Here is a 72,089-nt window from a genome sequence, read left to right on the forward strand (position 1 = left end):
CCATTCATTAACTAGGTTTATAGGGGTTTTAAAATTTTAGAGAAGTCCTTAATAAACCTTCTATAAAATCTTGAATGGCAAGAAAGCTTCTCACCCCTTTCACTGAAACTGGAGGTGGTAGATTCTCAATAGTTGAAATTTTTGCCCGATCCAGCTCGATACCTTTATTAGAAATCTTGTGCCCAAGAACAATTCCCTCATTCGCCATGAAGTGGCATTTTTCCCAATTCAAAACTAGATTACACTCTTCACACCGCTGCAAAACCAAATCCAAGTGTCTCAAACACTCATCGAAAGAAGATCCAAATACCGAAAAGTCATCCATAAAAAATTCAATGCTTTTCTGTAACGACCCAAATTCGCTAATAAGGCTTAAGGGCCTTGATTAGTGTGCCAGGAAGGCATTAATGGAATAATTGTGATTTAATGAGTAATTATATGTTTAATAATATTTGTATGATGATAGATTATATTATGTGGTAATATGATATGAGATAAATATGTGATATATGTGAGAACCACATTATTATGTGGATAGGTTCGCTGAGCACGACTCAAGATGATTCTAGGGTTAGATAGCGGGAAAAGTCAAAATGGGATTTAAGTTATGACTTTGGAGAAGTCGGGGATATTTTTAGATAGCGGGTAGTGATTTGGGTTATCGGGACATGAAAATAAATACATGGAGATATATTTGAAGTTAGAATGTCTAGGCGGGAATATTGGGGGATTTTACCATTTTGGCCTCGGGGACGGTTCCGGCACCCCGAGCCTCGGGATAGATTTAATATGTGAGATAGACCTTAGGAAGCTTTTAGAAGAAAACATAAACTGACTTTAACTTAGGTTCAGCTCTCTCTCTCACGCTCAAGAGAAACAAAGGGGAAAGAAAACACAGAGAACTTAAGGGGGAAACAAGCTGGAATTCTGAGATTTGAGGTGTTGATTTGGGGGTCTAGCTCAGGGATTTATCAAGCATCAAAACAAGGTTAAGGTAAGCTCTTAATTTTCTTCTCTGTGGTTAGAATTCTGGACTTTGATTAAGTGTTGAAACAAGTATAGTTTTGGTGTTTTAAGGCAGAATTAAAGAAGGGAACTTGGGGACCTAGCTTGGCTATAGCTTGGTGAAGTGATTCTACAGCAAAGGTAAGTCTCTACTCCTGGTTTAGAGGTTTTTCATTGAGATTGAGTGGCTGGTTTGAGTGTTTATAGCACTTGGGTTTCAGAAATTGAAAGGAAGAGATTAGAGTGTGTTAGGCTGTGTTTTCTTGGGAATTATGTTGTTTAGATCATGTTAAAGAAGTTGGGAATTAATTGGTTAAGAGTTGGGAAGTTTTGGGATGGTTTAAGGTAAGGTTTCAGACTTGGAAATGGTGTAAAATCTGGGTTCGAAGGGGAGGGCCGCGACTCTGTTCTAGAGCGCTGCGGCCCTAGCATGCAAGGAAGCCAAGGGGGCTCAGCCAAGGGGACGCGCCGCGGCGCCCAAGGCAAGGGTCGCGGCGCGTGTGTGGTTCAGTGAAGGAATATGTTCTATTTTGGGGAAGGGCCATAGCTAGGCTTTGGGGGCTGCAGCCCTTGGTTTTACACTTGGGATTTTGAGGGTTTTAAGCACGGGGAAGTGGTCTAGTGTGCTCAGGTTTGGTTTCACCACTGTGCTTGGTGGAATTAGGAGTTCCGGGAGTTAGTTTTGTGACTGGAAACCTATATTTGAGTATTTATGAAACCCTATACTTTGGTTGTGGCTAGGTGATAAAAGCTTAGACTTGGGGACGGGTCGTGCTTGAGGGGCGTTGCTCGTAATCCGATAACCGTACAGACTAAAGGTAAGAAAACTGCACCTGGTTGAATATATGTGACGGGACTAAGGGCTCCCTACTGTAGAAGCTTGAAAAGATGGTATTATGCCATGCAAGCCATTTAGTGAACCAACGACCTAAGGGTGCCAAGGGTCTCACTAGCGCACAGGGCGCAGCTCGGCCACTGGTAGCCGAGGACAGCTTATTATGCACTGAGCTTGGTTTAAGCGGGCCAGAGTCAGTGGGTTAAACAGAGGGTACGGCCTAAGTCGTCGGCCCTGCATATTATGTGATATGAATATTATATGTGATAGAATGTATCTTGTATTGGATTGTATATGCTAATTATCTGTTGTGGGTTACGTGATGAATTTACATGCTTACTGAGCTATTTGTCTGTTATTATTGCTTGAGTTTTCTACGATGTTTTCTTGCTGGGCCTTGGCTCACGGGTGCTACGTGGTGCAGGTAAAGGCAAGGGCAAGCTAGATCAGCCCTGACTGGAGAGCTCAGCGAGCGAAATGTACATATCTAGGTGCTCGGCCGCCACGACTGAGGTCTAGGCAAGGACATGGAACCTGAAGACTGTCTGTTTTGCCTTAGTATGGCTAGTAGTTCTCATGTACGTTTGGGAGTCTGTAAACGTTCTTTAACTTCGCTTTTGTATGGGATCCCATGTTTACTTCAGTTTAAATATATGAAATGAGTCTTTTGAGACCAAAACCTTTTAACCATAGATCTTACATGTTTAGTGACACGTTTTCAAATTAATGACTTGATTAGCAAGTCCTGCACCTTTATAAGTAAACAGTGTAACGGTCTTGGCTATCCAGGGCGTTACATTTTCTCCACCATATTAGAAAATATTGCCATCATACATCGTTGGAATGTAGCTGGAGCATTGCAAAGCCCAAATGGAATTCTCCGAAAAGCAAAAGTGTTATATTATTTTATAATATAATGTTTTAGATTAAATAAATGTGACAAAGTGTGTCACATATTGTAACATATAATAGAGAGTTACAATATTTAGATATATGAGATATATCCAAATAATGTAACATATTTGGTGTTACAAATTTGTAACCTCCAAATATTACCCTTTATTGTGTAAATTGTTGTTACACAATATTGAGATGAATTTCATAGAAGCCATATGTGATATGGTTGTTAGAGAAATGATTTTAACCTCAATAATGTGTTTTGGGAGTTACAAAATCATTTGGGAGGGTTTGGAACCGTTTGGAAAAACCGCACAATTTTTGTGCTGAATTTGGTCAGTGGCCACGGCCTGTGGGTCAGAGACCAGTGGTCGCGGCCACTAATGTCTCTGGCCGCGGCCACAAGCCAAAAACTGACCAAATTTTCAGTTTTTTCAATATTTGTTGAACGGCTCAAAAAACCCAAATAACTCCCAAATCGCTTTTTTAATTCCACATTAATCCAATTAAACATTGGTAACAGCCATGGGGGTTGGTGGAATTTGAAATTCAAAGGGTGTCTCTAAACTCTATAAATAGGAGCCTATAGCTCACTTGTAAGACATAACTTTTCTATCCACTAGAGCACTTGGCTAGAAACACCTTGAGGCTTGATAATTCCAGAAAGCTTTTCCAATATCTGAGAGAGATCCCTTAGTGCTTGAGTTAGGGGGAAATAAGCTTTTGGACAAAGGTTTTATACCTTGTTCAAGTTGGTGATCCCCAATCCTCTTAACTTAGGTTGTGTAAGTGAGAGTTTGCTTTTGTTTCTGTTCTTCTTTCTATTGCATTGTTTTCTACTTATTCTCTTGTTCCTATTACTTGTATTTCTTGTTCAAAGGTTGTAATCTTCTTTTCTTTATTTCAAACATTTTAGTTTACTTGTAACATTTTGCTTTGAGTTGTATTTCCACCATTCTCTTCTTCATCATCATCTTCTCCCTTTCTTTGGTTTATTTGTATTTTTAGTTTTAGAGTTGTAACCTTATTTAATCAATCTATATTTACTTATAATATTATTGCATAGAGTTGTAATATTATAATCATTTCCATTGAGGCAAAACAATATTTTCCTAACATTCAAAAGCTTATCCCTTTTTTGTTTCAATGGAAGGGGAAACCATCAAGATCATGAACCAAGACCTAGTAAGGTTGCATAGGTTTGATGGATCCAATTTTACTAGGTGGCAAGACAAGGTGAGGTTTCTATTAACCACTCTCAAAATCGCCTACATCCTTGAGTCTTCCTTGGCTCCTCTAGCCGAGCCATCCGACAAAGACACTCCCGAGGAGGTGGAGAAAAGAAGGAAGAGGGAGGAGGACAATCTTCTTTGCAAGGGTCATATCCTCAATGCCTTATCCGATAGGCTCTATGACCTCTACACTGAGACCAAATCAGCCAAGGAGATTTGGGATGCACTTGAGAAAAAGTTCAAGGCGGAAGAGGAAGGTACCAAAAATTTTTTTATATCTCAATACTTTGATTTCAAATTTTTTGGTGATAAACCTATTCCTCCTCAAATACATGAATTGCAAATTATTGTTAATAAATTGAAAGTGTTAAAGATAGAGCTTCCCAAGGCCTTTCAAGTTGGTGCTATTGTGGCTAAATTACCACCAACTTGGAAGATCTATAGGAAAATAATTCTTCATAAAAATGAGGATTATTCTTTGGAGGAAATCCAAAAACATATTCGAATCGAAGAGGAATCGATATGTAGAGATAAACTTGTGGATGGGTCTAATGGAGAGACTTCCAAAGAAAATGCGGTGTCACAACGAAAACATCCCAAAAACAAAGGGAAAAAGGGTAATGAGAAACCTTTGGGGTCCAAAAATCAACCCAAACAAGTTTAAGGGCAAGAAAGGTCCTTGCATCGTGTGTGGGAAAAAGGGTCACTATGCTAGAGAGTGTTGACATAGAAAAGACCAACAAGGACCTAAGGTGAATGCAACTCAAGAGGAAAACATAGTTGCTACCCTTAGTGAGGTGAATGCGGTCCAAGGCAAGGTGAAAGGGTGGTGGTATGATACATGTGCCACCGTCCATGTCACCTATGACAAATCATTGTTCAAGACCTTTGAAGAGTCAAAGGGAAACCATGAGATACAAATGGGCAATGAGGGCAAATCCAAGGTACTTGGCAAAGGTACTATTGATGTCTACTTCACCTTCGGCAAGAAAGTTACATTAGTGAATGTACTTTATGTTCCCGAAATGAGTAGAAACTTGGTAAGTGGTGATTTGCTTGGCAAGCCCGGCATTAAAGCCGTTTTTGAGTCTAGTAAACTTATACTTACCAAATCAAATGTATTTTTGGGAAAGGGGTACTCTTGTGAGGGTATGGTTAAATTGTACACCAATGATGTAACTTTCAATGTTATCAATAAAAATGTTAATTCCGCCTATATTGTTGAGTGTGATTCTTTATTTTTGTGGCATCTTAGACTATCGCATATAGGTTTTTCAACCATGAAAAGAGTAGTAAAATGTGGTATGATTGCATGCAATATTAAAAACTATGGTAAATGTGAAACATGTGTTAAGGAGAAAATGATTAAGAAACCATTTCCTAGTGTAGAAAGATCATCTAATTTACTAGATTTAATCCATAGTGATCTTTGTGAATTAAATGGTGTTTTAACTAGAGGTGGTAAAAGGTATTTTCTTACTTTTATAGATGATTTTAGTAGATATACCTATGTGTTTCTTTTAAAGCATAAAGATGAGACTTTTGATGCTTTTAAATTGTATAAATTAGAAGTTGAAAATCAACTAAATAAAAAGATTAAGGTGCTAAGAAGTGATAGAGGAGGAGAGTACTTCTCTAATGAATTCAATACATTTTGTGAAGAAAATGGTATAATTCATGAGTGCACTGCACCTTATACACCACAACACAATGGTGTGGCCGAAAGGAAAAATAGGACTTATCTAGAGATGATAAATTCTATGTTGGTGTTTTCTAAGTTGAACTTCAACTTATGGGGTGAAGCGCTTTTAAATGCTTGTCACATTCTTAATCGAATACCGATGAAGAAAAATGAGATATCTCCATATGAGTTATGGAAAGGAAGAAAACCCAACATAGGGTACTTCAAAGTGTGGGGGTGTCTTGCATATTGCAAGAAAAACGAACCTAATAGAACAAAGTTAGGTTCAAGATCCATAAAGTGTGCTTTTGTTGGTTATGCCAACAATAGTAAAGCTTATAGGCTATTAGAATTAGAGTCTAATATTGTGATTGAATCTAGAGAAGTTGAATTCTTTGAGAACATGTTAAGTGACAACAATTCTCAAGCTTCAACATCTCTAAAGGAGAATATGTTATATGAGAACAATTCTCAAGCTTCTACATCCAAAGTTGATTCTCAAGAGGAGAATTCTCAAAAGGATGTAAAGCAACCCTTTGAACCTAGAAGAAGTCAAAGGCTTAAAAGTCTAGTAGTGGATGAGATAGATCCTCAACGAATTTTGTTCTACATGGTAGAAGGAAATAGAGAGGAAGTCATTAGGAAAATTCCTATTGTACTTCTCGTTGAGGATGATCCTAAGACTTATAGAGAAGCTATGCAATTGAGAGAAAGTGCATTTTGGAAAGAAGCCATCAATGATGAGATGGATTCCATTCTTTCCAATAACACTTCGGAATTGGTAGACCTCCCACCGGGGTCTAAGCCAATTGGGTGTAAGGGGGTATTTAGGAGAAAATACCACACTGACGACACTATCCAAACCTTTAAAGCTAGATTAGTAGCTAAAGGGTTTAGGCAAAATGAGGGTATCGATTATTTCGATACCTATGCGCCTGTTGCAAGAACAACTTCTATAAGAATTTGTTCGCTCTAGCTTCTATACGCAACTTGTTTGTTCATCAAATGGATGTCAAAATGACATTCCTTAATGGTGACCTCAATGAGGAGGTCTATATGGAACAACCCGAAGGGTTTGTCCTACCAAAATATGAACATAAAGTGTGTAGACTTGTAAAATCCTTATATGGATTGAAACAAGCTCCTAAGCAATGGCATGAGAAATTTGATCAAGCCATCATGTCTAATGGGTTTAGACATAACAATGGTGACAAGTGTTTGTATTCCAAAACTTGTAAGGGATATGTGACCATTGTTTGCTTATATGTGGATAACATGCTTATTTTAAGTAATAGAATGAAAGGGATAGATGAAACGAAGAGGTTTCTATCATCAACCTTCAAGATGAAAGATCTTGGAGAAGTTGATACCATACTCGGTGTCAAAATAAAGAAACATAGTGGGGGTTTTGTGTTAGGGCAAGCCCACTATGTTGAGAAAGTATTGAACAAATTTAACCATCTCAAGGTTAAAGATGCCAATACTCCATTCGATCATAGTGTCAAACTAAAGAAGAATGAAGGAAGAGCGGTGGCTCAATTGGAGTACGCTAGTGCTATAGGGAGTTTAATGTACGCTGCCCAGTGTACTAGACCTGATATAGCATTTGCGGTAAGTAAACTTAGTAGGTTTACAAGTAATCCAAGTGTGGATCACTGGAAGGCAATTGGAAGAGTCCTAGGTTATCTTAAGAAAACCAAAGGACTAAGCCTTCACTACTCCAAATTTCCTTCGATTTTAGAAGGATATACAGATGCAAGTTGGATATCCAATCTTGGGGACAACTTGTCCACAACTGGTTGGGTATTTACACTTGGTGGAGGTGCAATTTCTTGGGGTTCCAAGAAACAAACCTGTATATCTCATTCCACTATGGAAGCAAAGTTCATAGCTCTAGCTACTACCGGCAAAGAGGCCGAATGGTTAAGGGATCTGTTGATAGAGATTCCCCTAATGAAAGATAATGTATCTACTATATCGATACATTGTGGTAGCCAAGCGGCATTGGCTAGAGCATACAGCGGAGTGTATAATGGGAAGTCTAGACACATTAGTCTAAGACATGGATATGTAAGATAATTGATTCAAAGAGGAGTCATCTCAATATCCTATGTGAGAACTAGTGAAAATCTGGCAGATCCTTTCTCTAAGCCACTAACGAGGGATTTAGTGGCTGCATCATCTCGAGGGATGGGACTTAAACTCCCTAAAGAGATTCACGATTGATGGTAACCTATCTTAACACTAGTTATTCAACTAGTGTTAGGTTCAATAGGTAATAACAAGTCATTCAAGTGAATATTAGTTGTACTCAAAACAAGTCCCATCTGAGATATTGAGTACTTGTGTGTTACCAAGTGGAGGGTTAAAAATGAAAAGTTTTTTAATAGAGTTCAGTCTTGTAAAGACAAGTATTTTTGGTAACAAAATACTGTAAGAATTATACCTATATGGACCTAGGGGTGGTGTCGCCTCTCATGAGAATTGGGAGTATTCTCAAGAACGTTCATGAATGGAAAGTGCACATGGCCATTAACAGTGCAAAGCAAGACATAGAGGTCTCAAGTGAACATCGCAAAGGTGTGTGTGTTATGACCGATTTGTCATCATGAAAACATGGTTCAATGCCTAGTGCAACCTAATTTTCGACAAATTTTGTGATAATTACACTATAGTAAAGTTCAAGTTGAAAAACACTTTACTTTATGCACTAATGCAATGACTCCTATAAGAGAGAGTTCTTATTTAATCAAGTGGGAGATATGTTATATTTCAAAATATAATGATTGATTAAATAAGTGTTACAATAGATAACTATTTAATCTTGTGGGGGAATGTTATATTATTTTATAATATAATGTAAAATTATATTATATTATAATATAATGTTTTAGATTAAATAAATGTGACAAAGTGTGTCACATATTGTAACATATAATAAAGAGTTACAATATTTAGATATATGAGATATATCCAAATAATGTAACATATTTGGTGTTACAAATTTGTAACCTCCAAATATTACCCTTTATTGTGTAAATTGTTGTTACACAATATTGAGATGAATTTCATAAAAGCCATATGTGATATGGCTGTTAGAGATATGATTTTAATCCCAATAATGTGTTTTGGGAGTTACAAAATCATTTGGGAGGGTTTGGAACCGTTTGGAAAAACAGCACAATTTTTGTGCTGAATTTGGTCAGTGGCCGCGGCCTGTGGGTTAGAGACCAGTGGCCGCGGCCACAGGCCAAAAACTGACCAAATTTTCAGTTTTTTCAATATTTGTTGAACGGCTCAAAAAACCCAAATAACTCCCAAATCTCCTTTTTAATTCCACATTAATCCAATTAAACATTGGTAACAGCCATGGGGGTTGGTGGAATTTGAAATTCAAAGGGTGTCTCTAAACTCTATAAATAGGAGCCTATAGCTCACTTGTAAGACATAACTTTTCTATCCACTAGAGCACTTGGCTAGAAACACCTTGAGGCTTGATAATTCCAGAAAGCTTTTCCAATATCTGAGAGAGATCCCTTAGTGCTTGAGTTAGGGGGAAATAAGCTTTTGGACAAAGGTTTTATACCTTGTTCAAGTTGGTGATCCCCAATCCTCTTAACTTAGGTTGTGTAAGTGAGAGTTTGCTTTTGTTTCTGTTCTTCTTTCTATTGCATTGTTTTCTACTTATTCTCTTGTTCCTATTACTTGTATTTCTTGTTCAAAGGTTGTAATCTTCTTTTCTTTATTTCAAACATTTTAGTTTACTTGTAACATTTTGCTTTGAGTTGTATTTCCACCATTCTCTTCTTCATCATCATCTTCTCCCTTTCTTTGGTTTATTTGTATTTTTAGTTATAGAGTTGTAACCTTATTTAATCAATTTATATTTACTTATAATATTATTGCATAGAGTTGTAATATTATAATCATTTCCATTGAGGCAAAACAATATTTTCCTAACAAAAAGTGCCATATGGACATGTAAAAGTTGTGTTTTCTTGATCCTCCGGTGCAATGGCTATTTTATGGTACTCCCGAGTAACCATCTAGAAAGCCATAATAACTATGGCTCGCTAGCTTGTCTAGCATTTGATCCACAAAAGGCAAAGGAAAATGATCTTTCCTTGTCGCCTTATTCAACTTGCAGTAATCTATGCAAATTTGCTACCCCGCCACAGTATGAGTTATTTTCATTCTTTCACCATAGTCATTCAACCTTTCTTAGGCACTACTTGTACTGGGCTCACGCAAGCACTGCCAGAAATTGGATAGATCATACCTACATCTAACCATTTAAGAATTTCCTTCCTTACCATCTCTTTCATAGATGGATTCAATCTTCTCTGAGCTTCAATAATTGGGTTGCTCTCATCATCCATAAGTATTTTGTGCATTACTGTTGACGGGCTTATTCCGTTTATGTCTGCCAATGTCCACCCAATAGCTAATTTGTAGGCCCGAAGCATTCTCAATAGTTTATCCACCTCCACTTTAGAAAGAGAAGTAGACACAATCACTGATAAAGTCTCATTCTCACCCAAATAAGAATAACAAAGGTAGTTTGGTAGAGACTTTAATTCTAACACTGGTGGTTGTTCAATAGAAGGCAATGGTCTTTTGGCCCCTATCCCAACTCTTCATATTTCTTTCTATGAAAAGGCCCACAAGAATTTACCCATTTAACATACTCCATTACCTCACTATCATCTTCCTCGTCTGCATCAACCTATGTCAAAGCTCTCTCAAGAGGATCATCACTCAAACTTTTTCCATAAATTGCTCCTACATTCACATCAATACTAAAGCAACTGTCACTTGCTCTCAGATAAGACATTACTTTGAACACATTAAAGACTATTTCATCTCCTTGAACCCAAAGCCTTAGCTCCAATTTCTGTACATCAATCAGTGCTTTCCCCATGGCCAAGAATGGTCTTCAAAGAATAATTGGGGCATCACTCTCCTCCTCCACATCTAAAACAATGAAGTCAGCTAGAAAAATAATTTGTCCACCTTCACTAAAACATCTTCAATGATACCCCTTGGATGCTTAACTAATCGATCTACTAATTGAAGAGTGATTGTGGTGGATCTTGCTTCCCCTAACCTAAGTCGATGGTACACAGATAAATGCATTAGGTTGATACTGTTAGGAACAGCTCCTAGTGCGCAGTAGAAATTACAGTAATGGCGGTATTGTATACAACAACAAAAAATTTCATATAAACAACTTTATATGAGGATCCTTTAATATGCAATATGTTAATCAATATATAATATGTATATGTAAAAATAATACGAAATGATTTACCTCTTGTAGCCTATCAAGAATCCTTGAATCTTTTTGTATATATTTTGATCTTCCTATCCTCGCTAGAGTACTCACAATAGATCTTCCAAGACGTTCTCTACACCTCAAGATGTGGATGGGCACATAGAGAACAATGATCAATTTTATGAATCAATAGTATTCTCAACACATGAGACTCTTGATTATAGGCTAGAGAGAAATGTTTTTCTTTTCTGTGAAAAAGATGATAGTTTTTCTTCTCTGTAAAAACTTGTTGTTTCTATTTTCTATCATATAATATATAGACATTATTATCATAATAATAAAAAAAAATCATCTGTAATAATAATAATAATAATAATAGACAAAGTCTTACATTCCATTTTAAAACTCATTTTAAAATATTTTATTAATTAATTAAAAATAAAATAAAAAACCAATAATTGATCACATCAATAGTGTTATAGCATAGAGTAGTCCAAGCCCTATGTGTGTGGCACTATCCTTAAAAGTGGGATTTGATTTTTTCATGTGTTTTTATTTTAATTAATTAACAGTTAGAAATTCAAATAAGGTATCATCTTTTTAAGGAAAAGATAACAACTTCAATTAGAAAATTCAAAATTTGAATTTCCATTATCATCATATTATTAAAAAAAATATAATAATCAAAACCAATTTTGACTATCCATATTTATCTATTCACACTTATATAAAATAATTTATTAAAATCAATTTCTTCTATTTCCATACAATTTCAAAAATTGCACAAATGCAACAATAAATTGTGCAACTTTAATTATCACATAATTGCACATTTATCCCTAAGAATAAACATTCTCTCATATAGCTCATTCACAGTTTAACCCTTGTATCAACTCTTATCTTGATTAATGTTGAAAGAGCTGCCCCAGGGACCTATGGACAAATAATTCCAAGGCCCAATAAATAAAAGATTATTAACCAAAACTCTTTGATTCAATAATCATATTTATTAATACCATGATTATTCCACTATAAATATGAGACTGAACACTTAAGAACATATATTTACTGAGTACTTTATTGTAACCATAAAGTGTCCATTGATATAATCATTACATACAAATTAATTCTCTATTGATGATTCATAATTAAGTGGGAATAAAATTATTGGTTTACCCTTTTGATTATATCTTGATTCCTAGTGTACCATCGACTTTACTAGTGAAGGTTAATTCATAATTTGATTACGAATTTGACGTCAATAACCTTTTCAATTCCAAAAGGCAACCTAATAGGGAATCATCATTCAGTCTATAAGAAGGTATAGATTCTATGTCTGTTAAGCTATGTCCCCAGCCATATACATCATTGAGTCCCCAAAACAATAGTTCTTAGCCTGATCATTCTGGCAAACCGTAACACATGAATCAAATGATCAAATAACATATATAGGAGTTCATAGTAACTTTAGGATTAAGATCATCTTGTATATGATCATCAGTTGATGAGTTTTATAATAGTACGACACAGTATTTAAACAAGTATTATTAAATCACATCTGGTCCAGTTCTACATACTCTCAGCATGCAAAGTACCACCACTATAGTGTCCTAATACACTAGTAACTCAGATCTAGGCCACATGTATTCATAATACTAGTGGACTGTACTAGCAGTAACTAATCTAAAGATTGCATTACTTTATTTTACTACGAACTATTTAGGTTCATTATCTCAATCTTAATCCTCTCATACCAATATGAGATTGAGACCACATAGATGAACTTGGGAATTTTCTGAAATTTACTTAATATTATTAACAATAATATAGTACATAAGCTACATATATACAATAATTCAATTCATTCATTTATTTCATTAAAACCATTGTCAACTACAATTTCTTTAAGGGCACAATTCCCAACAATCTCTCACTTGCCCTAAAGCAAATGAGACATTTTCCTTAACCCTATGCTTCTTACATGACCCTGAAAGATTTAATAGATAAAGTCTTTGTGAACAGTTCTGCAAGATTATCTTCAAAGGAAATCTTAAAGACAGCAACATCTCCTTGGTTGACTTTCTCTCGGATCAAGTGATATTTCTTCTTGAAGTGCTTTCCTCTTTTGTGACTTCTGGGTTCCTTTGAATTAGCTACTACCCCACTGTTATCACAGTATAGAACAAGTGGTTTATCCATGGCTGGAACAACCTCCAAATTAATATAGAACTTCTTGAGCCACACCACCTCTTTAGCTGCTTCACAAGCTGCTATGTATTCGACTTCCATGGCAGAGTCTACATGTAATGCCCTACTACCCAGGGACCGTTATACTATATATTTAAAATAGTTCTAAACGAGTCATTTGGACATAATTGTGTAACTAAACGTGATTGACGGTTTAGGGTTAAAACTTTTGGTCAAAGATACAAACGTTTCACTAAAACGTTCACTGTATACATGGGTTCCCAAAATATATTTAAAAGGTTAATTACAATAAAAGAGTTACAACCTGCCAACCTAAGCGGCAAAATAGGGTTTGACCCTAGTTCCTCTTTAAACCCTCGGCTGTGGTGGTCGAGCAGCCGCATATGTACACATCGTCACCTAAGCTCTCCAACTCAAGGTTGGTCCAGATTTCTTTTCCCTTTACGTGCACCACATAGCACCCGTGAGTTGAGGCTCAGCAAGAAAACTCAAACATGCTCATAAGCAGTTATAACATATTATCATATCATAATAAACATGCCTAGAAGTAATAACCCTACTCATGCATGCATAGCATTCATATAAATGACTATAGTGTCATATGGGACCAATTTCCCTAGATAAATGATCAAAGAATAATATCGGGGTCCAATGCCCAAATTACATGATTAAGAGCGTTCTTTTTATTTCTGACAGGTTACTTTGAGGTTAAGTAACCTCAAGCAAATCCAAATGCTTGGGGTACCCAAAACGTCTCCAAGGGGCAAATAGTCAAAATCCCCATAATTCCCTCCACATCTCTCCAACTCCCAATATATAATCAAATATTTATTCCCATTACCCAATTACCCGGTAATGTACTAAATACCTAATATACCCCTTGACTCACACTGAGTCTAATATGGGTCCCATTGTGACTTTCCCACTAGCTTGCTCCCTAAGATCGTCTCGTGCCAAGTAACACAAATATATCCTCATAATAATGTGGTCCCACACATATATCACATATATGCAAAATATAACCATAATAGGCCAAATTACAAAAATTGCCCCTTTAATCAGAAATAGGCCCACATGCATATTTAATACACCTAAACATGCATATCAAATTATATTATAATATAACTCACATAATCATATAATAATATACATATTTATATCACATAATTTCATAATTGTCCATCCTGGCCCCCTAATCAAGGCCCTAAGCCTTATTAGGTAATTTGGGACGTTACAACTATCCCCTCCTTACAGAAATTTCGTCCTCGAAATTTTACCTGAATAGCCCGGGATATAGATCCCGCATATTTTACTGTTTTTGTATAATACCTTAACCAAAGGTATAGCTTGTTCTTTCTATCTAATATCTGGACTAGTTGTTCCTCACATGATAACTCAGCCTCCAATTCCTAATCCTTATAACTCAACACATGAGTCTCGTCTAACACATGTTTCCTCAACATGGAAATATGAAATACATTATATACGGCTGACAGTACTGAGGATAAGGCCATTCTATAGGCCACCTGACTGATCTTCTCCAGGATTTCCAACGGTCCCACAAATCTAGGGCTCAACCTGCCCTTTTCCCAACTCTCCTTACCCCTTACCATGGAGAGACTCTAAGGAAGACATAGGCTTTCACTTGGAACTCCACGTTCCTACATTTGAAATTAACATAACTTTTCTGTCTATTCTGAGAAGCAATCATCTGAGCTTTAATATTTTTAATAGCCTCAATGGTCCTCTGAACTACCTCAGGACTCAAATATTCCTTCTCACCCATCTCATCCCAGTGGATGGGCGGTCTATACTTCCTATCCTACAGCATCTCATAAGGTGTCCCTCCAATAACTAGATAACTCTCTCTTATTTACCATCAGTCTAAGGATAATAAGTTGTATTGAACTCCAGTTGTATACTCATCGCATTCTGTAACCTTCCCCAAAACTTGGAAGTAAAGATAGGATCCCTATCCATCACGATAGACCTCAAAGTCCAAACAAGGCGTATTATCTCTCTCTTGCAGAGATCTGCATACTATCAACTGTATCGTTCGTTCTCACTGATAAAAGTGAGCTAACTTTGTATACCGGCCCATAATAACCCAAACTAAATAACATTGGCCCACTATCCTAGGCAACCTCCACTACTACAAAAAAGGCTTTTTAGGACTAGCATTACGAGTCCTAAAAAAGATTTTAGGACTCGCGGGGCGCGAGTCCTCTATTTGAGAGCCTTAAAAACTAAGGTTGCGAGTCCTAAAAGAATGTTTTTAGGACTCGCAATGCGAGTTCTAAAAAATCCCATTGAGTGCCTTTAAGAAAGAATTTAGGAATCGCAACGCGAGTCCTAAAAGAATGTTTTTAGGACTCGAAATGCGAGTCCTAAAAAGTCTTATTTTTAATTTTTAAAAAATTAATTGATAGCCAAAGCTCCCACCGGAGCTTCGACATTAACGGCGGTGCCACCACCCCATGGTGGTGGTTCGGGAAAATGATCAATCATTTAGTGGGTTTTGATTCCCAAAGCACAAGGAATGTATTGGTGGTGTTCGTTTGGGTCGGGGTGGCTCGAGGCGGTCGGAAAATACTCGGAAGACTTTGGGAAAAATAGCACCACCGCAACTTCGAACGACTTTAGGCGGCGGAGGGTGGCGCGTGAGGGGCTGGGCTCGCGGGGGTCGAAGTTCGCCGACCTTCTGCGTCCATTGCACTGGCGCGTGTAGGAGAGGGGTAGTCGGAGCACCGCCGTCCGTTGCTTGGTTGTGGAGTTCTTGAGAGAGAGATAGAGAGAGAATTGGGGGAAGAGAGCAAGGAGAGAGAGAGATAGAATGGGCTGTTGTGTTTTATTTTTCTTTGTGAAGTAATAAATAGTAAAATTTTAGTTAAAAAAATAGGAGGGAATTTGAAAATTTTTAAAATTCAAACTTTTAGGACACACATAAGTTTTTAGGACTCGCAATGCGAGTCCTAAAAACATTATCGTAATTTTAGTTAAAAAAATTGGGGGGAATTTAAAATTTTTTAAAATTCAAATTTTTAGAAGACACATAAGTTTTTAGGACTCGCAATGTGAGTCCTAAAATCATTCTTTTAGGACTCGCAATGCGAGTCCTAAAAACATTATCGTAATTTTAGTTAAAAAAATTTGAGGGAATTTGAAATTTTTTAAAATTTAAATTTTTAGAACACACTAAGTTTTTAGGACTTGCAATGTGAGTCCTAAAATCATTCTTTTAGGACTCGCAATGCGAGTCCTAAAAACATTCTCATAATTTTAGTTAAAAAATTGGAGGGAATTTGAAATTTTTTAAAATTCAAATTTTTAGAACAAATTAAGTTTTTAGGACTCGCAATGTGAGTCCTAAAATCATTCTTTTAGGACTCGCAATGCGAGTCCTAAAAACATTCTCGTAATTTTAGTTAAAAAAATTGGAGGGAATTTGAAATTTTTTAAAATTCAAAATTTTAGAACACACTATGTTTTTAGGACTCGCAATGCAAGTCCTAAAAGCATTCTTTCAGGACTCGCAATGCGAGTCCTAAAAACATTATCGTAATTTTAGTTAAAAAAATTGGAGGGAATTTGAAATTTTTTAAAATTCTAATTTTAAAACACACATAAGTTTTTAGGACTCGCAATGCGAGTCCTAAAAGCAATCTTTTAGGACTCGCAATGTGAGTCCTAAATACATTATCGTAATTTTACTTAAAAAAATTGGAAGGAATTTGAAATTTTTTAAAATTCAAACTTTTAAGACACACATAAGATTTTAGGACTCGCAATGCGAGTCCTAAAAATATTCTTTTAGGACTCGCATTGCGAGTCCTAAAATGTCTAGGAGGTGTTTCTTTAAAATAAAAACTCAAACTTTTAGGACACACATAGTTTTTAGGACTCGCTCTGCGAGTCTTAAAAAGTCCAGGAGTTTGTTTTTAGGACTCGCATCTAGGTGAGTGCCCTAAAAAAGTTTCCTAAAAAGGTGTTTTTGTAGTAGTGCTCGTCACGAAATCTATCGTGATGTCCTCCCACTTCCCCTTTGGGATACACAAATGTTGTAATGGCCTTACTAGTTTCTGATACTCTGCCTTGACCTGCTAACATGTCAGGCACTTTGCCATGTACTCAGTTACGTCCCGCTCCATCCCAGACCACCAATATAAAGCTTTCAAATCCTAGTACATCTTCATGGTGCTTGGATGTAGAGAATAAGGGGTAGTATAAGGCTCATCCAGAATCTTCCATTTAATCCCAGTGTCCATCAGATCCCAAGTCCGATCCTTATACCTCAACAAACTCATACCTGAGACTGCATGGTCATTAGCTAATCTAGCTAAGACATTCCCCTCACTCCTTCCCATTTGTGGGACACTCAACTGTTTTTTTCTTTGATCCTCTCTAAAAGAGTAAATTCAAGTGTAATATTGGCTAATCGGCCCACCAGTAACTCTACTCTAGTTCTGGTCCTGACATGATGCAGAGGCAATCATCTTTTTTGTATATGAGGTAACAATCCTTGAGAATTCCTCCACAGAACACATGTAATACCCTGCCCATCCAAGGAAACTCCTGACCTCTGAGGCATTCCTTGGCCTTGGCCAATTTCCGACTGAGAGTATACCAAAGTATCATTGATAAAGACAATCATAAACCAATTCAAATAATCTTTGAACACTCTGTTCATCTAATCCATCAAAACAACTGGGGCATTAGTCAAATTCTAAGAACATGACTCAACACTCCTAGTTCTCATATCTAATATAAAATGCAGTTTTCCGCTTATCTTTCTCCCTGATCTTCAATTGTAATAACCAGATCGAAGATCCACCTTGGAGAATATCATCTTACTCAATAATTGAACCTTTAGTTCCTACAGCTCTGCTGAAGCCATTATATACAGTGCCCTAGACCTGGTTTCGTCCCTGGCATCACATAACCACCGTTCTATCTCTTGGTGTAAAGGTGTAACGCCCTGGATAACCAAGACTGTTACAATGTGTGTTTTAAAATAATGCAAGACCTACTAATCAAGTCGTTTAAACAGTAATGTGATCCTAAGGTCAATCACCAAGTTAGGTTTAAAAGATTTTGAATATAATGGTTAATTTTCATTAACATAGACATTGGGTACGTGGGATCTCAAAAACAGGGTTTAAGAGACAATTTTACAATTCTCAAACGTTATATACAACCAGTGACCACTCTAATGGAAAAATACAAATTTTAAGGCTCAGTCCCTATAATTTTCCTTCACCGTGGCGAACGAGCAGCTGACAATGTACACCTCGTTCCCAGAGCTCTCCAACTCATGGTTGGTCCAGCTTTCCCTTGCCTTTACCTGCACCACATAGCACCTGTGAGCCAAGGCCCAACAAGCAAACCATAACAACAAATACATAATCAGTAGTAGCATCCAATCAATCATAAGATAGTCATTTAGAAGTCCAGTAAATCATAAGCATCAAATTATTAATAGTACACATGTACATTCAGAAATATATCTCAACCAATATACAAATGCTCAGGGTCGACGCCCTTAGGTCGAGCCCTCTGTTTACTCAACTGACTCCAGCTCGCTTAGGTCGAGTCCATTGTTTATTTAGCTGACCCCAGCTCACAGTGGTTGAGTCGTGTCCTATGCACAAGTCATTAGCCACGGCTGTCTTAGGTCATTCATTTCATGTTTCGCATAACAAGATCACAGTTACACAACACATATATCCAGATACAGGGAATCTCAGTCCCAACACAGCCACACAAGGGTGCAGTTTTCTCACCTTGAATTCCGAGCGAAAGATACAGAACGGTCCTGATCATGATCCTCAATCCTGAGCCTTGGCGATAAACCTAGTCACATTGGCCAATTGATAATCATCAATTTCTAATCCAAATAGATACTTAGGAACCATTAGTTAGCCACCAGGACCTTAATTCCTACTAAACCGGGTAGTAGAAATCATTCTGAGCACTTGGGTTTGAACCCCCGAGCCTCACTAATTCTAAAAACCAACCTAAGACAAAATCCCCTAGGCGGGTCGCAACCTGGCCCTAAGGGTCACGACGTGCCCCCAAGTTAGAGACTCAATCTTCAAGCATAAGGGGGAGGCGGACCGCGTCTTGCCCCCTAGGGACACGGTGCACCTTTGAGTCAGAGAACCCACCCAGCGCATTCTAGGCATGCGAGCCGCGACGCCCATGAGCTGGGTCATGGCGCGCCCCCTCGCAACCAGAATTTATGGGTTTCCTCAACAATCTACCCAGCCAAATTTCTTAGAATTTAATCTTCTCAAACCTCCCAATCAAAACTAAGCTTAGCTACGAATTTAAGACCTTTAATCACATATTTTAGGCATATTATAACACAACGAACTCTACTGAAATTACTTACAATTTATCCCTTAGAAACCTCAATCAACTAATTCTATAAACCTAAATTCTTAACTGAAACTAAACATAATTCTTACGGCAAAGGCAGCTAAACTTTCCAGCTTCAACCTTTAATCTTTGAGCTTAAGTCCCAGCCCTTTTCTTCAGTAGCCCAAGCCTTTCTCCTTTAATTCCCTTCAAAAATTCCAGCTTAAAGCCTAGGTTCCTCTATTCTTTTTCTTCCTCAGCTTCAAAGTATAAAAATAGGGAGGGTGTGAGATCGTGAGTGAGAGGGAAAGAGGAGTGAGCTGAGACTCTTCTAAAAAATTTTGGTTACTTCCTATATTCTGAGTATATCTCCTAACCCCCTAAAAAGACATTTTTTCCCTTAAGTTAATTCAACCTTCCAATGACTTCTAAGGGTAGAATGGTCATTTCCCCCGGTTCCCACTAATTCCTCAAGTGCTTCTACTATTAATTAATTAACCATGTCATGTCTAATTAATTACCAAATACTTATTCAACATCTAATAAATCCCAACATATTTCCTAAATTCCCAAAAATACCCCTAGGCTCCCCCCGAGTCGGGTATTAAACCCCGTTATGACTATTTCGCTAATCCACTCACTAGGATCGTCTTGAATCATAAACTGCAAATATATCCACATAATAATGTGGTCTCAATCATTTATCACATATAATCACATTTATGCCCTCAACGGGCCAAAATTACAAAAATGTCCTTATAAGCTATAAGGGCCCACATGCATATCTATTACTCATAAACATGCATATCCCATATTCATACAATCGTACTAATCATGCATGCCACATAGTCACGCATTTAACCAATTAAACATACATATACCAATTATGCCCTCTCGGTACATTAATCAAGGCCTTAGGCCCTATTAGCAATTTTTTCCCTCCTTTTGAGAATTTCGTCCTCAAAATTTACCTGAATAACTCGGGATACTGATCCCGCATCGCTGATTCAAGCTCCCAGGTCGCTTCCTCATCCTTGCTATTCCTCAACAACACTTTGACTAGAGGAATCGTCTTGTTCCATAGAACCTTGTCTTTCTTGTCTAGGACCTGAACTAGTCGCTCCTCATATGACAAGTATGTTTGTAATTCCAAATCCCCATACTTCAACACATGAGTCGTATCTGAGACGTACTTCTGAAGCATAGAAATATGGAATATGTCATGAACTCCCGATAACGATGGTGGCAGTGCCAATCTGTAGGCCACCTGCCCGATCCTCTCCAGAATCTCCAAAGGTCCTATAAATCTAGGGCTCAGCTTGCCCTTTTTCCCAAATCATCTCACCTCTCGTAGTGGTGAGACTCGCATAAACACGTGGTCCCCTACCTGGAACTCCACGTCCCTACACTTAGGATTAGCGTAGCTTTTCTGTCTGCTCTGCAAGGCAAGCATTCAAGCTCAGATCTTCTCGATAGCCTCATTACTCTTCTGTACCATCTTTGGTCCCGAATACTTCCTCTCACCCATCTCATCCCAATGAATGGGCAATCTACACCTCCTTCCATATAACATCTTTCGGAGCTACTCCATTCGTTGATTGATAATTTTTGTTGTATGAAAATTCAATCAACGGGAGATACTTACTCTAGGACCCCTCAAAGTCTATCACACACGCTCTGAGCATGTCTTCAAATACCTGAATTGTCCTCTCAGACTGTCCATCAATCTTAGGATGAAAGGTCGTGTTGAACTTCAACTAAGTCCCCATAGCCTTCTGCAAACCACCCCAAAACTTGGAGGTAAATATAAGATCCCGATCTGACACTATAGACTTAGGAACCCCATGGAGACATACAATCTTCCTCACGTACAGCTCCGCATACTGATCCATAGTATAGGTTGTCTTCACTGGCAGAAAGTGAGCTGACTTGGTGTATCTGTCTACTATCACCCACACCAAATCATCTAACCCCACTGTCCTGTGTAAACCTCCCACAAAATCCATAGTAACCCTGATCACCCAAAATGTAACACGCAAGTATACGCGGTCTAATCAAGTAATATATGATAAGTAAAGTATCGATCCCACGAAGACTGCTATTAATTACCAATAATTAACCTCTAACTCTAATTGATTTGAATAATAATTTCAGATTGATAAATAAAATAACTATTACTAAAAATTAAGAAAACTACTAAGCACTTAAAGAAATGCAAAGATGAAATTTGATTTAATTCAAATAGATGCAAAAGTTAGGGCTTTAGTTTCATCAACCATCCACTTATGATTTCTAACCAATTCTCAAGATTTCTTAAGTCTATTGTGGTAGCAGATTACAATTATAAATTATAGTCTTGTTAGGATCTATAATTCTCTACAATATACTATTTCCTACGTCTCTGTGGTAAATCAATATATTGCAGGCTTTAAACGCATAATCCCTAAACTACACAATTCATAAAAGTACTTTCGTCTAATATAAAATTGAGATTATTTATCTATAGCATAATTATCCTTCTCTTTTCAGAGTTTAGGTTAAAATCATATAAACATGTAAATGATGATCAAACATTCACAAGCATTAAGCATATGATAAATAATCCACAGCAGAAGAAAGAAATTCAGGAAAATTTCATTAAGATATCAAAAGTTTCAAGAAGAATCCACTAAAACCCTAATAACAAGATTAGTTCAAAGCAGACATAATAACATCAATCAAATTAAATATAAACATGAAATCCAGTAAGAAATTATAGAAGAAAATAAGAATTCAAACTCTAGGTCTTCAATGTTTTCCTTCTGCCTCTAATGACTTCTCCACACTTCTAATTATGAATAGAATAGAATAATTAACTCTAAAAACGTATTAAAACCCTAAAAAATCTAACAAATTCGACAATTCTGAAAGTCACACTCAGCCACACGCGCCGCGGCCCTAGCATCCGAGCGCCGCGGCGCGCATCTATGCCCAGCGCATCCCCCTCTCTGACTTCAGCAAGCACCGCGGCGCGTCCCTCAGGCGCAGCGGCCCTTCAAAATTCCAGAATTAAGGCCCTCTCTATTTCTACCTTGCGCCGCAGCCCCTCTAATTTTTCCAAAAACTGGATTCCAAACTAAGAATCAAACAATTATCTCCACAAATGAGTCTTCAACTTCATTCTTGTTAACTTTTAGCACAAATTTCCCAATTTCAGCTAATTTTTCAGTCATTTCCCTACTTTACGATTTCTTCTCCTATTTCCTGCAAACATACCAAAACAAGCATAATACCGCATAACAATCCACCAAAATGACTCAAACTTACCCTAAAGACATGTTAAAACTATGCTAAAAACGGACTCATCAAATTCCCCCAAACTTGACTTTTACTCGTCCTCGAGTAAACCACAACAAACAACTCAACGAATAACAAAAACACACACACACATTTTCGAATCAAGCCAACAACAATACTAAGCCTCAAGCTATGACAAATAACTCACTTATATAATCTTCAAGGAACTTAACTCGTAATCCAAAATTTCAGTTGAAACATTCATTCCATTCAATTAAACAACAAAAATAAAAGCTCTCAAAATCATGATTAACAAATAATATGTAATCGAATTCATTTATGCTCACTAAATTCCCATTCCAATCCAATCAACCAAATAATATCCCATAAGCTTGCTATACTTGCTAATCTCCACTAATGTAGACAAAACATGCTCAGAAATCAATAGGTCTTTTCAAGCTTATAACTGAATGGCTTAGGCAAAGGTGGATGAGAAAGTCATTTAAGCTTAACATATACCATGACCACTAACCAACCAACTCTAAATTGAATACAAATCACAAATCCAATCCCACTGTTCCCAATATCTTAACATTTCGAGAGAAATTGCACAAGCAAAAAATTTCTTCTTTTTTTTTATATATATATTTATAACATTACACTCCCCCAAACTTAGTTCTTGATAATACAATTTGGAGTGTAATGTTATCTTATCATTGAAATATATTTTTTTTCTTTTCTTTCTTGTTTGTGTTTCTTTCTTTCTCTCAAAATGTATTTTCTCCATTGTTGACACAACTTGTCCTACATAACCCCCTATTACAAATCAATCCCAATTATCATTCATATGTTCATGGTACATGCAAGGGAAAGACAAAATAAAAGTTAGGTTTTCAAGCTATTAGCTCAAGCAAATGTCAATAAAAAAAAGGGTCAATTTAGGTTCAATAATGGGTAACTAAGGATTAAACATAACTATGTTGGCTTGAAAGGCTCAAACGGTCCAAAAAAAATTGCCTAAATCATTTTTCTAAGCATGCATGATCTAAAATTTCGCCTCAAAAAGCAAGCAAACAAGTTCTAGGATAAACTAATCCAATCTTCCCTTCTTATTTCAAATTTAGCAAGCATAAAGTTTATTCCATCACATAAAATTTATCAAAATCATGATTTAGCTCTCAATTATTTAAGTGTTTAATAAAAATAGAACAAAATATTCAACCAAGCACGCGGATTTTTTTTTTAGCTTTATTCCCATTCAATTTACACAGTTCATCATTCAATCATATTATCATTGGCTAATCATTGGTAACTTGATTCAACTCACACCCTAAACAAAACACGACTAACACAACTAAAACCAAAACAACATAAACACGACCCAAACAACAATAAATCTCTTCCCCCAAACTTAACCTAAACATTGTCCCCAATGTTTGATAACAAAATAAAACAAAAGTAAAGGAAAAGAGACTTACCAAAGACATTTAAAATGGTGGAGGCGGAGGCGGCGGTTGATACGGGACAAATTGAGATGGTAAAGGAAATTGAGCCACATCTTCATCGTTCCGAAGAGACCACCGATTGACCAATGCATTTAGCTGGTCCACGTGAGCAATTTGATACTCACTTTGCTGCGCCATGTTTTGTTGCATATGTTGCTGCTGCGCAATCTGATAATTGTTCTGCTAAACCAAATACTGGAATTGATTCTGCATCAGCTGCATGTAGGGATCAAAAGTACCAGCTGCAAGTTGAATAGGCGGTTGTACAACCGGTACTTCTTGCGCATGCTCCTCCGGAATTGTACCCTCCATATCCACTTCATTATCCTCTTCGTCAACTTCATCTACTCGGGGTCTTTTATCAACGGCACGCTGTCGAGGTGGTGGTGCTTCTAAAGAAGGTAGTTCATACCCCATCACCCTATTCTTAGAAATTGCCGACATGGGTTTCCGAACAACATCACTTCCAAACATAACCACTCCATATGCTCGGCATAAATCTGTGATTAAGGAACCATGACCTAATCCTCCCGTAGTGGTCAACATACTGATATCCTTCATACTCTTCCTAACCACTCGGCCTACATCAATTGTCATGCCAGTCATAATGGCATAAACCAACAACAGCTGCTCCTTGTTGATATCTGACATATGAGTTGTCGGCATTAGCCTTGCACTCACAAAGTGCACCCAAGCCCGCGCCACATGATTCAATTGATAGCGCCACAGATATTTCGGCACACCACCAACAACGGTAAACCGAGCTCCCGGTATACTTAAAGTTTCCGCCACCTGGACCCAATTAATATTATCCCCATGAACCCATTGATGATATTCATCATCCTCCTATTCATACGTTGGCATACCATATAATTCAGCAATAGTGTCTATACCAACCGGAACTTGAACACCTCGAACAAATACTTCTGTATTCTTCATCTCCACATAGTTTGCATAAAATTCTAACACCACGGAAAAGTTGTCATGACTAACATCCTCTGCAGCAAACATAGCCCAACCCCTTCTTTGAATTTCCCCCCTAATTTCTTCATAGGTTAAGAGTGCACATGGTGATTCCGTATATTCAAAACCCCTCTCACTGATTACCTTCCTCTTACGAATCCTTGTATAGCGTTCAAAAGCGGCCTTACTTACGAATTTTGTAACATCATATTCTGGGGGTGGTTCGGGTTCCTTATAAGTGGATGGCCTAGAAGAAGATGGTCTATTGGTGTTCCTAGAAGAGGATGCCCTAGAAGGATTTCTCTTAGGTCCCATAGTATGCTACGAAAAATTGGACAGCACCTCCCCTATTTTTTCAATATTCCCCCAATTCCAAATAACTTCTCAAACAGAGCAAATCAATTCACTTCAATACTACACTATCCTCACTATACTCTTCAATCAAAAACCCCTTCTTTGCCTTCTATATAAAGAAATTACCAACAAAAATCTGAATATTTGAAGAAACACTTACTTGACAATGATAATCTCCTCTTGAACTCTCCAATTACACCAAGTAAGCATAAAATCACCACTCCAATTGATAGAAATTGAAAATTTAGGGTTCCAAGAAATTTTGGGTATTTAGGGATTTCAAGGATTCAAAAGATAATAGGGAGATTGGGAAGAATTTTCTGGGTAGAAGAAAGGAATTTAGAGAGAAAATGGAGAGAAATGGGTTGTGGATTTTTTTCAAAATGGGGAGAATGGCAAAAATGGAAGAGGGAAACCCCCTATATTCCTTGAACCAGCATACGCGCCGCGGCGCGCTCCTCCAAGCGCTGCGGTGCGCCCCAAATTTCGTTTTGGGAATTTTCCAAGCGCTGATGCCCTTCCCATAGGCGCCGCGGCGCGCTCCTCAAACCCGAGCCTCCTTCTCTGACTTCGTCAAGGGCCGTGGCTCTTGTTGCATGCGCCGCAGCCCTCTCTCCAGAATGCCAAATTCTCTTTTCTTTTTTATTTTTTTTATTTTTTTGAGTTTTCACTATTTCCACGGTTCTATTACATTCAAAAATACTAAAAACTAACTAAAAAAAATAATAATAAGTCCAACCACAACTAAAAAAATAATAAAAACTAAAAATTGTTCATACTTTTTTACAAACAAACTGAACTAAAAATTAAAAATAAACATAGGAATGCCTCCTAAGAGCGCTGTCGTTAACGTCATTTAGCCAGACGCTGCTTTAGTTTCAGATCAAATAAGTTCCAACTCGACCACGGACCTACATGTCTCCACCGGACCCTCCAAGTAATGCTTCAATCTCTGTCCGTTCACCTTAAAATCTCCCGTCTTTTCACTATGAACTTGTACTGCTCCATAAGGAAGTGAGAAGACTACCGTATACGGTCCAGACCATCGCGACTTCAATTTACCAGGAAAAAGTTTAAGCCTAGAAATAAAGAGCAAAACTTTATCCCCTAGTTGAAAATCCTTCCTTAATATTCTCTTATCATGAAAAGCCTTCGATTTCTCCTTGTATATCTTCACATTCTCATATGCTTCATTTCGGAATTCCTCAAGTTCATTTAACTCCATAAGCCTATTCTGCCCCGCCATGAAGAGATCAACATTCAACTTTTTCACAGCCCAATAAGGTCTATGCTCCAGTTCCACCGGTAGATGACAAGCCTTACCAAACACCAATCGATATGGTGACATACCAATCGGAGTTTTAAATGCCGTGCAATAAGCCCAAAGTGAATCATCGAGCTTCTTCGACCAATCCTTCCTTGAAGTATTTACTGTCTTTTCCAAGATACCTTTTATTTCTCTATTCGATACTTCAGCTTGGCCATTTGCAATTGGGTGATAAAATAATTCTTTTCGATGATGAACACCATAGCGAGCATAAAGAACGGTGAACCACTTATTGCAAAAATGACTTCCCCGATCACTAATAATAGCTCTTGGAGTACCAAATCGAGTGAAGATATTTTTATGAAGGAATTTAATAACTTCCTTCCCATCACAAGTAGGAGTTGCTGCGGCTTCTACCCATTTAGAAACATAATCCACCACAAGCAAAATATACTTGTTATTATACGATGATGGGAAGGGTCCCATAAAGTCTATCCCCCATGCATCAAATAGCTCAACTTCCAAAATACCAGTCATCAGCATTTGATCTCTTCTCGATATGTTCCCAGTCCGTTGACAACGGTCACAACTTTTGACAAAATCATTAGCATCCTTAAATAATGTAGGCCAGTAAAACCCACTTTGCAAAACTTTCGCAACTGTTCTTGTTCCGCCAAAATGACCACCACAATGCAGACTATGACAGTGAGTTAAGATTGACAACATCTCCTCCTCAGGCACACATCTTCGAATAACTTGATCTGGGCAATGCTTGTACAGAATAGGCTCCTCCCAATAATAATGCTTCACCTCCGAATAAAATTTCTTTAATTGTTGCCTTGTCATTTCAGGGGGTATAACCTTAGCAGCCAAATAATTTACATAACCTGCAAACCATGGAACCTCCTTTCCAACATTCACTTCGAACAACTGCTAATCCGGAAAAGCATCATTAATCTGAACTTCTTCATTAAAAGAATTTACCCCAACCTCTAAAGGAGACAAATGATCAGCCACCAAGCTCTCAGTACCTTTCTTATCCTTAATTTCCACATCAAATTCTTGTAATAGCAAAATCCACCGAATAAGACGAGGCTTGGAATCTTTCTTAGTCATAAGATACTTTATTGTCGAATGATCCGTTTAGACTACCACCTTATTTTCAATCAAATATGGACGGAACTTATCGAAGGCATAAACTATGGCTAGAAGTTCTTTTTCCGTTGTTGCGTAATTTAGTTGAGCATCATTTTAAGTTCGACTAGCATAGTATATAGTTTGAAATACCTTGTCCACTCGCTGCCCAAGAACCGCTCCAACCGTATAATCACTAGCATCGCACATAAGCTCAAATGGAAGGTCCCAATTAGGTGTACATACTATCGGCGCTGAAATAAGCTTCTCCTTGAGAGTCTTGAAAGCAATCAAACAATCATCATTAAAATCAAAAGGAACCCCATTCATCAACAAAGTAGGGAGCGGCTTTGAGATCTTAGAAAAGTCTTTGATAAATCTCCGATAAAACCCTGCATGGCCCAAGAAACTCCTCACTCCCTTAACTGAAATTGGCGGTGGAAAATTCTCTATAGTAGAAATCTTGGCCCGATCCACTTCAATTCCTTTCTTAGAAATTTTGTGCCCCAATACAATTCCTTCATTAACCATAAAGTGGCACTTTTCCCAATTAAGCACCAAATGCGACTCCTCACACCTTCTCAACACCATCTCCAAATTAGTCAAACACGTGTCAAAAGAGGACCCATATACCGAAAAATCATCCATAAAAATTTCAATCCCCTTTTCAACCATGTCAAAGAATATTGCCATCATACACCGTTGAAACATGACTGGTGCATTACATAACCCGAATGGCATCCTCCAAAAAGCAAAAGTCCCATAAGGACATGTAAAAGTTGTCTTTTCTTGATCCTCCGGTGCAATTACAATCTGGTGATAGCTCGAGTACCCGTCTAGAAAACAATAGTAATTATGCCCCGCCAATCTATCCACCATTTGATCAATGAAAGGGAAAGGAAAATGATCTTTCCTCGTTGCCTTATTCAACTTCCGATAATCAATACATATCCTCCAACCCGTCACAGTCCTAGTTGGAATCAATTCATTGCTTTCATTCTGTATCACCGTCATACCCCCCTTTTTCGGTACCACTTGCACTGGACTTACCCAAGCACTATCAGAAATTGGGTAAATCACCCCACCATCCAACCACTTCAAAATATCTTTCCTCACCACTTCTTTCATTGTTGGATTAAGCCTTCTCTGAGCGTCAATATTCGGTTTCGCCACATCTTCCATAAGAATTCTATGCATGACTGTCGATGGGATAATTCCTCTTATATCAGCCAGAGTCCACCCTATAGCAGTTTTATGAGCTCGTGATACTCTCAACAATTTCTCCTCCTCAACCTCCGAAAGAAATGATGAGACTATAACTGGAAGAGTCTCTTTTTCCCCAAGATACGCATAGCGGAGATGGTCCGGTAAAACCTTCAATTCTAAAACAGGTGGCTTCTAAATCGATGGTAATGGTCTGTCTGGTCCTGCACCCAATTCTTCAAATTTCTTATGCTTCCACGGCTCAGCTTATTTTATCCACTTTAAAAAACTCATCACCTCTTCATTCTCCTCACCATCTACATCATCAACTGTGAGACTCAACTCAAGAGGGTCCTCTCTTAATTTTTTTCTTTCTACTACTTCTTCGACCACATTCTTCTGTTAATGCCACTGTTTCGTAATCACCCATCTTTCTCTTATTCGAGAGAATCTCCTTCATAAACTTTACATAACTAGGCATTTGTTCTAATGCCTTCGCAAAGGGTATATTGATATGTAGCTTCTTGAACACCTCTAAAAACTTTGCAAAGTGCTTATCCAAATTATGCTTGCGAAGTCTTTGTGGATATGGAACTCTCACATGATGCTCAATAGTTACAGGTGGGGTCTCCTCCTCTTCCTTAAGGTCTTCAGTAACCTTTTTATCATCCAACTTTTTCTCTTCTTCTTCGGACTGATTCTTCTTTGGCCCTTCATATCTCGTTCCACTCCTCAAAGTAATAGCTTGGCACTTGTTATCCAGATTTCCGGATAGCGTTTAGATTGATGTCCTCGGGGAAGCAGAATTATCGATGTCTTTCACGGTAGGTGACCAGAGCTCGCGGATGGACAGAAAGGCTTCTTCTCTCCTGTTTAGTGTCCGGATTACTCTTCCAAGCAAACACGACACGGAAACTCGTCAACCCTCTCGGACTCCCGACGCGGTATCCTTCGGGGAAGCTCCTTCCAGGAGAAGCTCTTCGAGTGTTCTTCGCGGAAACGGTTCCGTGCCTCGCACGGACCAACACCAAGCGGTCGAGTCATGGAGGAGGCATATTTGGAATGATATCCACCTGACACAGGATCCCGCCTGACACGCCCGACAGGTCAAAGCCGCACACATCCCAGCACGCCTAAGGGTACCTTTTCGCCTACTGTTCCGCTGACAACTTGGAAGAGACGGCTGACTTTGTGTGTTCCCCATACTTTCATGTAAATATACCCACATAGAGTTTTGTAGCCATGCTACTACAGTAATTGTATTCCCTATTTATGGCTGGAGTAATTAAGACTCATGTACGTAGAGAAAAACCCTAATCCAAAACCCTAGCTATAAAGACCCCTTCATTTTACAAGAAGGGGGACGGCCAACAGATCACATAGCAAAAACTCTACAAAAATCTCTCTAGCTTCATCTTCTTCAAGAGAACCCGAGAGAAACACTGTGAGTGTGTGAAGTTCTTGTACACCAGCCATCTTACTGTAGTCCTTTCCAAGTATAATAACATCGACTCGTGGACTAGGGCTTGTTAACGCCTGAACCACGTAAAAACACTGTTTGTTTAGTTATATTTCAGCACTTCTACAGTCCTTATCTTTTTATTATTCTGTTTGTATTCGTTTCCGAAAAACTCGGTAACGCAAGCTCCCGCACCAGCCCTCACGCTTCCAGGAGCCCGATTCACTCCAAGTGTGTATGGGCCTTCTGCGTCTGCTCAGACGCCGAGTCAAACCCATTTCTCTGGGTACGGAGCTGTACAAACCGGATGTAGTATCGCTCCTGGCATGCCGCAGCCGCAAGCGGAAGGCCCAGAACGAAATTTGAGCCAATCGCGGAGCAAACGAAGCGGAAGAAACTCCAACCGGGGAGACCATTCAAAGAAACCCCGGAAGGACTATGAGCCTAAGTTCACGGAATATACCAGTTTGATAGACTCGCGAGAGAATGTCTATCGGGCGACCTGTAATATGGTCAACTACAGGAAGCCCCCGAAAGTGTCTCACGGAGGAATGCGTCCGCGAGACTCCAATAAGAGGTGTGAGTTCCACGGAGACGTGGGGCACACCACGAATGAGTGCCTTCAGCTGAAGGATGAGATCGAGTCCCTGGCAAGAGCGGGACACCTCGGTCAGTGGGTGAGGATACCCATTATCTATCCCGGACAGGGGGTAGTTCACGGAGCTGCATATTCCCCGAGACAGAGGGGGACCGCTAGCGCTCCTGGATCCGGTCACCCCCAAGCTCCCGGGTCTCAGTTCCCAGCGCTTCCTGCTCCACCCGCTCCGGCACCCATTGCCTTGTTGGCTCCAGGACCGGGCAACCCATATCCGCCCGGTCTTGCTCCGCCATCCGTTGACGGACACGTAGCCACCATTTTCGGAGGACCGCACCTTGCCGGAAGCAGCCGCAACTCCCAGAAGAGGTACTTGAAGGAGTTAGAACACACCGGGGAGATGTGCGCCTTGGTTCAATCACCCGCTCAACGTCCCCGAATGATGGACCTTCCCATCACCTTCACGGAGGACGATGCTCGACATGTGCACTTCCCCCACAACGATCCCCGCATGGTGGAAGCCCAAATTGCCAATAAGAAGGTCTCACGGATCTTGGTCGACAACGGAAGCTCCGTAAATATCCTCTTCAAAGCGGCCTTCCATGCGATTGGATTAACCGAGACAGACCTGACCCCATGCCCCATCCAGCTTCAAGGGTTCAATGGGGATGCACTCATGCCATTAGGCAAAATTCAACTTCCAGTCACCCTCAGGGGAGAAAGCGACGCTTGTGCCTTCAAGCACAGCACATTCGTGGTGGTCGACTGCCCCACGGCGTATAATGCCATCCTAGGCCGACCGGTCCTAATAGATTGTGGGGCCATAACCTCGATACGCCACTTATGCTTGAAGTTTCCATGCGACGATGGGCGTATCGGCACTCTCCGAGGAGACCAGCAAAGTGCACGAAGCTGTTATAACGTCTCCGTCCGATCCGTCTACACGGTCCAGGAGACGGTTGCTGCCATTCCTTTGGCGGAAGAATTACCAGAAACTGGGGAGGAACATGGGGGTGTACGTGGACGACATGTTGGTAAAGTCCAAGACCTCCGGGGACCACAGTGACGACCTTGAGGAAGCTTTCGCCGTGATCCGAAAGTACGGAATGAAACTGAATCCAAAGAAATGTACTTTCGGGGTCTCGTCTGGGAAGTTCCTCGGTTTCATTGTCAGCTCCCGCGGAGTGGAAGCCAACCCTGAGAAAATTAAGGCATTCATAGATATGCCTTCCCCCCGGAAGCATAAGGATGTCCAGAGTGTTACCGGAAGGATAGCTGCTCTCAGCCGCTTCGTATCCAAGGCCACTGACAAGTGTATCCCCTTCTTCAACGTGTTGCGAGGAAACAAGAAGTTCGAGTGGACCCCCGAATGCGAAGCAGCCTTCCAACACCTCAAGGAACATTTAACCCGAGCTCCCATTCTGTCCAAACCTGTCGAAGGAGAGGCGTTGTTCTTATACTTAGCTGTGACAGAGCACGCAGTGAGTGCCGCTCTCGTCCAGGAAGATGGCCGTATCCAGCTCCCTGTGTATTACGTAAGCAAGAGGTTACTGGACGCCGAGTCCAGGTATTCAATGATCGAAAAACTCTCCCTCTGCTTGCTAATTGCTTCGCGGAAGCTAAGGCCACATTTCCAGGCGCACACCATCAAAGTACTCACCAACCACCCTCTCCGACAAGTCTTGCGGAAGCCCGAGTCTTCTGGCAGATTGCTTAAGTGGGCCATGGAACTGAGCCAGTTCGACGTCCACTACCAACCACGTGTTTCCATAAAGGGTCAATCTCTCGCGGACTTTATTGTGGAATGCTCGGGAATGAACGACCTCCCGGAAGATCCTGTCCCGGAACTTCCCACCTGGAAGGTCTACGTAGACGGAGCCTCGAATGAAAAAGGAGCTGGAGCAGGGGTCATCTTAATATCTCCCCAAGGGCATCAGCTCCAGAGCGCCATTCGTTTCGCGTTCCCAGCATCCAACAATGAGGCAGAACACGAAGCCATGTTAGCTGGATTACGACTGGCCAGAGAAGTCGGAGCCCAAAAAATCGAAGTATACAGCGACTCCCTACTTGTGGTAAACCAAATATCCGGGGAATACCAGACGAAGGGCGAAAAAATGGCTGCCTACGTGTCTCTCTCCCGCGGCCTACTGCAGCATTTCAAAGGCTACCAAATCCGCCAGGTCCCCCGGGACCAGAACTCACTCGCGGACACGCTGGCCAAGCTTGCAACGGACCCGGAGATTGAACAGTACGGCCTAGTCCCCATCGGGCACTTAGAAGCCCCCAGTACTGAGACACGAAGGATAAACGCCATCATCGACTATTCCCACTCCTGGATAGGGCCCATCCTCAGATTTCTCACCACCGGAGAGCTCCCCACTGATAAAGCCGACGCAAGGAAGCTCCAATATCAAGCTCCCCGATACGTGGTTATGGATGGAAAGCTTTACCACAGGGGGTTGTCCATACCCTTCCTTAGGTGTGTTGCCGGAACCGAAGTCAGCACCATCATCCATGAGGTTCACGGAGGCTTCTGTGGCGATCATACCTCCGGGCTGAGCCTCTCCAAAAAGATCCTTCGACAAGGATACTTCTGGCCCACCATGAAGAAGGATTGTGTGGATTATGTCAGGAAATGTGAGCAGTGCCAGAGGTACGCCAAGGTTCCGCGAGCGCCGCCTACAGAAATTACCTTAATGACCAGCCCCTGGCCGTTCGCCGTTTGGGGCATTGACCTAGTAGGTTCCCTCCCAACTGGAAAGGGTGGAGTGAAGTATGCCATAGTCGCCGTAGACTACTTCACCAAATGGGCTGAAGCTGAACCTATGAACACGGTCACATCTAAAAAAGCACTGGACTTTGTCATCAGGAATATAGTGTGTCGTTTTGGGCTTCCACGAAAAATTGTGTCCGACAACGGAAAGCAATTTGACAGTGAACACTTCACGAACTTCTGTGCTTCGCATGGAATTATCAAAAGCTTTTCCGCAGTCGCCAGACCCCAGGCTAATGGGCAAGTGGAGGCTGTAAACAAAATATTAAAGACCACGTTGAAGAAAAAACTCCAAGCCTGCAAGGCTCACTGGCCGGAAGAACTTCCGCGAGTACTTTGGGCCTATCGCACAACAGAGAGAACTTCGACTGGGCACACGCCTTATTCCATGACCTTCGGTTGCGAGGCCGTCATCCCAGTAGAAACCATGATCCCCTCTCACAGGCAAGATACCTACGACCCTACCCAGAACCATGCCCTTCTCCAGGAGTCCTTGGACATGATTGAAGAGCTCCGGGAGCAGTCGCAGGTCCAACTAAAAATGTACCAAGGCAAGATAGCCCGACACTTTAACACGAGAGTCAAGAGCCGTACATTCGAAGTTAGGGATCTTGTCCTACGGAGAGTATTTCCTGCTACGCAGGATCCGGGAGTGAGAGTCCTCGGACCCAACTGGGAAGGCCCCTACGAAGTCCAAGAAAAAGTGGGCCACGGGACGTATCACTTAAAGAGACTCGACGGATCTAAAGTCCCGCGCGCCTGGAACGCGGAGCACCTCCGCCGTTACTACCAGTAGGCCCCGGACCATCTAGTCGGAAGTCCTTGGTGAAATTAGCAAAAGTGAAAAATGTGGAAATAATCCTCCCTGTTGTAAAACTCACGCCTAGCAGGCTAATGTAATTAAACACGGAGAGATTCACTCCGCTTTTACTGCACTTTTCATCCCTATGTTCAAAGCTGCGTTTTAACAAGTGACCACGCGGTCCGGAGACGTCCGGACCCCACGCTCACTTGGGGGGGGGTATACATGGCTAAGGCATAGCCATACGCCCCTTGAACAAAACGTACACAGAACACCACTATTGTGCTAGCATTGTGTTTGAAATTTTTAAATTGTTTGAAATGTTTAAATTGTTAAGCTTAGGTTTATTTGTTGCCATGAACATGCTTGCATTACGTGTCCTATGTGCATTATGTGCTTATGTGAAAATTGCCATGGAAATGCCTGCCATTATGTATCATGAAAATTATCTCCTGTGTAGCCCAGCGATGGACAGGACTGGGGGTTGAGGCACGTTCATAGAGCTACACCGAAACACCCCCAACTCCCTGACAAGTCCTTTGCAGAATACTCCACGACTGCTGTAGAGCTTTGCTTCGCAAGCTCCAGCTCCGGGTCCCGCAAGGCGAAAGATGGCAAGATCCGCGATCGTTGTAGAGCTTTGCTTCGCAAGCTCCAGCTCCGGGTCCCGCAAGGCGAAAGATGGCAAGATCCGTGATCGCTGTAGAGCTCTGCTTCACAAGCTCCAGCTCCGGGTCCCGCAAGGCGAAAGATGGCAAGATCCGCGATCGCTGTAGAGCTTTGCTTCGCAAGCTCCAGCTCCGGGTCCCGCAAGGCGAAAGATGGCAAGATCCGTGATCGCTGTAGAGCTCTTCTTCGCAAGCTCCAGCTCCGGGTCCCGCAAGGCGAAAGATGGCAAGATCCGCGATCGCTGTAGAGCTTTGCTTCGCAAGCTCCAGCTCCAGGTCCCTCAAGGCGAAAGATGTCAAGATCCGTGATCGCTGTAGAGCTTTGCTTCGCAAGCTCCAGCTCCGGGTCCCGCAAGGCGAAAGATGGCAAGATCCGCGACCGTTGTAAGCCTTGCTTCGCAGGCTCCAGCTCCGGATCTCACAAAATAATGCATGGCGAGCTCCTCGACCATTGCAAGTTTCAGCTCCAGGAGCAGACATGGTCGATCCACCACTCACAGCAGGCCTTGCTTCGCAAAGCCCCTGCTCCGGGATCACACCTGGTGGGCGCGGCGATTTCCCCGACAGCAACGGGCCTTGCCTCGCAGGGCTCCATGCCAGGTCCCTGAAGTCAGCCACCATGAGGTTCGCAACAACGGTTAGTTTTGCTTCGCAAAGATCTAACCTTAAGTCTAGCGACGCTCACCAAAAGAACTCCCGTTCCAAACCATGGAACGGCTCACCTTAGCAATCCCAGCGAACAGTATAACTACAAGTCCCGGGATTGGCTATCTGCCTTAGGAAAGCTAAAATACGGTGAAAGGAGCCTGGCCGTTGGAACCAGGAAACCTTCGTAACCTAGAAACTACGTGGGAAAAGACATCAGCCGTTAGAGCTTCAAGTGGGAAGTGCATAGGTTTTGGCCGTTGGAACCAAAACCTCATGCGCCCCTACAATAGTTTCTACCGTATAAAAGTCTACCCTAAGCGCAAAGATAAATAAAGAACTCGGCAGAAAGGAAAGGAGAATGCTATAATTATGGAAAATATGTCCGCAATGAAAAACTCAAAATGAAAAATAATTAAAGATAAAACCCCTTCAAGCATTGGGGGTAGCTGCAGCTTCCACGACCGCGGCTTCGGGAGCATCGGCTTCAACTGAGGCTGGCGGAGTCGGCTCATTGGAAGGCGGAACTTTGTCACGGGAAGGTTCAGAGGTCCCCGCCTCTCTGGGATCTCCCGCCTCAGGGGCTCCAGCACGTTCGTCAATGTTGTAAGTTTGGACGTACGCCTCTGGGCCTTGATCCCACACGAGTAGCTTCTCCCTCATGGCTTCGGCATCATCTCCCAGATAGCCTAGTACCTCCGGGTTCACTTTCCAGAGTTGATGCATGAGGACCACATGCGATATATTAATCGTCCTGTTCAGTATCACCTCAGCATCCTCCTTCTCCTTCAAGCGCTCCGCCTCGGAGGTTGCCAGCTGTGCCTCCGCGACAGTTAGTTGAGCCCTCAATTTTTCCATTTCGGCCTTGGAGGCATCCCACTCTCCCTTAAGAGAATCAATCTCCTTGCGCTGCTCCTTGTTTTGGTTCAGCACGGATTGCTTCTCGGTCACATGCCCCCTGGCAGTGAATTGCAAGGCTCCGATCTCTTTATCATTCTCGGCGATCCCCAACTCCAGCATAGACACGAGATCCCTGCTCCTCTTGTGAAGTTGCTCCTCCTCGTGCAGCTTATTCTGAAGAGTGGAATATTCCCCTTGCTGCTTAAGGACGAGATCATTTTTCGCTTGCAAGCGGGCTTCCAAAGTATCCTTCTCCACCCTGGCTTGGGACAGCTCTTCCCGGAGCTTGGAATTTTCAGCCTTCATCTCATCCGACCGCTGTCTGAACTCATTCTCTGCCTTGGCCCGGTACTCTTGGTATTTGGAAAGATATTTCTTGTCCGCCTCTTCCTCAGCCGTGCGCCAGACCTGATCAATCTTCTCCGAAGCCTCCAAGGCCTGTTGGGTCAGTTTCTGCTTCTCCGCCTCTAAGGCCTGGCGAGCCAGCTGGCTCTCCTCCAGCTGAACCAGAACTGCACCAACCTCCCGGAACGAGCGTTCCGCGATCATAGAGGCCTGCAAGGAAAGATAACAGAATGAGTTAAGCAGAGCCAAATGTGCTAAGACAAGTGATCCCAAAACGCAACTGACGGCCTACCCCGGACAGTTGCTGCTTCACAGCGTGTGTCAGCAACAACAGATCCTTACTGCTACTGATGGCCCATTTCTCAGAATTGAGCTCGCACAAGCTCAGGGCCATGTCCTCCATCATCTCAGCTCTGAACGGCGCCAATGCACGTCCGAGCCTAGGCACCAGCCTCTTCTCCAAGGCTGGGCCATCCAAAACCGCTCCGGCCGGGTGAAGGGATCTCACCCCCTCAGCCAGCTCAGCTCTCTTCACGGCAGACAAGTTATCTGCCCTTCCCTGAGTAACAGCCTTCTCCGCCTCTAACCGCTTCTTCAAAAAACTATCGGCCCGTCTTACACCCTCCAGGAGGGCAGCGGGGAAACGGGTTGGTTTCTGCGGGAAGTGGAACTTCAGGCCAGGCAGAGGAAGGTTTGTTGGCTGAGAAGAAGGAGACCCCGAAAGGGTGGACCCCTTTTGGGCTGGAGGAGGAGGCAGACGGGGTATTAAGGCCCCGGTCTGTTGCTTTTGCTGCTGCGGCAGCGGAAGTAATTGCCCTTGTTGCTGCTGCTGGTTTGGATGTTGTGGTTGCTGCAGCTGTGGCGTTGGTGATTGTCTCTGTTGTTCTTGTTGCTGCTGTTGTTGTAGTTGTGGTTGCTGTCGTTGCTGTTGTTGTTGCCTTCGACCAGGAGAAGAGTGTCTAAGGCGTTTCTTGTTAGCGCCCTCAGCATCTTCTCCGGGACGCTTGCTCGCCCCAGTTGTCTTCACGGGGAACACAAGCCCTTCCCCGTCGCTCCTGCTACTCGAGACCATCATAGTCTCGGAAGGCCCGTCAGCAGGAGACTTCTCTACCCCCGGAGACGCTTGCGCCTCACCACTTGTCTCCTTGGGGGTGGCAGCTTTACCTCCCCTACCAGCCTTGGTCTTCCGTCCTTTGCCCGTGGACGGGTCTTGGCTGGTGGCAGCCTTCTTAATGAGCAAAGTAACCCTCCCCAACATCTTGGCTTCTGGATACTCTGCAAGAAACTTACGAAGCAAGGTTAACGAACCAACAAGAAATGAGAAAGAAGATAAGCGAAAGACAAGACAATCAACAACATAAAAGCACAAGCAAGCCCGCCAGCAGGGAACAAGGAACAAGAAAAAGAAAAGTTTGAAAGGGACGACCATGCACGAGAAGCGTGGGTGGCCTTCCCCGAGCAAAACAAAACACCGCTTCCTGCTCCAGGAAGCTCCCGTACTCCTTGAAGTCCGGGAATGACATGCTGAGGGAAGAAGGGTCAACCATAATGACACCTTCTGGCAGACTACCGTCACTCAGACACCCGAGGAGCTTATCTACCCTATCGCAATATCTGTCAAAAGGTATCCTACGCGGATCTAGCCTAAGGAAACGGGGATCAAACCCCATCTGAGAGGTCCGAGAAACCTCAGACAGGCTGGGGGTGTGGATCAATCGAAAACTAGTCTTACCTCTCTCGGAGGTACTAGCCCCCGGAGCCCCTTCGTTAGGGTAAGCCGCGGCGTGGCGAGCCTCGATCTCCTCTTCCTCCGGCTGGGGGTCGGGGAACCTCTCCGCCCAACTAGGAGATAAAGTATTTTCGTCCCGGGCTGCTTGGGTGATCACCTTGGACAGCTCCAGGGCAATCTGCTCCCGGATGTCAGCTGACACCTGACTTTGCCCCCTGCCACTCACTGGCTCGATGTTTTGGAAAGAGGCGAGTAGCCCATACTCCCTCAACGATTCGGAGGTCACAAGTCCCTCCACTTTCAACTCTTCCTCAGAAAGCCCTTCGTAGAACTTGGACCTCCTTATCATCTCCGCGCAGCGAGGTGTCCGCGGAACGACTTCTGCAAAATTCAAATACGAGCGTTAGAGATCCTACCAAAAGGCAAATCAAACGCAAAGAAACAAAGTTGAAAAGGAGAGGAAGGAGCACTTACCAGGGATTTTGAAGTCCAAAGATAGGGCTGGCACCCTCTTCAGCGGAAAGCCAGTCGTCAGGAACCAGTACTCCCGGAGGTCTGGAACCCTCGCGGTATGACAGGTGGGGCACATCACGTCCGGGTGCCTTTCCAGCCTGTAAAACCCCACCTTGTCTGAATGACCCCTCATAGGCTGAGACTTCAACCCGTAGAAGTACAGCACCTCCTCCGGGGTAGAAGCTTCCAGTTTCCGGGACTTGCAAAAGATGAACCACCCTGCTAGGAGCTTGTAGCTGGGAGGAATCAACTGGAAGGGGGCAATCCCCGCCTTCACACAGAAATTGGCAAAGTAACTCCTTAGGGGCAAGTGCGCCCCACACACTATGTGTGCCCAGCTCCAAGCACCAAAGCCCTCGTGACTCTGGCTAGCCGACTCGCCCAGCACCGACAGACGGTGCCACATCAGACCTGGGATGTTCTTCAGGCCTGCCTCGGAGGAATACAGCTCCAGCATGCCATAATTCCTGAAAAGGTTCGGCTTTTGGTCCATCTCCCAGATTGAACTATTGGAAGTCGGTGGGCTAGCCGCGACCACTTTCGCCTTTCCTTTCCCCTTTGCACCAGCGACAGGGGAACCCTTCTCCTGGGCAGAATCAACCTCCCCCATAGCAAGGAGTTGTTCCTCTGAGATGTTCGTCACTGGACAAAAGAAAGAAAGAAGAAAACACTCTAAGCAGTCAGCACCCTTGTCATACCCTAGTGGTATCAAAGGCGTCGGGGAGACCCTCCCCGAAAACTGCTTGGAGAGGCTCCCACCGAGCTTACCGAGGGATTGGCACCATGCCACCCGAAGGGCAGCAAGGAACCAGAATCAGACTCCGAGCCTAAGCCCACCAAAAGAAGTGTTTTTCCAGAGAAAGACACCCTAAAGGCGTTCATGCTTATGCCCTAAAACAGCAAAACAAGGAACGACTTTCCAAACGCAAATCGTCAAAGCATGCAAAAAAGGCTACTTATCGACTCACATCAATCACATGCCTACCAAAGCCCTATTCATGCATGCACATAAGCGATAATGGCAGAAACCTCTACGCTAACAACTACCAACAACCTAAGGTTTGGGAGGAAAGAGCAAAGTAGAAATACTTACTGATATTCGGGTAGTTGGAGGTTGAAGGAGTAACTGGATCACTGCACAGCACGATCGCGAGAAGTAAAAGCTGCAAAGACGAATGGCGATTCAAACCAGGAACTTCGGCGAATAAACCCACTGCCAAATCAAAAGAAAAGTTTCCAGATCCTTACCAAAAGAGGTGGCAAGTTCGGAGGAACGGAAGCTGGGAAGCCTGAGAGTTCGAAGGTTTGGAAATCTGAAAATCCGAAAGATAGAGAATTTGAAAGCGTAAAGAGGAAGAAAGGTCCTTTCCCTCATTTTTATAGCAGGGAAGAAGTCGTTTCGAATTCCTCAAATGGACGGTCCCGATCTTCCCATTCCATGTGCATCAGATCCAACGGCTGGAGATGAAGCGACGATCCTATTTATGACTCCTCGGATGGGAATAAAGTATTTATTTCCCATCATTACACCACCTCGGGCCCGGAGTACCATTAAAAACCGTCAAATCATTACTCAGATGACTGACGCACGCGTACTCAACCAGTCGCCTCACGAACACGTCTTGGTCGCAGAACCATTCCCAGCATGACACGTGGTCCTTGCCGCACTTGAGTACTTGAGTTCAAACAGAAGAAATTCCCTTTCTTTTTCATACTAACACTCAGGCGCGAAAAAGGAACCCTTCCGGGAACACAGAAGGTGGCCCCTCGCCTAATCTAAGAGACCGAAATACCCGGAGGACTGTACAAGCTCCCGGATCTCTCAAAGCTCCGTGACCTTGGGGGGTAAATGTTATCCAGATTTCCGGATAGCGTTTAGATTGATGTCCTCGGGGAAGCAGAATTATCGATGTCTTTCACGGTAGGTGACCAGAGCTCGCGGATGGACAGAAAGGCTTCGTCTCTCCTGTTTAGTGTCCGGATTACTCTTCCAAGCAAACACGACACGGAAAATCGTCAACCCTCTCGGACTCCCGACGGGGTATCCTTCGGGGAAGCTCCTTCCAGGAGAAGCTCTTCGAGTGTTCTTCGCGGAAACGGTTCCGTGCCTCGCACGGACCAACACCAAGCGGTCGAGTCATGGAGGAGGCATATTTGGAATGATATCCACCTGACACAGGATCCCGCCTGACACGCCCGACAGGTCAAAGCCGCACACATCCCAGCACGCCTAAGGGTACCTTTTCGCCTACTGTTCCGCTGACAACTTGGAAGAGACGGCTGACTTTGTGTGTTCCCCATACTTTCATGTAAATATACCCACATAGAGTTTTGTAGCCATGCTACTACAGTAATTGTATTCCCTATTTATGGCTGGAGTAATTAAGACTCATGTACGTAGAGAAAAACCCTAATCCAAAACCCTAGCTATAAAGACCCCTTCATTTTACAAGAAGGGGGACGGCCAACAGATCACATAGCAAAAACTCTACAAAAATCTCTCTAGCTTCATCTTCTTCAAGAGAACCCGAGAGAAACACTGTGAGTGTGTGAAGTTCTTGTACACCAGCCATCTTACTGTAGTCCTTTCCAAGTATAATAACATCGACTCGTGGACTAGGGCTTGTTAACGCCTGAACCACGTAAAAACACTGTTTGTTTAGTTATATTTCAGCACTTCTACAGTCCTTATCTTTTTATTATTCTGTTTGTATTCGTTTCCGAAAAACTCGGTAAACAGCACTGTTCTTTAGGATTAACTTCTGTAGTGCTAGGAAAATTTCCTTGAGCTCTATTAGTCATTAAAGTAGCCAATTGCCCTATTTGAGTCTCCAAACTTCTTATGGATGCCCTAGTTTCAGTCATGAATTGGTTAAGCGCATCACGTTGGGTTTCAGCTGGTTTCATTGGCATTTGGGGAGGTGGTCTATTTTGTGGTTGATAATAGCCCGGTGGTGGATTTTGGTTTGCATATTGTTGTGGATAAGGTGGCCTATTTTGGGTAGGTTGATATGGTGGCTGAGGTTGAGGATAAGGTTGTAGGGTGTTTTGGTTGTTAGACTAGGAAAAGTTGGGATGGTTCTTCCAAGCTGGGTTGTAGGTCATAGAATTGGGATTATTAAGCTGTCTTTTGTAATTTCCTATGGCTTGGACTTCTTCCATGGGCATATTATTCATGTCTATAGCAGGGCATTGGTTTGGTTGATGGGATGTACCACACACTTCACATAAGTTTTGAACTTGCATAGCTTGAGATGGGAGTGTAGTCTTTTGTAATTGCTTCGTCAAGGCTGCTACTTGAGTTGTAAGCATGGTTATGGCATCCAATTCCATCATTCCAGCCACCTTCTTTGGCTGCCCCCTTTCATTTGGCCATTGATAATTATTCATTGCCATCTCCTCTAATAGCTCATATGCCTCGTTAGCACTTTTACTCATAAAGGCACCTCCCGCTTCAGCATCTATAATTGTTCTTGTCGTCCCATTCAACCCATTATAAAAATTATGCACCAACATCCACTTTTCTATTCCATGGTGCGGACACTTCCTTAGCAACTCCTTATAGCGCTCCCAAGAATCATACAGTGACTCTCCATCCAACTGATAAAAATTATTAATCTCACCCCTTAACTTTGCAGCCTATGTTGGAGGAAAGAACTTGGCAAGAAATTTCTGAGCTAACTCCTCCCATGTAGTGATCGAATTCGCTTGTAAGGAAATCAACCAACTTTTCGCCCTATCCCTCAATGAAAATGGGAATAGCCTCAGTCTTATAGCATCATCACTCACCCCATTCATCTTGAACGTTGCACATAACTCCAGAAAATTAGCTATGTGTAAATTAGGGTCCTCCGTCGGCATACCTCCAAACTGAAGAGTTGTTTGAACAATCTGAAGGATTGCTGGCTTAATCTCAAAGTTGTTGGCAGCAATGGTTGGAGGTCTAATGCATGAATGCACTCCTATAACAGTAGGGAGTACATAATCTCTTAATGTTCGTGCCCCTTGCTCCCTTGGAACCTCAGCAGCCCCTTGACCATTATTAGCACCATTTCCCAAATTGTCAGCCATGGTGAATTCCAATTTCCTTTTTATTTTCCAGTTCTGCCTGCACGTTCTTTCAATTTCCCGGTCTATTGGTATAATCTGTTTTTGTCTATTGCTTCGCATATACCAACTAGTCCTGAAACACAAGAGAACCTTGATCCAAATAAACGTTAAAAAAAATAAATCAAATTAGAACAAAAATTAACTTATTGATATTAATAAAAACAGTCCCCGGCAACAGCGCCAAAAACTTGAGCACCAAACTCAGAATCAAACAATTATCTCCACAAATGAGTCTTCAACTTCATTCTTGTCAACTTTTAGCACAAATTTCCCAATTTCAGCTAATTTTTCAGTCATTTCCCAACTTTACGATTTCTTCTCCTATTTCCTGCAAACATACCAAAACAAGCATAATACTGCATAACACTCCACAAAAATGACTCAAACTTACCCTAAACACATGTTAAAACTATGCTAAAAACGGACTCATCAAACCCAAAGGCTATAGCAACCCTGCGGGTCGCTGATGCTCAGCCTTCACCTGCTCATAGGTCAAACACTTGGCCACGTACTCCACCACATTCTTCTTCATCCCAGGCCACCAATATACCGTCTGTAGATCATGTTACATCTTTGTGGTGCATGGATGGAATGAGTATGGTGTAGTATGGGATTCATCTAATATCTCTCGTCGAACACTTATATCTATCGGGACACAGATCTGACCCTTACACCGTAGTAAACCAGTTCCTGAAATGGAATAGTCCTTAGCCACTCCAGCTAGGACATTCCCTCTAACTTCCTACAACTATGCCTCTCCCAACTTACCCTCTCTCATCCGCTCTAGAAGGGTCGATTGTAAGGTAATATTGGCTGACCGGCCCACAATCATCTCTATCCTCACTCTAGACATCTCCCTTGCCAACTCTCTCGATATCTGTGAAGAGCTAAACAATTGTCCCGGGCCCCTCTGGCTCAACGCATCTACCACTACATTGGCTTTCCCTGGGTGGTAAATGATGTCGCAATCATAGTCCTTCACCAATTCCAGCCAATACCTCTGCCTCATATTCAAATCCTTCTGGGTTAAGAATTACTTCAAACTCTTAGGATCGGTGTATATCTTGTACTTTTCCCCATACAGGTAATGTCGCCAAACTTTCAGTGTGAATACCACCACTTCCAACTCTAGATCATGGGTAGGATATCGCTACTCATACTCCTTCAGCTTCCGTGATGTATAAGTAATAACCTTCTCGTTCTGCATCAACACACATCCCAATCCCTCCCTCCGAAGGAAGACTCAACACAGGAGCAGTAATCAGTCGTCGCTTCAATTCCTGGAAGCTATTCTCACACTTTTCTAACAAGACGAGCTTCAGATTCTTCCTTGTCAATTCTGTCATCGGTGCAGCAATCTTCGAAAATACTTCCACAAACCGTCTATAATATCCTGCTAATCCAAGGAAGCTCCTAACCTCTGAGGCGTTCCTTGGCCTCGGCCAATCTCTCACTGCCTCTACCTTAGTTGGATCCACATTAATCCTATCTTCACCAACAATATGTCCAAGGAATGTCACTTCTAGTAGCCAAAACTCGGACTTCCTAAACTTGGCATACAACCGATGCTCTCTCAATCTCTGCAATACCTGTTGGAGATGTTGTTCATGTTCTGCCTCTAAACTGGAGTAAACCAAGATGTCCTCGATGAAGACAATCAAAAATTGATCCAAGAATTCTTTGAACACCCTGTTCATCAAGTCCAAGAACGTTGTTGGGGCATTGATCAAACCAAATGACATGACCAAGAACTCATAATTCCCATACCTCGTTCAGAAGGTCCTCTTTGATATATCTTCATCCTTGATCCTCAGCTAGTGATAACCATATTGAAGATCACTCTTCGAGAACACCGTCTTTCCCTACAGCTGATCAAATAAGTCATCAATCCTTTGTAAGGGGTAGTTATTTTTTATGGTCAACTTGTTCAGCTCCTTGTAGTCTATACACATTCTCAGAGTCCCGTCCTTCTTCTTCAAAAACAAACCAGAGCACCACATGGCAAGAAGCTAGGTCTGATAAATCCCAAATCAAGAAGCTCTTGTAACTGTATCTTTAACTCTTTCAGTTCTGTCGGAGCCATCCTATACACTGGCTCTATACCCGACGCTAACCCAATGACGAACTGAATCTCCCTGTGTGGTGGCACTTCTGGTAAATCCTCAGAAAACACATCCAAGAATTCACATACCAATCTGGTCTCTCCCGGCCCTGCTGGCATAACCCTGGTGGTATCCACCATACTGGCTAGAAATCCTATACAACCTCCCTACAACAGGTCCCTAGCCCTCAATGTTGATATCATAGGTATGCGAGGTCCATGCACAACACCCACGAAAATAAAGGGATCCTCATCCTCAGGCTCAAAGGTTACCATCTTCTTCCTACAATCAATGGTAGCCCCATATCTGACCAACCAATCCATCCCTAAAATCATATCAAAGTCATCCATACCCAACTAGATAAAGTCTATCGATAGTTCCCTACCATCAACCATCATTGGCAGTGCTCTAATCCATCTCCTAGAGACTACCACTTCCCCTGTAGGCAGTATAGTCCCAAACCCCACAGTATAATACTCATTGGGTCTACACAATCTATCAATTACCTTACTAGAAATAAATGAATGTGTAGCAGCAGAGTCAATCAATACAATATAAGAAGAGTCGGCGCTAGAAAGCTAACCTGTCAGTACCGAGGGACTAGCCTCGGCCTCTGCCTACATCAAGGTGAACACTCGAGCTGCAGTCAAGTTGTCTACCTTTCCTGATTCCTCTTTCTTCGTTGTTGGGCAATCCTTCTTAAGGTGTCCCACCACCTCGCACACATAACAGGCCTTTGCCTGACATTCACTCGGATGGCACCTTTTGCACCTCGTGCACTGTGGGTAACTTCTCCATGTCTCACCGCCTCCCTGGCGGCCACCCTGAGCACCCCGACCCCTCCTATCAGGATCAGCAGCGGTCGAAGTATCAGAAGTCTTCCTCTTCATATCACTGGGGCCTCTTCCCCTACCAGACCTTGTGTATTGAGGCATCGCCCTGTGAACCTCTCGTCTCGCATCGTTTTCCCTCCAGATCTTATTCACCGCTTCTTCAACAGTAAGAGCCTTCTCAACAGCCTAGGCATAAGTCATCTGCCCAGGTAACGATGTAATCCTCACATCCTAGGCTATCATTGCATTAAGCCCTTGAATAAATCTATCTTGTCTAGCTGTATCAGTAGGCACTAAATCCAGTGCAAACTTCACAAGCTTGTCAAACTTCAGGGCATACTCAGTAATTATCATGTTTCCCTGCACCAACCCCACAAACTCATTCACCTTTGTTGCCCTGACAGCAACGTTATAGTATTCTAGCTGAAAAAATCTCTAAACCCATTCCAACTCAGAGTAGAAACATCCCTGGTCTATGATGCCACCTCCCACCAAATACGTAGGTGGCACAAGCCACCCTGTCACTACCTTCCACCCTCATGAAACCTAGGATATAAGTGATCATACTCATCCACTGCTCAGCATTTAGTGGATCCAGTCCTCCCTCAAAGGTTGGAGTATGTTGTCTTCTGAACCACTCATACAGTGGCTCCCACCTGTTCCCAACCTCAAGTATCTGTACAACTGCTGCCACAGTAGGTGGCACAATAGGTGCAGCACTCCCTGATGGAGCCTACTGTCTCAGAAGGTGAATCTGCTCTTAGATATGTGCATATGAGGATCTTCTGAGGGGAATCCACCAAACTAAACTGTGGATTAGACCATTTGTATGATTTTTGGCTTTATTTCAAAATTATGTTGAAGCAACCACCGGTGGTCTAATGCACGAATGCACTCCTGTAAAAGTGGGGAGTACATAATCTCTAAGTGTTCGTGCATTTTGGCCCTGAGCGACATTAGCACCTACATTAACATTAGGTTCATCATCCCTAACATCACCCATACTAATTTCTGCCCTTTTCTTTCTTTAGTTCTACATGCAAGTTTTATCTATCTCAAGATTTATAAGAACTAAATTTTCAGCTCCCCTTCTACTACACATATAACAATAGGACATGAAATGGAGATCACAAAACCCACACAAACCAAATCGGAAAAATGATCAAGTAAAAAATCAAATTAGAAATAAAATTAACTATTTTGAGATTTATAATAATTCAATCCTCGACAATGGCACCAAAAACTTGTTGCAAAAATTATGCTACGCAAGTAAACGTATTCATAACTGTAGCAAAATTCGGTAAATCTGATTATCGTCCCACAAAGACTGTCTATCAATTATCAAACAATTAACTTCTAATTCTATTTGGCCAATGAAAAATTGGCTTAAAGATAAATGCATAAAAAAATATCAAACTTGAAATTGAAACTAAAATACTAGCACAAGAAATTATTTCAAGAACATATCAAATTAGGGATCTTATTCTCATCTTCTATCCACTTTATTATTTTAGTAATACAAGATTCAACAATTCTTCTTCTTATTAAGAAATCAAGTTTTCAAAAAAAATTTACATTCAGATTATGGTATAAAAAGTTTGACCTAAATATGAATTTTCTATATTTCTATGATAAACTCACATATAGGAAACATTAAGATCAAAAACTCAAAAGCTACATAAACTATATTGACACTCTCGTTCAATATTAAAATCTATGTTCAACCAACTATAGCATATTCAAATCTCACTTTTCAGATTTTGACTCAAACTCATATTGGTTTTTTAAGGGATGACCAATCAATCATTAATAATAAACACAAATTGAAAGGATCTTAATGGAGAAGAAGAAAATATGAACTTTGCATTATATCATAATTGTGTTTCAAGAGATTCAATTAAAAACCCTAATATAGAAATTATTTCATAAACATGACTATAGAATCCATAAAACTAAATGTAAACATCACTATAACAAAATTTAAGAGAAGAAAAGAAGAAAAACAGGAATAATTGCTTGAATCTTCAACTCCTAGGCTCTGATGAGCGTTTCTTTGAGTCTCCAACATTCTCCTCTTCAAACTTGGGCATAATCATGCTTCTATAGTTGCCCTACGTGTTGAATGTGAAATACCAACCTTGCCCTTCCTAAAAATGCCTTTTCTGTATGATCAAGAATCAAGCGTTGTGGCTCAATAAAGAAGCGTCATGGCCCATCTTTGATAGCCTAAAATTTAACTAGTCTCTACCTCGATAATCGCCGCATCTCTAAAGTGATGGCATCATGGCTCAAAATTCCCAAACGATAGTGCCTCGGCTCAATAGTCCAGTGTCATGGCCCTCGTTCAACCAAGATTTTTCCTTCTTTGTCTTCCACAGCACTACAACCCTTAAAACACAACATCGCAGCTCAAAATCATTTTTCTCCGAAATTCGACTTTTTCCTCCCAAGAACCTCGTTGAAGGCCAAAATCAACCCGGCAGAGATATCTTAACCTCGGTGTATCCAAATTAAACATTTTATGCTCATATTCCCAAGATATTTCCATGTTTTATCCCATTTCTTTATTTTGCATAAGATCTTGAAACACTAGCAAACACAAGGGTCATATTGCACAAACACAACTAAAAATGCATATAAATTCCCTAAAATGAATCTCCAAAACACTATAAAACTAACCTAACAATGATGGACCAGGTCATCACCTTCTCCGAGGATGGTGCTTGGAGAGTTCACTTTCCCCACCATAATCCTTTGGTGGTTGAGCCAAATTTCCAACAAGATGGTGGTTCTAATCCTGGTGGACAATGGAAGTTCTTTGAACATCCTGCTCAAATCATCCTTCAAGAAGATTGGGCTAATGACAAGCGACATTTCCCCATGCACCTCCACACTTAATGGGTTCTCAGGTGAAGGTGTGATTCCAATGGGGCAGATCAAGCTGCCAATGTCACTTGGATAAGTGCCTTCCCAGGCCTTCAAGTACTGTAATTTTGTGGTGGTTGATAGCTCCTCCGCCTAAAATGCCATTTTGGACATTTGGCCTTGATGGAGTTTGGGGCACTCACTTCTATTTGCCATTTGTGCATGAAGTTTCCCACAAAGGCGGAAATAGCCACTATTTGCGGGGACTAGAAAGCGGCCCACCAATGCTACAATGTATCACTAAAGAATCCAATGATGGCTATGGGAGCGTAGCCCTCGAGCAGCCTCATTCAGCAAAGATGGAGGTTAGGCTGTTCTAGAAGAGAAGGAGTCCAACGAGTTGGACCCCACGGTTGGAGATGACATGACTATTGAGCCCATGGAGGAAGCTGAAGAAGTCATCCTTGACAACTCCAACCCTGAAAGGAAAGTTAAGGTCGGGAAGAACCTCAAGGCAGAGGTCTGAGAATCTTTGGTGAGCTTTCTCTGTGAGAACCAGGACATCTTTGTCTGGTCTCACGCAGACATGACAGGAATTGACCCCAACATTGTCTGCCATGCCTTGAACATAGACCCAAATGTCGCCCAGTGCAACAAAAGAGGAGGACAATGGACCCAACCATGGGGGAGGCCTTGAAGGCTGAAGTTGACAAGCTTCTCACAAATGGCTTCATCTGAGAAGCATAATTTCCAAAGTGTTTGTCAAACCCAGTGTTGGTGCCAAAGCCTAACGGTACCTAGAGAGCGTGTATCAACTTCTCCAACCTCAACAAGGCCTGCACAAAGGATTGTTTTCCTTTGCCAAAGATTGATAAGATGATCTACGCTACCTTCAAGTATGAGCTCCTATAATTTATGGATGCATACTTGGGGTACAACCATATATCCTTGCATGTCGCGGATCAGGAACACACCAAATTCCGAACAGATAAAGGTGTCCACTGTTACAAGGTGATGCCTTTTGGCCTCAAGAACATTAGTGCCACATACCAAAGGCTAGTAAACAAGATGTTTAAGAACCATTTGGGGTGGAACATGGAAGTATATGGGGACGATATGATGGTGTACTATAGGACAGCCCCCGACCATGTGAAAGATTTGGAAGAAGCATTTTCAGTCCTCTACAAGTTTGTGATGAAGTGGAATCCCCATAAATGTACTTTTGGGGTAGCCTTTGGGAAGTTCCTGGGATTTATTATCAGTGCCCGAGGAATAGAGGAAAATCCTGAGAAAATCAAAGTCTTGATTGAGATGCCATCACCAAGATTGCAAAAGGACATACAAAGTTTGATTGGTCGGAAAGCCACTCTCAGTCGCATCATCTCCAATGTAATGCCCCGAATTCTCCGATGTGTTTAATGGCGGGATTAGTAGGTCGGGAGGGCCATACTTGTTTAATTATGCCATTAAATGATGATATGCATGTATATGTGGATTATATTATAATATGATGTTAAATGTATGCATGTGGGTCCGCATTTTAATTACAGGGGTGTGATGGTAATTTGGTCCGATGAGGGTATAATTGCATATTTGTATGCATGTCGATGATATATGTTGAGACCACATTATAATGTGGGTTTTTTCGAGCTATTCGGCATGAGACGATCTTGGAATATTGATTAGCGGTTTAGTCACAACAGGTTTAAGTTCGGGGCTCGGGATGAGTCCCGGGGTGATTTTCATGATTAGAGTGTTACCAGGAATTAAAGGGTAACGGGATATGAATTATTGGTGTTTGAGATTATTGAGAATAGCGGGAATTGGAGAGCGTTAATTATGATTAACGAGATAGGTGGAAAATACCAATCTTGCCCTTGAGAGCCTTTAGAAACCTTAAATTGACCTAGGGGTATAATGGTCATTTCACCCCTAGGATAGATATAACCATTTTGGCTGTGGAAGAAGAGAGAAAAACATAGTAAGTTCAAGAGCCTTCCCGTATCTATTTCTCCTTCAGTTTCCTTTGAGATTTTTGAACCATTCTTGAGGATTCAAGCTTGGGAAGTAAGCCTTGGGAGTTTGGGAGTGTGTTCCTCCATTGAAGATCATCATAAGCTGAGCTTTGGGTAAGTTTCTAACCATTGAATTCTCTGGTTTGCCCTGCTTTAGTTCTGTTTTGCAGCTGAGATTTCTAGGTTGAGATCTTGGTTTTGTTGGGAGTTTTCGCTAGGGTTCCTATGGTTGTGATGTTTGGGATATGTTAGGATGGTTTTTGGGTTCATTTGGTATCAAAATGGGATTTGGAAGCATTGGAAACAGGTTGGGATCGAAGGAGATGAAGAAGGAGGTTTCAGGGGGCATCAGGTTTGGAGGTAGCGCTATAGCGCCCACCCTAGGGCACTACAGCGCTACACAGGGGACTTTTGGGCATGTTGGGGGTTCTAAGTATAGCATTGGGGCGCTAGGGATCAGCGCTGTAGCACTACTCTGTTCCTTCAAAGTCCCGTTTTGAGTGTTTTTAGAGTTTTTTAATTGGGGTTTCAATCCTTAAGGCCCGGGATCGAATCTACTCACTGTGTGGGCATGTTTCGAGGTCCCGAGAGTGGTGCTTAGGTCAAGACCCTATCCATGTTGATTCTCATTAATGGAGGTTATAATTGGTTGTGATTAGGTAATCGCTAAGGAACTAAAAGATCGATCGTTCTCAGGGGTCGTCCTTATAATATTTCTCGCTCGAACTTGAGGTAAGAAAACTGCACCCTGTGTATATATAACATGCATGATTGTTATTGAGGCATGTTGGTTGATAAATGTGGACATGGATTGCATATTAAATGCTAGTGAATATGTTTACTTGTATATGGCACTGACTAGTCAGGGATACTGACCTAAGGGTCAGGACCGGCATAAGTGTCCTGAATGCAGGACCGAATGAAGATTAGATCTAATCGATATCAGCATTGAATGGCTCTAAGGCATTAATGCTAGACCAACCCTAAAGTCGATGAAACTTATAAGCGCTTGGCTAGTCTAAGACTAGTTACTCAGAGCCAGGGCCTAAGGCCCGGGTGACCGCTTGTGACACGGCTAGGGAACAATGTTCCAGGGTTATGACTCTATGGTCATGAGGAAGGTTATGTTGGTGACCAGTCACCATGCACCTATCCTGGTTAAGATAATGAAAGGTTCACTTACCTGCTAAGCCCCGGTGACCCTATCGTCACAAGGCTGAAGGGAGTTATTCCCTATTTGGTAACTTTTGCGACTGTCACCTATCTATTTTGGACTGATATGATATTATATCATGCTATATTGTTTTTTCTTGTTGGGCCTTGGCTCATGGGTGCTATGTGGTGCAGGTAAAGGGAAAGAAAAGCTCACCCAACCTTGAGTGGAGAGCATAGGTGGTGATGTGTACATATGCGGCTGCTTGACCACCACAGCCAAGGAGTTTTCAGAGGAACTAGGAGGTTTACCCTATTTTTTCCGCTTAGGTCGGCGGGGTTATAAATTTAAAAATAGTAGTGACCTTTTATATTGTAAATAACATGTAAATGTTTTGATGAGCTCATGAACAGTTTTAATAAAATATATCCTTTCATTTTCATTGGTTTTCCACCTTAACCTATTAATAATATGTAGAACACGTTTTTAACCAAAGGACCCGAGTAGCGAGTCAAATTTCCGGTTCACCGATCACCGTAACTGTTCTGGGGTAACCAGGGCGTTACATCCAAGGCTACCAATAAGTGCATTCCCTTTTTCAATACCCTTAGAGGAAGTCAGCGATTCGAATGGATGAAGAAATGTGAACAAGCATTCCAATAGTTGAAAGCGCACATGGCGAATCCCCCGATTCTGTCAAAACTCGTATATAGATGTAATGACCCAACTTGTAATGCCCCAAAATTCCTAATAAGGGTTAAGACCTTGATTAGGAAGCTGGGAGGGCCATAATTGATGTATTATGTTATTTAGTGACCATATGCATGTTTATGTGAATTATATTATTATATGATGATAAATGCATGCATATGGGTGTATTTATAATTATAAGGGAATTTTGGTAATTTGGCCAGTTGAGGGCGTAATTGTTTATTTTCGTGCATGTGGGTGAGTTATGAATGGTACCACATTATATGTGGATTTGTTCGAGCTTTTCGGCATGAGACGATCATGAAATGCAAGTGTTCGGTCTGGTCATAACGAGTTTAAGCTCGGGGCTCGGGGTGAATCTCGGGGTAATTTTAATGATTAGAGCATTACCGCAAATTAAAGGGTAATGGGATATGATTTATTGGTGTTTAAGAATATCAAGAATAGCGGGAATTGGAGAGCGCTAATTATGATTAACGAGATAGGTGGGAAATACCAATTTTGCCCTTGGGAGCCTTTAGAATCCCTTATTAGACCTAAGGGTATTTTGGTCTTTTCACCTCTAGGATAGATATCAGCCATCAAGGCTGTAGAAGCTTGCCAAAACAGAGTCTCCTTTCTCCTTCTCTCCCGATGGTTTTTCTCCTTCATTTTCTCTTTGGATTTTCAAGCTCTTTTTGAGGAATCAAGCCAAGGAACCAATCTGGGATAAGCTAGGGTTATGCTCCACCATTGAAGAAGGTGTGTTGCTGAGATTGAGGTAAGTTTTTAGCCATTAGAACTCTTGGTTTTGCTCTATTTTCTTGGTTGAGTTTCAGCTGGTTTTTGAGTTGAAAAGTTGGGAATTGATTGGATTTTTGGCTAGGGTTCTTGGGGTTGTGATGCTTGGGGCATGTGAGGATGTTTTTTGGGTTCATTTGGCATCAAAAATGGGATTTGGAAGCATTGGAAGCAGGTTGGAATTGAAGGAGTCAAAGAAGGAGGTTTCAAGGGAGGTTCAGTTTGGGGGTAGCGCTACAGCGCCCATCAGAGGGCGCTATAGCGCTACACAGGTTTGCTGAGGGGCAGTTTGTGGTTCTGAGAAGAGCGCTGGGGTGCTAGGAGGGTAGCACTGTAGCGCTACCTTGTTTCTTCAGAACCCCATTTTAAGTGTTTTTAAGGGTTTTTGGCTCGGGGTTTCAATCCTTAATGCCGGGGATCGAATCTACTCACCGCGTGGGCTTGTTTCGAGGTCTCAAGAGTGGGGTTTAGATCAAGACCCTATCTTTGTTTATTTTTATTAATCAAAGGTTATGTTTGGTTATGACTAGGTGACCTCTAAGGGATTAAAGTATCGATCATTCTCAAGGGTCGTTCTTATTCTAATTCTTGCTCGAACCAGAGGTAAGAAAACTGCACCCTGTGTATATGTGACATGCATGGTTATTCTTGATGCATGTTGGATGTCTAAATGTGATGCATGTGTTGCACGAGAAACATATGATTAGGGCATGCTATGAGATTGTTCAGAGCTTGAGTCTCTGTGTTTATGCATGGTCCTAATTATGCTAGAAATGGTTAAGTAAGCATGCTAAATGCCCTATATTCAAATATTTGACATATGATATATGTTTTGTAGCATTTCTTGCTTGTGTGCGGTACCAACTGTTCAGGATCGACACTGGTCGCGTATTACTGACCTGAGAGTCAGAAACGGCATAAGCGTCCTGAACACAGGGCCGAATGAAGATTAGATCTAATCGATATCAGCATTGAATGACTCATATGGGGTATTAATGCTGGACTGACCCGAAGGTTGATGAAAATTATAAGCGCTTGACTAGTTACTCAGAGCCAGGGCCAAAGGCCTAGGTGACGGTTTATCACATGGCTAGGGAGCAGTATTCCATGGTTATGACTTTTGGGTCATGAGGAAGGTTATGTTGGTGACTAATCATCATGCACCTATCATGTTTAAGCTAGTGAAAGGATCACTTATCTGCTCGATAGGTTTATGCTGGTGACTATTTCATCAGATACCTATCTTGTTTAAGGTAGTGAAAGGATCACTTATTTATAAAGGGAACGGAACCCACCTTCGTGACTATTACAATTGTCACTCTTTTATTTAGGGTTATAAGCCCGATATGGTTACCAGAACCACTAGTGTTTAAATCACTTATCTGATTGAGATTGACTTGATAGTCATCCACTCAGGAGGGCAAGATTCCTTATCCTGGATAGCCATCATTATATGAATGTGTTTGCCTGCTTGAATAGGGCTATATTTTCTAGGCGTGTGCCTTATGATTTGATGACATGTTATTACTATTCATGAGCATATTAAGTTTTTTTGCTGAGCTTCGGTTCACGGGTGCTATGTGGTGTAGGTAAAGGCAAAAGGAAGTTGGACCATCCTATAGCTGGAGAGCTTAGGTGACGATGTGTACATATGCGGATGCTCGACCGCCACGGCCAAGGGTTGAAAGAGGAAGTAGGGCTAAACCCTGTTTTTCTGCTTAGATCGGCCTGTTGTAAATTTTTTCTTGTAATAGACCTTTAAATTATATTTTTGGGATCCCAATGTATACAGTAAACGTTCTAATGAAACGTTATATCTTAACCAAAATTTTTAATCCCTAAACTGCTAATCATACTTAGTTACACGATTTTGGCCAAATGACTTAATTAGCGAGTTCAACACTGTTTACAAGGCACACTATAACGGTCCCTGGAGTTTGGGGCGTTACACAACTACTCTAGACTTTGGACCATTAATGACTACTATACATAGACACTAATCTTTAAGAAAACTCACAAGTGAAATAATCATAACTTCATTAAAACTTGTAAAACAAATGTTAAACTACATAAAATTTAAATTAGGAATGGGATCCCATTGTTTTTTAAAAAAAAAAACATAACATAACTTTAAATAAATGGGTTACAAAATAAAGTGCGGAAAATACATATAAAGCATAATTTTTAAAAGACTAGGAAGCGACTTCATCCTCGAATCGAACACTTAATCCACCGATTCCATCCTACCTCAATACACATCCCCAAGCTGCCAAGAATCTTCCCGCCGCCATAGCTATTTTCCTGCAAATATTAAACATAAAGGAATGAGCCTAATGCCTAACAAGGAAAATCTACTACAAGCATGAAACATGTACATACACATAGACTATAAACTATAAACATGTATCTATAAAGACATACATCATATAATACTAGACTATTAATGGCCATTAAAAACATGTGATAAACCATCTATTTCCCCTTTCTAATATCTGAGGTAGGTTAGATCACGTGGTAGGTTTATGATAATCCATCTATGTCCCCTGTCTAATATCTGAGGTAGGGTAAATCATAACCTTAAAACATAATAAAACATAACATACTATAGCATAACTTATCATAACATATTAACATAACACATAAGCATATAAAACTATCCTATTTTCCTTACCAATATACCAAGATGATGAGAACAGAGTCGGGATTTTGGAGCACTCCTAAATACCATAATAGAGAGGTGAGTATACTAAGGAATAGAGATGAAAAGAATAACTACACCATCGAAATGATACTTACCAACAAGAATCTTACATTCAAGATCTTAGATGCCTTGAATGCTTCTATGACCGAACTACACCTCGAACCGAAATATACTACAAACCTTACTTCCCAAGTGTTTATTAAGCTTATAACCCCAACCCAAGTGTTTATTAAGCTTATAACCCCAACCCAAGTGTTTAACACTCTAAAGTACTCCTAGCAACTTGTAGGCTCTGAACTCAGCTTGATGAATGAGGAAATGGATGGGTACTAGGTCCTATTTATATAGTTCAAGAATGAAAAGATCTTTATTTAACTTGAATAAAATAATGTCTTTTTAATTGAAAAATATTTGAATAATCGTTCAGCAGAGGCTGAAGACTCGATCAGAAAGATGCTGGACTTATCAAGAGGTTAAGGATTAAAATGAGCTCGGTTTCAAAATTATTCAAATTTTATGCTCATGGGCTGATATATCACCTGGCTTCAAATGCCCAAGGCTCGTCGAGGTTATCATACGAAGCTACGTGTTTTTTGTATCCCCGTATGGCGATATATTGCCCCCTAGAGCTGCGATATATCGTCATATGTTGAAATATTATACACGTAATTACACTCTTTCAGCCTAATTTGAATTGAGTAAATAGCCTTGACTAAGTCCTTTAACGATTTCAAAGCTTCTGGCAGACCCTAGGATATTCAAATATTACTCTTAATAAACTTATTCCTCAAAAAAACTTAATTATTCATTAAACACACACATGACAAGTGTTAACATCTTATTAGGTCTATCTAAACCTTATAGTATAATAAATATCACCTTCATAACCATTCATATTAATCAAACCTTAGGTTACAATTAATATTCGTAAACTATAGGTTAAACTTAGAAAATCTACGAGTGTCCAATTAAGTCCCGGTTTGAACCAAAATCCACAGTCATAATTATACTACAACTACTACTACTATTATCTAACTAGCTAAGTAAATTTCTTGGACTCTAAAATTATCCCCTACTAAAAAGAATTTCGTCCTCGAAATTTACTTACCAAATAATTCCGGATACCGGCCTTGCATGTCCTCCTCCAACTCCCACGTTGCCTCTCGTTCTGAACTATTACTCCATAGGACTTTGACTATTGGAATACTCTTGGACCGTAACTGCTTCATCCCCCTATCTAGGATTCTAATCGGTCGTTCCTCATAACTTAAGTCTTTGTTCGAGTGCTATCGTATCGTACTTGAGGACATGGGATGGGTCTGACACATACTTGCGTAGCATTGAGATGTTGACACGTTGTGACTATCAGCTTGGGCTGGCAGTAGGGCTAATCTATACGCAACTGCTCCCACTTTGTCCAATATCTCAAAAGGACCTATAAATCAAGGACTAAGTTTGCCTTTCTTCCCAAATCGCTTCACACCTTTCATAGGAGATATCTTCAGGAATACTTGATCTCCGACCTTGAATTCCAAATCGCGTTGCTTAGCATCCACATAGCTTTTCTGATGGCTTTGAGCAGCAAGCATATGCTGTCTAATTAGCGCTACTGCTTCTTGAGCTTTTCTAACAGCTTCGGAACCGAGAAGCTGCCTTTCTCCTACCTCGTCCCAATGCAATGGTGATCGAAACCTTCTTCCATATAGCAACTCATAAGGTGCCATCCCAATCGTTAAGTAGTAGCTATTGTTGTAAGAGAACTCTATTAGCAGCAAGTACTTATTCCAGGATCCTCCGAAATCAAGTACACAAGCGCATAGCATATCCTCTAAAATTTGAATCGTACGCTCGGACTGCCCGTCTGTCTGAGGATGAAAATCTGTACTAAGACTTAACTTAGTACCCATGGCTTGCTATAAACTTCCCCAAAATCTCGATGTAAACACCGATCCTTTATCTGACACTAATGTTTGGGGATTCCATGCAACCGTACTATCTCTTGGACATATATGTCTGCATATTGGTCTGTCGTGTATGAAGTCTTAACAAGCAAGAAATGAGCGGGCTTGGTTAGTCTATCTATTACTACCCAAGCGGAATCATGCTGCTTGTTCGTTCGTGGCAAAACCGTCACGAAATACATAGCTATATCGTCCCGCTTCCATTCCGGTACGCTAAGCGGTTGCAATAAGCCTGTAGGCCGCTAATGCTCTGCTTTCACTTGCTGGCATACTAGACACTTAGACACAAATTCTGCTATATCCTTTTTCATCCCCTGCCACCAATAGATTGCCTTGATGTCATGCGTCATCTTGGTCGACCCTGGGTGAACTGAGTACAGGGTACTGTGCGCTTCTTCTAGAATCTCCATCTTAATCCTTTGATCATTTGGCATGCATACCCGATCCTTATATCTCAATAATCCTTGACTTGATATTGAGAAATCTGTGGCCTTGCCTTCTCTGACTGCATTCATATGTGTCGCTAGTGTGTCGTCATGCCCTTGCCCAATCCGTATATCTTCTAGCAGATTTGATTGGATAGACAAATTAGCCAGCTTGTTGATAACTACCTCTATTCCGGCATTGATCAGCTCCAGCTGCAGCGGCTTTTCTATTCCGGCCAGTGCTACTAAAGTTCCATAACTCTTCCTACTTAGCGCATTGGCAACTACATTTTCCTCTCCCAGGTGGTATAGGATTTCGCAGTCGTAATCCTTCACTAGTTCTAACCACCTACGCTGCCTCATATTGAGCTCCTTCTGAGTAAAGAAGTACTTTAGACTTTTGTGGTCCGTATAAATCTCGCACTGTTCTCCGTAAAGATAATGGCACAAGATTTTCAACGCAAAGACCACCGCTGCCAACTCCATATCGTGAGTTGGGTAGCGTTGTTTGTACTCCTTCAGCTGTCATGAGGCGTAGGCTATCACCTTGTTATTCTGCATCAGCACGCAACCCAACCCAAGCTTCGATGCATCACAGTAGACTACAAACTTATCGTTGGGTGTCGGTACACAAAGTATTGGTGTTGAGCAAAGCTTATCCTTAAGCAACTGGAAGATTTCTTCACATCTATCATTCTAGTTGAATCTTTGTTGTTTCCGGGTCAGGTTGGTTAGCGGAGTGGCTATCTTAGAAAATCCCTCTACGAACCTCCTATAATAACCTGCTAATCCTAGAAAGCTCGTTACTTCAGATGCGTTCTTCAGTCTTGGCCAGTCCTTCACGGCCTCTACCTTTGATGGGTCTACTGCAACTCTGTCCTTGGATATAATGTGCCCGAGGAACGCCACTTGCGAAAGCCAAAACTCGTATTTCTTGAACTTGGCGTAGAGTTGATGCTCCTTTAATCGTGACAAAATCAATCTCAAATGTTCCTCGTGCTCTACTTCATCCTTGGAGTACACTAAGATGTCGTCGATAAACACTGCGATGAATTTATCTAAGTAGTCCTTGAAGACCCTATTCATCAAGACCATAAACGTGGCTGGAGCGTTGGTAAGACCGAAAGACATAACTAAGAACTCGTAATGCCCATAACGAGTTCTAAAGGTTGTCTTAGGAATATCTTCTCCCCGCACCTTGAGCTAATGGTACCCGGACCGTAAATCAATCTTTGAAAATACGGTCGCACCTCGGAGTTGATCAAACAAGTCATCAATCCAGGGTAGCGGGTACTTATTCTTAATCATTACCTTGTTCAGCTCGCGGTAGTCTATGCACATCCGCATACTTCCGTCCTTTTTCTTCACAAATAGAACCGGAGCTCCCCATGGCGAATGGCTTGGCCTAATAAAACCCAAATCTAGGAGTTCTTGTAGTTGCGTCTTTAACTCCTTGAGTTCCGTAGGTGCCACCCGGTATGGTGCCTTGGAGATAGGCTCAGTCCCCATTACTAATTCTATCGTGAAATCGATTTCCTGAGTCGGTGGCAATCCTGGCAAGTCTTCAGGAAATACCTCTGGGAATTCTCTTACTATGCGGACGTCTCCGACATTAAGTGGTGTTTCCTTTACCATATCTGTGATGTTGGCTAAGAATGCTTGACACCCTTTTTCCATCATTCTTTGGGCTTTGAGAGATGATACTAACGGGGTGCATAATCCTGAAGCTTGTCCCATGAAACATAGTCTCTGGCCGTCAGGAGTCTCGAACGTCACCTTCTTGCGTTTGCAGTCGATGGTTGCACCATGCCGTGCTAGCCAGTCCATGCCTAGTATTACGTCGAAATCCTTGATATCCAGTTCTATCAGGTCTCCTTCTAGTTCTACGTCCTCAATCTTGATCGGTACGCCTCGTACTATCCATGATGATAGAACTACTTTGCCCGAAGGCAACTCAGTTACAAACCTAGTTCTAAATCTTTCTCAAGGTTTGTCTAGTTTTTCTATCATTCCTAACGAGATATACGAATGAGTGGCTCCTGAATCAAATAATACAGAGCATATATTATTGAGGACAGAAACCTGACCTGTGACCACCTTATTGCTAGCATCAGCCTCTCCTTGGGTTAAGGCGAAGACCCTGGCAGGAACCATCTTATCTTCCTTTTTCCCTTCTGTCTTGAGTTGAGGACAGTCTTTCTTCCGGTGTCCTTCTTGACCACAATTGTAACATCCCTTGGTGTTTTCCCAGCATTCACCAGGATGTTTCTTCTGGCACTTAGCACATGGCGGGTATTCTACATAACCCGGCCTATTTCCCCCATTATTTGTCCGTGCCCTTTTATCGCTGTCGGACTGTTTGTTGTCAGGATGCCTTCTTTTCTAACCATTGTTGGTGTTATTTTTGGACTGATTACTGCTGCTATGGTTGTTGTTCCGACTAGTTTGAGGTTGATTCTGCTGTCTAGGCTCAGGCTTACTGGCTTCTTCTTTACTAACATTAGCCTGCAGCCTTTCTACTTCTATTGTCATCTCTAGAACATCGGCATAAGTAGTGTTTCCTGGGTTAGCTTAACCCCTACCTCGATCTTCGGTCGAAGTCCTCAACCAAACTTAGACACCCTCGGATAGTCAGTTGGAACCATTTCTGGTGCGAACTTAGCTAATTGGTCGAACTGCTGAGCATACTCTGCCACTGATAAACTCCCTTGCTTCAAGACAGCGAACTCCTCAACTCTTGAAGCGAGTACAGCCAAATTGTAATACTTCTTGTGGAACAGCTCCACAAATCGAGTCCACATCATGGTGGCTACATCATGCATCTGCTGGACTAAGTCCCACCATATTCTGGCATCCTTCTTGAGCAAAGACGAAACGTAGGATATGCGGTCCGCATTACTTAGGTTCATGTGCGTCAGGATTGGCTCCACATTCCTTAGCCACTCTTCTGCCTCGAAAGGGTCTGTAGTCCCTTCAAAGTTTGGAGCGTGCTTCTTACGGAACCTCTCATAAACTGGCCCCATCTGCTGTACTAGATACGACACGTAATTCGCCACTAGCCATCCCCCATATGGACCAACTTGTTGGGGTGCTGAGGCCATTTGTTGTGGCTGTGGTGGAGGCGGAGGCTAAGTCTGGGGCTGAGCCTGTTGTCACTGTTGCTTCAATAGCTCCTCAACTTGTTGTTGCAGTCTAGCAATCTCCGCAGTGTTGTCAGTTGGCGATGGTGGCGCATTGCGGCTGGCAGTAGCACGCACTCCCCTTCTGCGAACTGGAGGGGCTTCATTGTTTACCGGAGCAGCGTTGGAGGCGTTTCCGTTGGTGCGAGCAGATCTTCGGAGCGACATCTTCACCAAAAGTTCTAACAGTTGAGAACATGTTAACTTACCCTGATAGGCTCTAAGGCAAAACTTAATCTAGGAAAACATAACTCGGACCTATTAATTATGACTTCTTATGAAAATTATATAAGTCTCCTTTATTATTAGAGTGGGTTTCTATACTTAGAAAAACAAGCCATCTTTATTATCTTCTAAGTCTGTTTCTAATCATCCTATATGACTTAATTCTCAGGCTCGAAACTCATCTTTGTTACAAAGTTAACCATATCGAGGGAGGGCTAGGATCAGTAAAATCATTCCCACGACTATGGCCCCCTAACTCTCAATATAAAAACTTGGTTCATTGATTTGTATCCACCCTCACTGAACTTAGTCATTATTTATTTTATTTATTATTTATTATGATTGCAAAAGAAAATCAAACTCATACATGTTAACAAAATAACATTGATATTAATTTGGAAAATTAAAGTTTTCACTATTTACAACCATAAAAGAAAACAAATAATAAATAAAAACAAACAATGAAACTAACTATTCTAAAAATCGGGATCTTCTATATATGATCCTTCATCTAGCATATCATCTTCTATTTCCTCATAGTCTTCATTATCATGTGCCTCAAAATGCCCTCGAGGAAGGTTCTTAAAAATTCTATGCTTTTGCTCATTTGTAAACTGAAACTCCATTTTTGAAGTGAACCTAATTAAGAGAAAATAGTATCTCATCGCTACCGGCAATTCTTCTTCATTATCCATTGTCTCCCATATCTCCTCTAAGGCTGCAATTATGGTACGATAATCTCTAAATAATCTTATTACTAAGACGTATTACTCTGTTTCTCTCATCATGATCTACTTAGTTTCTTGGAGATGACCTATTTCTCTATGGAACAAAACCAACCTCCGAGTGATTCTTTCTAGTACTCCTGCGGTGTTTCTCGGTTCTCTAATTCTTTTTAAAGCCTTAATGGCTCGGATATCCCCATAGGTTAATGCTCCATTCATTCTTAACTGAAACATAAAGACTAAACTTGTTAGCTATGCATATAAACATAATAACTATAATCATACATACTTACTTGGCGGTCAGATTCGGAGCTTTGAGTGTGTGTGTCAAGGAGAACTTTATGCGGATGAATCGTTGCTCTGATACCAACTGTAACGACCCAACTACTCTAGACTTTGGACCATTAATGACTACTATACATAGACACTAATCTTTAAGAAAACTCACAAGTGAAATAATCATAACTTCATTAAAACTTGTAAAACAAATGTTAAACTACATAAAATTTAAAGTAGGATATGGGATCCCATTGTTTTTAAAATAAAAACATAACATAACTTTAAATAAATGGGTTACAAAATAAAGTGCGGAAAATACATATAAAGCATAATTTTTAAAAGACTAGGAAGCAACTTCATCCTCGAATCGAACGCTCAATCCACCTATTCCATCCTGCCTCAATACACATCCCCAAGCTGCCAAGAATCTTCACGCTGCCATAGCTATTTTCCTGCACGTATTAAACATAAAGGAATGAGCCTAATGCCTAGCAAGGAAAATCTACTACAAGCATGAAACATGTACATACACATAGACTATAAACTATAAACATGTATCTATAAAGACATACATCATATAAGACTATACTATTAATGGCCATTAAAAACATGTGATAAACCATCTATTTCCCCTTTCTAATATCTGAGGTAGGTTAGATCACATGGTAGGTTTATGATAACCCATCTATGTCCCCTGTCTAATATCTGAGGTAGGGTAAATCATAACCTTAAAACATAAGAAAACATAACATACTATAGCATAACTTATCATAACATATTAACATAACACATAAGCATATAAAACTATCCTATTTTCCTTACCAATATCCCGGGATGATGAGAACAAAGTCGAGATTTTGGAACACTCCTAAATACCATAATAAAGAGGTGAGTATACTGAGGAATAGAGATGAAAAGAATAACTACACCATCGAAATGATACTTACCAACAAGAATCTTACGTTCAAGATCTTAGATGCCTTGAATGCTTCTATGACCAAACTACACCTCGAACCGAAATATACTACAAACCTTTCTTCCCAAGTGTTTATTAAGCTTATAATGATTAAGCTTATAACCCCAACCCAAGTGTTTAACACTCTAAAGTACTCCTAGCAGCTTGTAGGCTCTGAACTCGGCTTGATGAATGAAGAAATGGCTGGGTACTAGGTCCTATTTATAGAGTTCAAGAATGAAAAGATCTTCATTTAACTTGAATAAAATAATGGCTTTTTAATTGAAAAATATTTGAATAATCATTCAGCAGAGGCTGAAGTCTCGGTCAGAAAGATGCTGGACTTATCAAAAGGTTAAGGATAAAAATGAGCTCAGTTTCAAAATTATTCAAATTTTATGCCCATGAGCCGATATATCGCCTGGCTTCATATGCCCTAGGCTCGTCGAGGTTGTCGTGCGAAGCTACGTGTTTTTCGTATCCCCGTATAGCGATATATCGCCCCTAGAGCTGCGATATATCGACATACGCTGAAATATTATACACGTAATTACACTTTTTCAGCATAATTTGAATTGAGTAAACAGCCTTGACTAAGTCCTTTAACGATTTCAAAGCTGCTGGCAGACCCTAGGATATTCAAATATTACTCTTAATAAACTTATTCCTCAAAAAAACTTAATTATTCATTAAACACACATATGACAAGTGTTAACATCTTATTGGGTCTATCTAAACCTTATAGTATAATAAATATCACCTTCATAATCAGTCATATTAATCAAACCTTAGGTTATAATTAATATTCTTATACTATAGGTTAAACTTAGAAAATCTACGAGTGTTACTACGAGTGTCCAATTAAGTCCCGGTTTGAACCAAAATCCACAGTCATAAATATACTACAACTACTAATACTATCTAACTAGCTAAGTAAAGTTCTTGTACTCTACAATAGAGAACCCCTCCTCCTCTACATGGCTTTCTCTGAAAATGCCATAAGTGTTGCTTTAGTTCACAAGGAAGGCCGCGTCCAAACCCCATCTACGATGTAAGCAAAGGACTCATCGAGGCAGAGTTCAAGTATCCGCCTATGGAGACTTTGACTTTTTTCCTGATAATAGCTTCTCGGAAGCACAAGCTCTACTTCTAGGCGCATCCTATCAAGGTCCTTACCAACCAGCCTTTAAAGCTAGTCCTCTATAGGTCGAAGTCCTTCAGGAGACTCCTCAAGTGGGCGATCAAACTAAGCCATTTTGACATCACCTACCATCGAGGACTGCCATAAAAGGGTAGGAACTGGCACACTTCATTGTCGAGTGCCCGGAAACACATGAGAGACCCAAGAAGGCCCATATGGAAGTTGTTCATAGATGGGTCCTCCAGTGAGAATGGAATCAAAGCAGGTCTTATCTTGGTGTCCCGCACGGGGCATAAGGTTCACAGCACCTTAAGGTTTGGCTTTGAAGCCTCAAACAATGAAGCGAAGCATGAGGTTTCAATTGTTTCTCTTTGATTTTCCCTCTAGCTTAAAGTTGAGGGCCTCAAAATATTCAATGATTCTCAGCTTGACATGAACCAAGTCCTTGGAGAGTACCAAGCCTAGGGAACCAAGATGGTCGCGTATCTAGCCAAGACCCAAGAAATGTTGCACAACTTCAAGAAGTTTACCATCTGATAAGTACCACACTCTAGCCAAACTTTCCACCACCAAGGATGCAGAGTTGGTAAACATGGTCCTAATTGACTACTTGGCTTCTCCAAGCATCACAACTCCCAAGGAGGTAGAAGTGTTCCAACCCCAGGATGGTTGGATGGTACCCATCGTGAAGTATCTTGTTTTCAGAGAGTTACCGCAGGACAAAAAAGTGGCTTAGAAGCTATTTTACCAAGTGCCTCGGTACGTAATCATGGACAGCAAGTTGTACAGGCGAGGATATTCATTGCCACTACACCAATGTGGGTCTGAGTAGGAAGCCAAACCCATCCACTAAGAAGTGCATGAGGACTTTTGTGGTGACCACGTTGGGGGGCAAAGCCTCGCCAACAAAATTCTGAGGCAAGGTTACTTCTGGCCTGCGATGAATGGAGATTTGATGGAATATGTCAAGAAGTGCGACAAATGCCAACATTACGCCAACATCCCTCGAGCTCCTCCAAATGATCTAACTCAAATGGCAAGTCCTTGGCCCTTCCTCGTCTGGGGCATTGACTTAATTGATGCCTTGCCCACGGAAAAGAGATAAGTAAAGTACATTATAGTGGTAGTCGACTACTTCACGGAGTGGATCGAGGTCGAACCTCTCACTACAATCACCTCCAAGAAGGCGATGGACTTCGTCATCAAAAATAATGTTTGTCGTTACGTGCCCCTGAGGAAGATAGTCTCCGACAACGACCTGCAATTTGACAGTGAATTGTTTACTGAATTTTTTGAAAGGCATGGATTCATGAAGATTTTCTCCTCTGTAGCTCATCCTTAGGCAAACAAACAAGTGGAAACGGTCAACAAGATGCTTAAAGCCACTCTAAAGAAAAGGTTGGAGCAGGCGAAAGGCATCTAGCCTGAGGAGCTACCTAAGGCATTGTGGAGCTATCGCACCACTACTAGGACCTCCAGTGGCCATTCACCATTCTCCTTGGCCTACTAGTATGAAGTTGGCTACAGTTGAGGCAACAATCTCCACATATCGAAGAGATACTTAGAACCCGACCACAAATCATGCTTTACTTCGAGAGTCACTGGACCTTGTTAAGGAGCTCCAAGAAGTTTCATAGCTACCTGAAATCCAGAGGCTGGAGTGTTGGGCCCTAACTGGGAAGGCTCAAACCAAGTCGAGAGCATTGTATGTCCTAGGGCATACAAATTGGCCCGACTGAATGGGGCACTAGTGCCCCACGCTTGGAATGTCGAGCATCTTCACCAATATTACCAGTGATATGAGAAATTTTATTTTCTAAATTTTGTAATCATTTGTAGCCTTCAGGCACTTTAATGGAAATCGTGTGGACAAAACACGATAGATGAAATTCAGAAAATTTGGTTGTATTTTTTATTTTTGTTTATTTATGTTTCACTAAGTAGCCTAAGGGCGGAGAACGCAACTTGTCTCCTGAGGACTGTGTGCCCGCGGAGCAGTACGTTCCCGACTTCCAAAAAGGACAAAGGTATAAAACCAGAGTCGCATGTACTCAGGTCCAAGCCTTATGCTGCCAGAAACTTAAGCAGCCTCGAGTAGCTTATGCTCGAAGGCAGGTGTAAAGTTACCCTAACTTTATCAAAAATATAAAAAAAAAAAAACCCAAGTCTCCCAAACTGGGCACGCAAACTAGGGAACTTAGTGTGACTTCTCAAGGTCCAGGTGCCTTTGAAACAACACTAAGTTCCCAACATCCTAAGTTGTTTTGGTCTTCCAAGTCTCGAGTCACCTAGACTCGGGTGCAAGAATCAAGTTGCTCAAACTTGGTAATGTCCTAAAGTCATTTCCTGAGGACTAAGTGCACATGAAGCAACACTAAGCTTTAGGATACCCAAAACTTATGGAATGCGCAAGACTCGAGTCGCCTAGACTCAAGCATAAGTCCCAAGTTGTACCAACTATAGGGCAACAAAGACCTGAGTCTCGTGAGACCAAGTCCCACGTATGGTGGACAAAACAAGGTTATACAAATCATTTTTTTCGTGATATCGCGTTACGATTAAAAGAGAAAGGGAAATCTTGTAAATTTTAAGTCCAATTTGTAGTATTACTAAACGCTGTTTAAAAATGTGTTAAGTGAAAAAACAAGGAAGGCAAGTAAATAAAGCACGGAAAACCATTATAAAAAATTATATATACACATTTGTGCTCGGGGGCTCGAGCATTGAATTGTTTATACCCCAGAAAAAGGGAAGAGATGGCATGTAGGTGATAAGTGTAATTTTAATTATATTTTCTTAATTTCCTTAGGCATAGAAATTGTTAGTTTTTAGTTGTTTTAATTTTATTTTTGGTATTTTATGATTTTTAAGTTATAAATAATTTTAGTAGTTAAAATACACATTTATAATATAAAAATAAATTGAGTTTGAAATAATATTTGGATTTAATTTAATATATTTTTTATTTGAAAATATTTATTTTTGATTTGATTTATTTGGTTTTATAAGAAAGTGTGTATTTTTATGAAGAAAATAAAAACGTTGAAGTCTGAACCTGAGCCTGAGCCTTAGCTGGAGCTAGATGTTCATGAGTGATTTTGACATTGTTGTAGGCATATTTTAGAAATTCTTCTAGAGTTGTAGATATTTTTCATAGCTTTCCATATCATACTAAATCGTCTAATTTGGAATTATATCGAGAGAGATACGGTGAAAGTACTATTAGTTGCACTGGAAAAATAAGTTTCTTAAGGAATACGAAATTCAAAGTCCAATTTTGCAACAAATTGCCAACTATTCTTACCCCAAATTTGAAAATTGGAGATATCACATCAATATTAAAAGAAAATTAATATCTATTAGTTTAAATTTTAGATTTTAAATTTTAAATTTTATTCTGATTAGTTTTAGTTAGTATGAGACACTTATAACTAGAGGTTTGTCTCTATTTGACACTACTCTCTCTGTACTATCTCTTAGAGAGACATTCTTTTTTACATTTGTTCTCTTAGTAAGTTTTATGTTTTATATTTAATCATGCTTAGCTAAGTTTCTATTTAGGTTAAGGGTAATTTCAAAGCCCTAAATATGATTTCTTGTTCTTAATAATTTTCATTGTTATTTTATTCTGATATGTCAAATTGATTATATTCATATATGCTTAATTTTATGATTATTGTTTAGATCTTATTTAGTAGAGCTCGTAAATAGGATTTTGTTTCAATTTACTATCATCTTGGAATTTCTATTCATCTAGTAGTTTAGAATTATAGGTTTTGAGTGATAAATTGTAATTGAGATTAATGTCAAAGTTAGTTTTAATTATGATGATGAATATGACCTAGGTTAAATAGATTTTATGGATTTATTGCTTAGACTAACATGTCTTCACTACATTTAATGCTTTTATTAAATTAAATCTTTGGTGTTTTCCTTTAGGTTATTTAATGAATAGAATTATTTAAAAGTGTTTGCTTTAATTAATTATATTGTGAGATTGGGGTAATGACAGTTTCGCATTATCTACGGTTATTAATTTGATAGGGAATAAGATTCAATGATATTATTAATTGCTTGAATGATTGTTTAGTGGTGGAGACTGACCTCTTAGCTACTTTAATCATTATATATTTTGTCAATTGCTTTTTTTTATCATTATTAATATTTTGTTTTTATTTTAATGATTCATAAAACTCCTTTTTATTAACTTTGTTAATTTGAACAATAAATTGAATTGATGGTGCTCATGGGATCAACCCTTACTATTGCTTTACTAATAATTTAGTGAGAAATGAGGAATAATGAGTATCAAATTTGGTACGACTTACGACACGCATCAGCATGCCTATTTACAACTAAGAAAACAAAAATTACAAAGAGGTGGCTTAGATCTCGCTAGGAGGGACCTTTTCGACAACATCTATGATAGGATCAACCTCTGGAATTTGACTTTCCCCCATGGCAGCCTGAGCAGCAGAGGTGGCGGCCTCATCCGCATGAAGGCGCTCCTCGAAGAGCAACCTCATGTTGGGTTCATCACTAAAGGCCAAATCCATCTCCATGTTGCTCAGCCATGCAACATAGAGAGTGTCCTCAATGAGTATATCGGCCTCCTCGTTGAGCTCATTGACCTTACGTCTCAGGTTCTCCATCTTCGACGCAGCCACTTGTGCTCTCACCACCACTTCCAAGGCTTCCCCTCGGGCCTTGGCGTCCTCAGTCGTGGCCTCCTCGATAGCTTTGCAATGGCCGGTTACCTCCTCGACCAGCTTGGATGTAGTGTCCTGCAGAACTTGGACTCGGGACTGCTCCTTAGAAACTCGCTTCTCTAGCCCTTGGGATCGAGCCTTCTCTTCCTCGAAAGTCGTATGGAGCCGTGACTGCTTCTCGGGAGAGATCGTTTGTTGAGCCTTTAGCACAACCATCTCCTCTCGAGCTTGGCTCAGCTCGAAGGATCTCGTGGTCACGATGTCCCCCATGCATTGGCATAAGGTAGCAGTCTGTACAAAAAAGAAAAATTTGGTACCAAAGCATAAGTATGCTAACAAATCAGATAGGGATCAAAGGCTTACCCGAGCTGAGGTGTAGCGGCAGGCTGCAAGGAAGGAAATTTTGTTGTCACCCCCTAATTGCGCATAGCTGCGAGAAGGCATCTTGCATAAAAAGGCACTCACTCCTTGTAGAAGCTTCGCCACCAACGGTGCAGTGCTGCACCCGAGCTTCCCTGCAAAGAGGAACTCCAGCTTCGCTCAACTAATGGGGAACTGGGAAGATTGGCTTTGGGGAGGCTTGTCTTGGTGAAGATACTCAGCCAATACTTTGAAGTCTTCATCCCCTTCCTCCAAGCGGGTGTTGAAGTACTCCACCACCGCCTTGTACCTTTCTAGCTCTTCCCTCTTGTAGTACTCGAAGAAGATCACCAGGTGAGGAATCCTAGTCGGAGGGCTACTTGACACCTCGAGAGGTAGCTGGTTCATCTCCACTCCAAACGTCCCTTCTCCTAGGATGGAAGATCCACCACTAAGATCAATCACTGGTGGATTTACCGCCATTGGGTCCTCCTCTCTGACCAGGGGATATGGGGCAAGAACTGTGGGAGCTGCTATCGGAGCTGCGGGAGGCACTACCAGAATTGTGGGAGTAGCTACCGGAGCTGCGGGCACCACCACTGGTGCAGCAAGGTCATGAATCAAGGCTGGTCTCTGCAGCCTTTGTCTTTTGGTGCGAATGGATTCGGGCAAGCCCATTTGATCTACAAAAAGGACAAAACAATTAGTGTCTATGAAACATATGAAAGACAAGCATTAATGGGGCAAGCAACTAAAAGGATAGGACAAGATCACATGAGCTCCACAGGAGGCCCACCACTAAATGGCTCCTCCAGATGAAGAATGTAGTGGGTGAATTCCCTCACTAGCCTACCAATCTCATGGGTAGTGTTAGTTTTGTATTAGCAAAACCACCTCGTGTGTAAGGATGACACGTTGTCCAATGGTATGAAGCCTCATGGGGGCAACCTTCTTTTTGGATGGTGGAGGTAGACATCGATCAAGTCTTGATAGTCTTGGAACTCCTCGGTGGTCCAGTGGCGGCCGGATGTGAGCTCACACGGGAGAAGTGACGGAGAAGCCCATACGTTCTTGGGACTTACACCATCTACTACTTGTCTAGCATTATAACTATGATTGTGGATTTGCCTTAATCAATGGATGAAGACCCTATCCCTGCGTGGAGCTCCTCTTCAAGCTCCTGGTCCTCCCAAGCTTCTTTAGTTGCTTGGACAGCTTGAGCATTTTCAAAACTCACCT

At 41.3% G+C, this 72,089-nt stretch overlaps 2 protein-coding genes across 2 annotated transcripts; both read right to left on the minus strand.

The window, feature by feature from the left end:
• Nucleotides 1-26,471: 26,471 nt before the first annotated feature.
• On the minus strand, nucleotides 26,472-26,936 carry LOC133792140 (uncharacterized). Its single transcript, XM_062230058.1, has one exon. The coding sequence runs from the start codon at nucleotides 26,934-26,936 to the stop codon at nucleotides 26,472-26,474; it is 465 nt and encodes a 154-aa protein (XP_062086042.1).
• Nucleotides 26,937-27,788: 852 nt separating this feature from the next.
• On the minus strand, nucleotides 27,789-43,017 carry LOC133792141 (uncharacterized). The gene is made up of 5 exons (XM_062230059.1): nucleotides 42,837-43,017; nucleotides 29,574-29,903; nucleotides 29,040-29,371; nucleotides 28,143-28,802; nucleotides 27,789-27,962 (listed from the first exon to the last, which is right to left on the minus strand). Exons 1-5 carry the CDS (start codon nucleotides 43,015-43,017, stop codon nucleotides 27,789-27,791), a joined length of 1,677 nt encoding a protein of 558 aa, XP_062086043.1.
• Nucleotides 43,018-72,089: the final 29,072 nt, after the last annotated feature.

Source organism: Humulus lupulus, chromosome 7 (assembly GCF_963169125.1).
Source record: "Humulus lupulus chromosome 7, drHumLupu1.1, whole genome shotgun sequence".
NCBI lineage: Eukaryota > Viridiplantae > Streptophyta > Magnoliopsida > Rosales > Cannabaceae > Humulus > Humulus lupulus.

What these genes read in the sequence shown, in the direction of transcription:
- LOC133792140 (XM_062230058.1), bottom strand. Translation starts at nt 26,936, where the DNA reads ATGTCACCATATCGATTGGTGTTTGGTAAGGCTTGTCATCTACCGGTG.
- LOC133792141 (XM_062230059.1), bottom strand. Translation starts at nt 43,017, where the DNA reads ATGGCAATGAATAATTATCAATGGCCAAATGAAAGGGGGCAGCCAAAG. An exon ending in AAACTTATGTGAAGTGTGTG is followed by an intron (nt 29,904 to 42,836) that starts GTACATCCCATC and finishes CGAGATATGAAG; the next exon opens with GGCCAAAGAAGAATCAGTCC. An exon ending in AGAAGAATGTGGTCGAAGAA is followed by an intron (nt 29,372 to 29,573) that starts GTAGTAGAAAGA and finishes CACCTGTTTTAG; the next exon opens with AATTGAAGGTTTTACCGGAC.